Consider the following 72,089-nt stretch of genomic DNA (forward strand, 5'->3'; position numbering starts at 1 on the left):
TCAACAAAATACTGGCAAACCGAATCCAAGAACACATCCGAAAAATTATCCACTATGATCAAGTAGGCTTCATTCCTGAGATGCAGGGCTGGTTCAACATACGAAAATCTATCAATGTAATCCAGCATATAAATAAACTGAAAGAAAAAAACCATATGATCATTTCATTAGATGCTGAAAAAGCATTCGACAAAATTCAACATCCATTTATGTTAAAAGTCTTGGAGAGATTAGGGATACAAGGGTCATACCTAAATATAATAAAAGCTATATACAGCAAGCCGACAGCTAACATCAAATTAAACGGAGAGAAACTCAAAGCCATCCCGCTTAACTCAGGAACACGACAAGGCTGTCCACTTTCGCCATACCTCTTCAATATAGTGCTTGAAGTTCTAGCAATAGCAATAAGACAACATAATGGGATCAAGGGGATTCGAATTGGAAAGGAAGAAGTTAAACTTTCGTTATTCGCAGATGATATGATAGTGTACATAAGCGACCCCCAAAACTCCACCAAAGAACTTTTACAGCTGATAAACAGCTTTAGTAATGTGGCAGGATACAAGATCAACTCCAAAAAATCAGTCGCCCTCTTATACACAAAGGATATGGAAGCAGAGAGGGAAATCAGAGAAGCTTCTCCATTCACGATAGCCACAAACAGCATAAAATATCTTGGGGTAAACCTAACCAAGGAAGTGAAAGATCTATTTGACAAGAACTTTAAGGCATTGAAGAAAGAAATTGATGAGGATACCAAAAAATGGATGGACATCCCTTGCTCTTGGATTGGGAGGATCAACATAGTAAAAATGGCAATTCTACCAAAGGCAATTTATAGATTCAATGCAATCCCCATCAAGATCCCATCAAAATTCTTTACAGATCTGGAGAGGACAATAATCAACTTTATATGGAAAAACAAAAAACCCAGGATAGCCAAAACAATCCTATACAATAAAGGATCTTCTGGAGGCATTACCATCTCTGACTTCAAACTCTATTACAGAGCTACAGTAATGAAAACAGGGTGGTACTGGCATAAAAACAGAGAAGTCGACCAATGGAATCGTATAGAAGACCCGGATTTTACCCCACAAACCTATGAACACCTCATTTTCGATAAAGGAGCTAAAAGTATACAATGGAAGAAAGAAAGCATCTTCAACAAATGGTGCTGGCACAACTGGATGTCAACCTGTAGAAGAATGAAAATAGACCCATATCTATCACCGTGCACAAAACTCAAGTCCAAATGGAATAAAGACCTCATTATCAGCCCGAAAACACTGAACCTGATAGAAGAGAAAGTGGGAAATACCCTACAACAGATGGGCACAGGTGATCGCTTCTTAGGTATAACCCCAGAAGCACAGGCATTAAGGGCAACATTGAATAAATGGGACCTACTAAAACTGAGAAGCTTCTGTAAAGCAAAGGACACTGTCACTAAGACACAAAGGGAACCTACTGACTGGGAGAAGATCTTCACCAACCCCGCAACAGACAAAGGTCTGATCTCCAAAATATATAGAGAACTCAAGAAACTAGACTTTAAAAGGCTAATTAACCCAATTAAAAAATGGGGCACTGAACTGAACAGAGAATTCTCAACAGAAGAACTTCAAATGGCCAAAAGATACTTAAGGTCGTGCTCAATTTCCTTAGCAATCAGGGAAATGCAAATCAAAACAACTTTGAGATACCATCTTACACCTGTCAGAATGGCTAAAGTCAAAAACACCAAGGATAGCCTTTGCTGGAGAGGCTGTGGAGGAAGGGGTACCCTCATCCATTGCTGGTGGGAATGCAATCTTGTGCAACCACTGTGGAAGTCAGTGTTTCGGTTTCTCAGGAAATTCGGGATCAACCTACCCCTGGACCCAGCAATACCTCTCTTGGGAATTTACCCAAGAGATGCTCTATCACATGTCAAAAGCATTTGTTCAACTATGTTCATAGCAGTATTATTTGTAATAGCCAGAACCTGGAAACAACCTAGATGCCCTTCAATGGAAGAATGGATGAAGAAAGTATGGAATATATACACACTAGAGTACTACGCTGCGGTAAAAAACAATGACTTCTCGAATTTTGCATGCAAATGGATGGAAATAGAAAACACTATCCTGAGTGAGGTATCCCAGACCCAAAAAGAAGAACATGGGATGTACTCACTCATAATTGGTTTCTAGCCATAAATAGGGGTCACAGAATCTACAATTGGCGAACCTAAAGAAGCTAAGTAAGAAGGTGAACCCAAGAAAAAACATATCGTTATCCTCTTGGATAAGGGAAGTAGACAAAATTGCCGGGGAGAAAAGTGGGATGTTGGGGGTGGGGTGGGAAGGGGGTAAGGGGAGATGGGGAGAGAAAAGGTAGAAGGGAAGGAGGGGGGACTTGGGGAAATAGGAGGATCGGGATAAAGGAAGGTTGGATAGGGGAGCACGGAACCACAATCCTTAGTTAAGGGACCCACTTTAGGGTGGGCAGGAGAATTGACCCTAGAGGGGCTCCCAGGTGCCCAAGCTGAGGTCCCCAGTTAGTTCCTTGGGCAGCTGAGGATAGGGAACCTGAAATGACCCCATCCTAGCGCAATACTGACGAATATCTTGCATATCATCTTAGAACTTTCATCTGGCGAGGGATGGAGATAGAGACAGAGACCCACACTGGAGCACTGGACTGAGCTCCCAAGGTCCCAATGAGGAGCAGAAGGAGGGAGAACATGAGCAAAGAAGTCGGGACCACGAGGGGTGCACCCACCCACTGAGACAGTGGAGCTGATCTACTGGGAGCTCACCAAGGCCAGCTGGACTGTGACTGAAAAAGCATGGGATAAAACTGAACTCTCTGATCATGACGAACAATGAGGGCTGATGAGACGCCAAGGACAATGGCATGCAATTTTGATCCTATGCAATCTGCTGGCTTGGTGGGAGCCTAGCCAGTTTGGATGTTCACCTTCCTAGATATGGACGGAGGGGGGAGGACCTAGGACTTACCACAGGGCAGGGAACCCTGACTGCTCTTTAGACTGGAGAAGGAGGGGGAGAAGAGTGGGGGGAAGGGGAGAGGGGTGGGAGGAGGGGGAGAAGAGTGGGAGGAGAGGGAGAAGAGTGGGAGGAGGGGGAGGGAAAGGGGAGGCTGGGAGGAGGTGGAAATTTGTTTTTTTTCTTTATTCTTCTTTTATCAATAAAAAAGTGTTAAAAAAAAGAATAATCTCAGGATGGAAGTAAAAAATCAAACATTTAAAATAAACTGCTAGGCTGAGGAACTTTCTGGGGAGGGGATAAAATGCTTGCCTTCTATATGCAAGATTCTGTATTCAGGCTTCAGCAAAGATAGATAGGTAGATGGATGGATAGGTAGATTGATAGATAGATGATAGATAGATAGATAGATAGATAGATAGATAGATAGATAGATAGATAAATAGATAGATAGATGATAGACAGACAGATAATTAAATTTCCCTATTGACAAAGTGAGTTTGTAATTAATACAATGAAGAATACTGAGAACTCAAGAACAATCGCAGAGGGTTTTTGATCCTACTGCACGTACTGGCTTTGGGGGAGCCTAGGCAGTTTGGATGCTCACCTTAGGAGACCTGGATAGAGGTGGGCGGTCCTTGGGCTTCCCACAGGTCAGGGAACCCTGATTGCTCTTTGAGCAGATTAGGGAGGGTGACTTGATCGGGGGAGGGGGAGGGAAATGGGAGGCGGTTGCGGGGAGGAGGCAGAAATCCTTAATAAATAAATAAATAAAAAAAATAAAATAAATAAATAAAAAAAAATAAAAAATAAAAAAAAATACCTATTGAACACAACGTTGGAAAATTTTCCAGGGATCTAGTATAAAATATATTGTTGGAAAGGCTTTTTTTTTCCACTCAAGGATAAAGCATTTGTTATTTCTATCAAGTTTTATAGATTATCATAAATGCAAAACACATGAGTTGTTTAATTTATTGAACAATACAAAGGCATATAAAAATATTTTCCTGTTTTAAAGCATTTCAGATCAAACTACATATGACAGTGAAGATGCTTAGATTATTATTCGATTCAAATAATATTTTATAAAGTATTTTTGTACGTTAATATGAAGGGAAATAAGTATGAGGTTATATTCAAACTAAAATTTTAAAAGGTGAAGCAGTTAATACTAATGTTAACATTATACATATAATGGATTTGTTTATACATTGTATATATAATGGATTTGTATATATTAGTACTATATAACATTATATATAACTAATGGATTTGAAATATCCAAATTATTCTAAAGATTCATGACTTACAGTGATAAAAATTAAAGGTAATGCAACCCCAGAATTTTCAAAACAATACTAACATTACCACCACAACAGTCAGCAGCTCTATCAGCATCAATAAAAATCAAGGCAGGTACCTGTTTCTATGAGTGATTAACTGTGGAGTCAGTATTACCTCACACCCATGCCATTCCAACTTTAACAGCAAACATTCTGAGCTACACTGGAGAAGAACAATGTAATTCACAGATTCTGCTTTTCAAAGATGTAAGTAAATGTATGGTTGCTAGTTTATCTATTATTGAATATTGTTTACTGAATACCAAGTGCATCAACACTGGCTATACATTTTCTTCTTTCAACCCTAAAAAATATATTTCTTTTGCTGTTGTCCTTTAACCCTATCTGTAAAGTCAGAAGTAGAAATACTTGCTATTGTAATTGTGTTGTTTTCAGGGATTCTCACAGCAGTAGTTTATCCCTAAACAGGGAAGGGACATTTGACAAGTAATAGAGATTATGTTTGAGTTTTAACGTTATTGGTTTCGTGCATCCTCCATTGTTGTGACCTGAGTTGTAAATGTCCACTTAAAACTCCCATGTTTGTGTCTGGGTTCTCTATGTAATAGATTCTTAATTTTACGACTACCTGAAAGACAATAAAGGCAGCAGGTACTTTGAGAGCTCAAGACCAGGTATGTGGATTTAAAGGATAGTTTGTTTTCCTCCAATGTGGGAGTCATGCGATTTCTTCGGGGAACAAGACCTAAGAAGAGCACAAACTGTTCTATTTTGGAATGTTGCCAGAGACTCTGACCCATACGGCAAGGACCTGTGACAGTTGACTGCATGATTCTGGGCACGATAGCAGGAGTGTATGTACTATGTACTCTCCTTGATTTCACTATGGTACCCATACTGCCAGCCTGAAAATGTCACAGCACGTCAAGAAGGTGAACCCAAAGAAAAACATATAGTTATCCTCCTGGCTATGGGAAGTAGACAAAATTGCCTGGCAAAAAATTGGGATCTTGGGGGTGGGGTGGGATGGGGGTAAGGGGCGATGGGGAGAGAAAAGGGAGAAAGGGAGGATGGGGGGAACTTGGGGAAACAGGATGATTGGGATAAAGGAAGGTTGGATAGTGGAGCAGAGAAGCACAAATCAGTTAAGGGAGCCATCTTAGGATTAGCAAGAGTCTTGAACCTAGAGTGGCTCTCAGGAAACCAAGGGGATGTCCCCAGTTAGTTCCTTGGGCAGCTGAGGATAGGGAACCTGAAATGACCCTATCCTATAGCAATACTGACGAATATCTTGCATATCACAATAGAACCTTCATCTAGTGATGGATGGAGATAGAGACAGAGACCCACACTGGAGCACTGGACTGAGCTCCCAAGGTCCCAATGAGGAGCAGAGGGAGGGAGAACATGAGCAAGGAAATCAGGACTGCGAGGGGTGCACCCACCCACTGAAATGGTGGGGCTGATCTAATGGGAGCTCACCAAGGCCAGCTGGACTGTGACTGAAAAAGCATGGGATAAAATCGGACTCTCTGAACATGGCGAACAACGAGGGCTGATTAGAAGCCAAGGAAAATGGCACGGGGTTTTGATCCTACTTCATGTGCTGGCTTTGTGGGAGCCTAGCCAGTTTGGATGTTCACCTTCCTAGATAGGGAAGGAGGGGGGAGGACCTTGGACTTTCCACAGGGCAGGGAACCCTGACTGCTCTTTGGACTGGAGAGGGAGGGGGAAAGGAGTGGGAGGAGGGAGAGAAGGGGGGAGGAGGGGGAAGGAAATGGGAGGCTGGGAGGAGGCGGAAACTTTTTTTCTCTTTTTCTCAATAAAAAAAAAAGAATGTATCAGGGACATTACAATGGAAATAACTGAAAAAAAGAAGCTTAATATTACATATTTGCATAACTGTTCTAAAAATAATGATTTTCACCATAAGAGTTTTTTTTTCTTTTTTTTAAATTGATTTTTATTGAGCTCTACATTTTTCTTTGCTCGCCTCCCTGTCTCTTCTGTCCCCTTCAGCCCTCTGCCAAGGGCTTCATGCTCCCAATTTACTCAGGAGATCTGTTCTTTTTCTACTTTTCATGTATATTAGATCTATGTATGTCTCTTTTAGGGTCCTCATTGTTGTCTGGGTTATCCGGGATTGTGTTTTGTGGGCCAGTTTTTTTTTCTTTTTTTTTTTTTTGCTTTATGTTTAAAAACCACTTATGAGTGAGTACATGTCATAATTGTTTTTCTGGGTCTTGGTTATCTAATTCAAAATGATGTTTTCTACCTCCATCCATTTTACTGCAAAATTCAAGATGTCCTTATTTTTTTCTGCTGTGTTGTACTCCATTTTGCAAATGTTCCACATTTTTCTTATCTATTCTTCAGTCAAGGGACATTTAGGTTGTTTCCAGGTTCTGGCTATGGCAAACAATGCTGCTATGAACATAGTTGAGCACAGTTCTTGTGGCAAGATTAAGCATCCTTTGGATATATACACAAAAGTGGTATTACTGGGTCTTGAGGAAGGGTATTTCCTAATTTTCTGAGAATTTACCATAAGAGTTTTAAAGACATGCTATTAAGTATATGTTATCAGAAGATAATGGGACGATTCAAGGAACATATAATAAAGTAGAGCCAGAAATCCACAGTTTCCTTATTTTTACTAACTACACGAATACCCTAAGAAGTTACGAGAGAAGAAAATAATGACAAGGGATAAGCAGTGACAACTATTAAGAGTAAGTTTCCAGGTTATGATGCCTACAAGATAAATGAAAATTTTGCTATGTCCCCAGAGGAGATAGAATACTACTATATATATACACACATACGTATATACTGCATCATTTGTATTATATACTATCTAAATATAATGTCAACATTCTTAAATTTTGTCTATTAAACATCTAGTTATTTAAAAAACAAAATAAAAGTAGTAATGTGTACTATATATACTATGCACCTCTTGAAGAAATTAAGGTACTTTATGTGCTGATTTTAGACTGTCAGTGTTTCATTTACTATATGTATCAATTCAGCAGATAGTTGCTTATAATCAGCCATGTGTTATTCATGTGCATACCTTACAATGCAGAGTGAGCAGAGTCCTTTCTTGTGTGTATAAATTTCACCTTCTAAGTGAGAGAAAAATGATAGAAACCTCTTGTCTAGTAATTACAAAGTAATAAATGTTGTAAATAAGATAAGACAAGTAGAGAAAATGGGTGCAGAATATCAAGTTCCACTATAGAAAGTGTGACCATAATGGATTTAATTAAGAATACAACTTTATATAAATATATAAGAAAGGATAAATTAACCATGTGGTAAACAAGAATAGGGAACAGCTGAGCAAAATGAGACTTCACTTGGCTTGAACTATAAACCGGAATCTGTCTAAAAAAAATGTAACTAGCAATTTGCTAGCAACCGTAGAATCTAGATCTGCTTCAAGTTGCAAGATGCTGCTCTCAAAAATTCGATTTAACTTTGATAACTATCAAACTTAGATCCTAGACCTGGCAATGTTTGGGCACTTCCACAAGATCTAAGCCACCATTGCCCCAGCACATCTTGCTGGCATGACTTGGTCCTGCCTCAACTTAATATGCCAGACTTTGCTGACTCCACATGGGAGGCCTTACCCTTTTAGAGGAGTGGATAGAAATGGATGGAGAGGAGGGGAGAGTAGATGGAAGGAGGCCTTTGTTTGGTATGTAAAGTTAATTTGAAAAATGTAAAACTCAAAAAAGGAAAGAATGGAAAAAAATTACAAACATAATTGACATTTCCCCTGAAAGAACATCTAATAAAATTTTTAGAAATTAACTATTTAAGCTTATTGTTATTAGTATTTCTCTGTCAATATTTTATTGTCTTTGAAATGATTAAATGGTATTGTTCATGAAAAATGGAGTGAGGGTTATGAGATTGTTTAGCAGGGAAAGACCTTTGCCATCAAGTCTGAGAAACTGAATTCTTTCTCTATGCCCCACGTGGTAAAATTAGAGAACAGATTTCAACATGCCGTTCTCTGACCTCCACATGTATCCTTTGGCATGTGCACATATACATAAATAAATAAAATTAAATTGAAACAAAGAGAAGATAGTAACTAATGATTTTAAAGCATTGTATCTGAAAAAAAAACCTTAATCCTGGACTAAAGTTATATTGTAAATAGACAGAAAAAAAATATTATTTGGCTGGAAAAAGGGTTTTGAGATTGTCTCATTATGTAACCCAAGTTGACATCAAACTGATACACTGATAGTGATCCTTAATCTTTATATGTCACATTCCCAAGTGCTGAAATTACAGTTGTGATCCGTGATGACTATCTGATAAAGCAAAATGAAATTAACCTAGTTTGTGTTCAGGCAGATAGTCAATGCTACTGTAGAGGTGGTTGTCTATATTTGTAACACATCGTTTCAGTTAGTTCTTAATAAATTAGTGAAATATTACAGGGTATGTTATCTACCCCATGTGTGCCAAAGTATGCATAAATACAGATCTACTGAACCTAAAACAGACAGGGAGCTAAAACAGGGTTAGACTGCAATGCTGAAGAACCTACAGATACACATGTATATTCAAAGAGCACATTGATACACATACATGTATATACATAGAACACAATGTGTAGTCACACAGATGTGAACACATGTATACACACACACACACACACACACACACACACACACACACACACACACACACATATATATATATATATATATATATATATATATATATATATATATATATATATATACCTGAAAAGCATGTTGAAAGGTCACATGTACACACATGCACGCATATAAATACACATAGAGCATATTGGGAGGGTCAAATGCACACAAACATCTATAATCTTTATGAAGGTACTCAACCTACTATAAAAAGGTAGAGAAAGAAAATTAGATATATGAAATCAAATGTTTAACATGAAGGCATTGAGAAGTTTCCATACGGAAAGTCAAATCCTATAAAACTCAATCTTAATATGAAAACAGAAGGTTTTTCAGAGATTATTGTTTTTACCAATATTTAGGGGGAAAGCCCACAGTTCTTAACGTATTTAATCATGGAAGTCAATCTCATGTTAACAAAGTTTTATGGATAAAATGTATACAAAATAAGAAAATCTGAATTTTAGATTTTTTTCAACGATGTGCATTAAAGTAATGTATTTGTTTTGATGAATAATTTTAGGAATATATGCATTTTTTTGAATTTTTGAGACAGGGTTTCTCCGTAGTTTTTGGTTTCTGTCCTGGAACTAGCTCTTGTAGATCAGGCTGGACTCGAACTCACAGAGATCCGCCTGCCTCTGCCTCCCGAGTGCTGGGATTAAAGGCGTGCGCCACCACCGCCTGACTGGAATATATGCATTTGAGCTTGGAATTTTCTTTCATATGTAGTTTATATATAATGTCATTGGAAGTTAATTATTAAGTGTAGGGAGACATAGGTTTATATTCCTTATATATAGTATACAATTATATCAGTATATTTTCTAGCTACATCAAATAAGATATAAATATAAATATGCAAACAAATGTATAAGTAGATAATACATACACTAAACATATATGATACATATAGAGTAAGCGTTTATAAACATGTAAATAAATATATCGTGTATATAATACATTTGCATATATAAGAAAAGGTGCATTCTATATAATTTATTAATGTATGTATAAAATGTATTTATCATGATGTAATTCTTAACATATAATATAGACATAAAATTAAGAAAAAATAAGAGTTTAATTTTAGAAGCAAAGAATGTGTGAGACATGAACATTAAAAATGCAAAAATTAGTCACATTTTTAGGTACTTACTATATAGAAAAATACCATCCCTTAGTAGATCTAAAGTAGACATTTTTAAAGATATAATATCCATAAAATACTATTGTATTTTTAATTTCTTGTATAATCATTATATTCACTAGAGTCCACATTAAATTAAACAGTTCTTAGAGACATGGTTAAGAACATGACAACTCTCTCATCATCGTCGGTAACAAAATAAAACCCTATTTCACACTACATGGAAAATCTAAGGAAATGTAGCTGAAATAAGTCTAGCCACCAGATATGTCAGGTAATAAGTTACTGCTGAACAGAAGGCAAAGTACACAACCTCTAGATTAGACAATTGGAATGAGCAATAACTTTGATGGATCCTGGAAACCAAGTTACATTTTTGATATGCTGAGTAAGATTGAAATAAAACACCCATGAAGCAGGCCCAGCAGTCTGTATCACTGTGAATGGGGGGGGGGGCACCAACAAAAACAAGAAGCAAAACTTGGATCAAATTAGTTTGTATAAATTAATTAATACTTAATTCAGCTTTGTTTAGATTTCAATAAATAAAGTGATTGACTTAAGATATACATGGTATTTGCGTTCCTTATCGTTTCATGCTTGTGTATTTTTAAGACTAAAATCAAGTGGAAAAATCAAAGAATTTTAAAAGCCAAATGTGTTTGTACCACCTTCATATGACACAGTCCATGGTGATATCAGGAGGGCTTTCAGATTTGTCACAGCCTTTAATGGGAATGGACAACAGAGAATGTGTTTAAATTTCTACAATATAACTTTTTCTGACTTGGGATAGCTTCTCTAAGCTAATGTACAATTTTTAAAAATCGTTTTATTGCTGCAGACCTGGTGCTAGAATAAATGCCAGCCTTTTTCTCCAGTCAGCTGCCTTGAGAGCTGTGAGGGCATTCTAGCAAAATAGTGTAGCAAATACATTCGTTTGGTTCTTATTTTATTTTATGTGGGTAGGTATTTACTCGCGTGTATATATGCGCACAACACAGAGACCAGAAGGAAACATCAGATCGACTGGGACTGGAGTTACTAATAGTTGCAATCTGCCCCAGGAGCGGCACGACTTGACCCACATTTCTGGAAGAGCAGCAAGTGCTCTTAGCCAGAGTAATCATCTCTCCAGTCATGCAAAATATATTTTTGACAGTCACCCAAGATATCATTTACTATTTTCCTAATCATCATAATCTAAAACAATGTAGTTAAAGCTTCATACACTCTCATTTACTGTACATATTTTGACATGAATGTTTTTCTCTACTTTTCCCATATTTAAATTACTTATTAATGTGCAAAAGATTCAGCATTATTTTTTAAAAAAATCAGAGTAATTTCTGGTTGATTTTTATTTAACTGAATTTTCGTTTTTTTTTAATTCTTGTTATTGTTTATGTTTTCAAAATAGGGTACATTATTTGGCTAAGAAATTATTTTTATGCTCAAAACTAAGAAAAAATCTATAGATGGAACTAGTTTTTAGTTTACAATGATCCATTGCGCACTTGATTATTTTACTTATAAGGCATCTAACTATTAAATTTTAGCCCTTGTTTTTCTTAACATGCTCTGCTGTCTCTGGAGGAATTGTACTCACTTCACCTTCCTCATTGAATGATGCATATATGTTTTGATAGCTAAACCTTCCCTCTTTTCTTAATACCACCAAGGACAGAGGTCATCAATCACACCCCCAAAGCAGAGAGCTATGGTGTTTATCTCTGTACTTTCAAGGTGCTAAATAAAATCTGCTATATTTTATGTCCGAGGAGATTTACTCAACCGGTTATTATACAACTCTGCCCATTAACTTACCTCCTGTTAACTATCACTCAACATTTCAAAATCAATAGTTAATTCTACTGCAGTTATATATCCATTAAAGAAGCATCAGCTACAAAATTGCCAAGATGTTCAATACGCTAAAATTTCTATAATGATGTTAGCTTATTCTCGGCATCTTAATAGGATTTCATTTTCAATCTTTTAAATAATATTAAACTAAAAAATGAAGATTAATCTCTGATAAACTTTTAACAATTTAACTATTAATTGTCTCATCCTGAATTAAACAATAAGTAAATATGTGCTCATATATTCTGTGTATACACATTTGAGAACACGATTATATGAAGATGTGATAGGTATGCTTAATTTAAAGAAATTTTACTTTATTAACAAAATTATTTGCTGCTCAGATCTCCAGTCTCACTTGAGCTGCGAGGACCAACATGGTGCTTTCCATAACTGATGAAAACTCTTGCTCTATACTTTAAGCACAGATGGCGGGTGCATTCTCAGCTGCATATCCATCCTAGCCTCTTAAAAACACTTTCATTATAATCTCTAGGAACATGGATTTCTATTTAGCACAATCCTCTCTGTCCTTTCACCAAGAGAATCCTACTTCGAGGTTCCATCTGCATCTCATATACAACTGGAGTCAGATCTATAAGTCCTTTTGCAGCCTTTAAACCTTAAAGGATGGAACTTCACACAGTTCTCATATTTTTCTTAGCTGAATCTTCTTTCCAGCACTCATGTTCATTGTAATAGAACTTTTCCAAACTACACAAAATTCAGATTTTTTTGCTCAGTCCTTTGTGTCCTCAGAGCCTGTGTAGATTCCAAACATGCCACAATGTCTTTATTTCATATTCTCTTTTAAAAAAGTCAGATTCATTTCACAGGATTCAGAAAACACCAACAAATAAATAAATGTCAACATAGGTAAATTTAAATATTATTAAAGTAGATGTTTTAGCTTATGTGTTGTATATAAAGCCTTTATACACAGATATGTATGGGTCACAATTTTTTTTATTTCATTTATTTAGCAACCTTAATTTTGTAAACATCTTACATGATAGACAAAACTATTTTATTTTCCTAAAATATTCTCTTGCTTGTCTCCTTGTCTCAGCCTCTTGGGATCAGGTATTCTTTATCTCTTTGTAATCATTTGCCACTCTGTTTTCGTCTCCCACCCAATCCAAATTCCCTCCCCACCCCTCTTGTTCCATCATTTTCCCCTTTATTTACTTTTTCTTCTTCTACCCTTTGCTATCAGCTTGATATACATCAGTATCCTTACTCTGATTTCTCCCTTTGTGCTCAGTCACAATGACCAGCATCTTAGTGCACACTGTTCCATCAGTGTTCTGTCACATTGCCATTTGTAAATTTCTGCATATCCATTGGGCATCTAGCATTTGAAAGGGGAGATTTTAGCAGTCAGGAACCCATTGCCATGGGAGTAGTAAGGACCAAGCCTGGTGCTTTAGAGACCAGTATAGCATACTAAAGCAACACTCCAACTACACTACTAACCTCTTCATTCCTGAAGATTGTAAACACTTTCTAAAAGTGTTTAAAAACCCAATAGAGCCAACCCAGTGACTAACTCTCAAAATATGCACGTCTCAAGGGGAAAAATTAATGTGAAAAGCTCAGGAAAAATCACTCTTAGAAATTTGCTAATGCTACCAGAGTGGATTCAGGTTGGAGGAATTCTGTGAAATCCCAGAGTTCAAAATAATGATTATAAGTATGTTGAAGAAATCAAAGAGGATGCAAACAAACCCCTAAGTGGAGGTTAAAAATTCACAAAGAAACAGCTGGATGAAATAATAAAGTCAATACACATTATGAAAGTGAAATTCAGTAAGAAATATATATGTTTGGTAAACACTGAAATACTGCAAATGAAAAATTCAATAAGCCCAACAAAGAGCTCTATAGAAAGCCTCACCAACAGAGTGTATCAAGTGGAGGACAAAATGCAATTGTTCAAAAAGAAGGTAAAATAATGAGAACATTTGAGGGAGGCAAATGAATACCATTACAGGTCCCTAATAGCCCAGTCATAAACTAGACCTCAGTTTTGGTTTACTGGAACTGAACAAGCAGTTTTTAGAAATACCAATACTTGGGAACGCCAAATAGTAGGCACCCCACAGCCCCTTTCTCACTAAAGATATCTTTTCTCACCGTGCTCCTGAGAAGTCCCTAACCACTAAAGTCACCTACCAAACCTACAACAATCCATAAATTTTAGTTTAAATTAGCCCCCAAACTAACCTCTCCTCTCTGGAATTCCCCTAATCTTTCATAAAAGCAGCCTGTGAGCTTCTCTTGGGGTTGTCCTTTTGTTTCTTTGTCAAAAGGTTTAAGGCTTACATGCTGGAAATTTTGCTCTTGAGAATTAAATGCTTTTGTTGATTATATATGTTTTTAGTGGTCTTTTATGGGACTTCTCATGGACATTATCACATTCAGGATGAAGAAAAATTAGTAAAAACATACAAAAATAACATTAAAATTCTACAGACTTTATGAAAATAACAGGTCTCCAAAATCACAGACATAGATAGAAAATATCATATTAAATATAAATACAGAAAATGTTTTCAATGATCATCCCCCAGATGCCTTACATCTAAGGAAAGAGACCCCAGTTAAGGAAAGGAGATATTTAAAAGACTAAATAGATGAGACCTAAGAATTTCCCCACATTGTGCCATAGTCAAAACACCACATATGAAAACCTTACAACATAGCAAAAAGGAAAGAAGTATCCATGAGAAGGAAAGGAAGGCCCAGCAAAATAACAGCAGACTTCTCAGCACCAACATTCAAAAGCCAGGAATGCTTTGGAATGACATCTTTGAAACTCAAACTATCATATTTGAGGATAAAAAGAAAGTACCTTTAGTTAAAACAGGATAAGGGATTTGAAGGCCCATCAGCTAGCTCTTTAGGAAGTACTGGTAAGAGTGCTTTGACAGAAGGGAAGCATATTCTTAGTGATACAGAAAAAGACACCATACTCAGGAGCTAAACAAATGAAGAATTGGAAAACATATACTACAAAATCAGCATAGTGGAAGGAATCTAGACACTTTATCTTTTATTATTCACTATAGTGATTGAAGTCTTGAAACACGTCAAAAAGTACAGAAGTTAAAGTAGCATTACTTATTTTAAAACTTAGATGTCTTCATGTTGAAATAAAACAATGTGGCTGGGACAATATCTCATTCAGTAAAATGCTTGCCAGATATATAGAAAAACTGAGTTCTGATTGCCAGCACTCTTGTAAATTGATGAATGCAGTTATCCACTTCTGTAACCCAAGCTCTTGGGAAGCAATGACAAGAGGATACCTGGAGGTTGTTGGCCATTTTGTCAAGCAAAACCATTGAGCTACAGTTTCAGAGAGACATTCTCAAAAAACAAGGGGGAGAATAACTGGGGAAGGTATATAGCATCAATGGTTAAACACACCCACACACACCACACATCACACACACACATATATATCACATATATATCATAAATCTATACACATACACCAATATATACAAACATGACATACATACACATCAGAAGACCTAGGCAGTTTCTATTCTATATCCATGTCATTGGTATATGCTTGATTTCACATATCTCTATAACATGTAGGGACAACATATGAAAGTAAGTATGATATCTTTTCATTTTAAGATTAGTTTAATTTGCCAGTATAGTTATTTCCAACAGCATCATTTTTTTTCTAAAACTAGCATGATTACACTCTTTCTTATAGGTAGAAAATTCTATCTATACGTCTATAGGCATGCTCTCCCTATTCATTCCTCTGTTTTTAGAGACTTAGTTTGATTAAATAATGTATCTACGTGCACAGTGATGTAGAAAATATCAATCTGCCAAGTGTACCTGAGATGTGTTGTTTTGGACTTATGTGGGTAGACAGCCGGTAGTGATACAGACAGTTCATAGAATAGCTTTTGATTTTCAGAATGGCTATACTAGTTTATAGCCTTACCAGCATTTATAATGGTTCTTTTGTTCCAAATCAAGACCAACATTTATTTGTTTTCTGGATGACTGCCATTTGGACAAGGTTAGATAAAATTCTAATGACTAAATTTGCATTTTTCTAATAGCCATTGATTCTAAATATTTTTCATATGTTTGTTAAACATTTATAGTTTTTAATTTTGTTGTTATTTTTGCTATTATTTTTGTTGATTAGTTCTTTGTATTGTCTAGATATAATTCTTATACCAGATGGATAACAAACATTTTCTCCTATTCTGTCGGCCTTGTTTTCATTAAGAAGATCTTTAATATTATAAGGACGAAATCACCAGTCATATGCACTATTTTTTGAATAGCTGGTGTCCTGTTCAAAAAGTTCTTGCCTATGCTTATAATAGATCATTGTTTTTTAACTTACTCAGAAATCCCGTCTAGGAATATCAAATTTCCTTAATCAAAATATAGAAATACTGGAACTATTAGACAAAAAAATAGGGGAACAAAGTAGACTAATGAGAATGAGAGGTGAGAAAGGTATGTTTTAGGCTTATTGTGGTGGATATTCTCAATTTACAATGTGTAATTGTGTTTAAGGGTCGTGATGTAACAAAACATCATGTAAAATGAATATATACAATGAGGGAAGTTGAAGTTCCCCTACCTTGCAACTCACTAAGAATGTGAGAAAGTAAAATTCTTGGAGAAGATGCTTTTAGTAACAAAATTTGAAGCAAAAATATTCCAGTTACTTTCTTTTTTATTTTTAAAACCACTAAACATGATGTCCTTTAACAAGTATTAAATATGCTTTGCAGGTACAAAGTGTATCTAGAATTTATCCATCTAGTTATTCATCTAGTTTAAATAAAACTTTGTTCTCATGGTACAATACCCACTTCCTACTATTCTTGGGAGCAGACAATTACCATTACTTTTGCTACCATGAGTTTGATGATTTAAATGTTTCATATAAGTGCAATCATGAATTCTTTATCTTTTTTTGACTGTCATGTCTCTCTTAGTGTGAGGTAGTCCAAATTATCAAGAATGCAACATAATGGCAAGATTTCTTTCATTGCTGAGGTTTAAAATTATTCTACCAAATGCAATTATTGCCTTCTGTGCCCTAAATGACAATTAATATAAACATTACTTCTACATTTTATTATTATATTGTACCACTGTGTATTTGAATATGGGTAACTTTTGTCTTATTAATGTGATTTCATCTCCAGATAAACATAAAGGGAAACTTTCTAGGTACCATAATATTTTTATTTTTGAAAAAGTCAAAACTTTTATACAGTGGGTAGCTTCACAATATTATATGACCACAAAGAAGGCACAGTGGCTCCATTTTCTCCACATCCTAGCCAACAGTTGTGTCTTATACAACATCTGATCTAAAGACATAGAAAATGTCCATGCTTGGTGTGGTAGTACACACGTTTAACTCTAGAACTCAGTAGGTAGAAACAGGCTAATGTCTCTGAGTTAGGGGCCACCATGGTCTACATAGTGAATTCTATTATAACCAGAGCAAGGGCTACCTAGTGAGAGTCTATCAAAATAATAACAACTGCAACATGAACAACAGAAAACACAAACAGACAGGGTAACTACTGATGAGTGAATTGACCTGTGGTGGAGATTTCATGTATATTTGCATAGAAAAAACACTCCAAAATGCATCATTAAATATGTGTATGCTTGTACATCAATTATGCTTCAGTAAAGTATTGTAAAGCCTGATACCTTTGTGGCTGTCCCACAAAATAATTCTCAATTGTGTGTGTGCATTAACTCATCTCTTACAGGTATGTACTGAGATTCATTCAGGTGGAAATATTGCCATCAGATTAGCCTGTAGAAAGCTCATTGGGCACTTTCATGTTTGATGATGGATATGGACGACCCAGCTCACTGTGGGTAGTACCATCCTTGGACAAAGAGTCAAACTGTTGAAGAAAGCAATCTGAGCAAACCAAGAGGAGCAAGGTACTAAGTAACATTCATTGCCTTATGGCTTCTGTTTCAGTTCCTGCCTTTATGTTCCTGGCTTATGTTCCTGCCCTGAATCCCCTTCACAATGGAGTACAACTCTAAATTGAAGTGAACCCTTTCCTTCTCAAGGTGCTTTTGGTCATGGTTTTTATTGCTGCAATATAAATAAAACTAAGACGCTTTAAATCAAATATAATCATCAATATATTTTACTACTGAAAGACATTTCTCAAATTTTGAGCAATTTAAAGTTCCAAGTCTAAGGTATCATTTTCTGTATATTAACAAATATAAGAGTTTAAACCTTGCTCATGTTCTCCCTCCTTCTGCTCCTTATTTGGATCTTAAGAGCTTAGTCCAGTACTCCAATTTAGTCTCTGTCTCTGTCTTGATCCATCGCCAGATGAAGGTTCTAAGGTGATATGCAAGATATTCATCAGTATGGCTATAGGATAGGGTCATTTCAGGTGCTCTTCATTCTCGAGAGGGAGGGGGAATGGAGTAGGGGGAGGAGAGGGGAAGGGAAGTAGGGGGAGGGGGCAATGTGTGCGAGGAGTGGGGAATGGGAAACGGGGAGGAGACGGAAATTTTTTTTTGCAACAACTAAAAAAAATAAAATAAACAAAAAAATAAAATAAAATAAAAAAAGAGTTTAAACCATTAGCAGATATTAAATGAACTTAGTTTCAAGCAACTTTGTTAATTAATGTGAAACCATATTATATGCAGACATTTATTAATGGATAAGAATATTTTATTAATAAAAGATGAAAGAACCAAAGCATGGCACAGTATTTTAGCACAAGAACACCACAGCAAGCTGTGTTTCTATTTTGTTCCACACTTAAATGCTGCTCTTCATTAGGTAAGTTACAAACTTTGGTCTTTTCTTTTTTTTTTTTTTAATACTCTGTAAAATGTGGATGATAATACTTACGAATGTTGCTAGCATTGTTGTTATGAGAAACATATGATAAAAGCATCTCAAAGGTGAGGTTATTTTGACCAATGGCTTGAGGGAAAACACAGTGGAAGGGGTTTGAGGCAGCTGGACATGTGATGATGCCCATAGTCATGAGCAAAGAAGGATAAATACCTGTGATCATATTATTTTCTTCCTTTTATTCAGTCCAGATACCCTAACACATTTAATTACAGCATCCACAGCTAAGATGGTTTGTCCTACCTAAATTAAACTAAACTTTCTAATCCTTTACGGCATGCTCAGGGGATTTCATCCTATTCTAGATGCTGCCCACCTGCCGCTGTTTACTTCACTGATTGTGTGTTTGAGAAATGGACAAATTACTTATATACATTTAATATCTTCTGACAAAAATCAGTATGAATAAATAACCTGATAATTTATTCCATGCATTCATAGTGACTTGATGCTATAGATTTGAAAGGTAGCCTTCCATCTTATGGTAGAAGAAAAAAATAACAAATTTAGAAAATGCATAGAAGGATATGCAGTGATTGATGAGAATAATTGCGATGAGGTAAATATAAAAATGATAAAATTCAAAGTGTATAATTGTTAAAGGCCATAGTTTCATTCAAATTTTGTATAGATATGCTGTCAAAATAAAGCCATTTATAAGTCTTGGGGAACTGATTTATGAAAATACCTAAATTCTAGTTTTAATATTATTTTCAAATCCTTAGTTGTATTGATCTTATGTCAGTGTGATGGAATACCTAAGAAAATTACTTAAAATGACTTATTTGATGTACAGTTTTAGGAAGGTTAGCAATGGTCACTTAGCTCTATTGCTTCTCAGTGTGTGGTTAGTTTAATATCACTGTAGGGAAAACATTTCCAGCCGAACTTATTTATCTCATGGCAACCTCCTAACACAGCTGGAGGTGCTGAAAGCCTTGTTCAGACAAGTTTGATGATGTGGGCCAGGTGTGTGAAGTTGGCACCAAGAAGACACTGATCACCTATTATTATTTATGCAAATTTTTTGGGACCGACAGGGCCATATTTATTCATACAAATTCAATGGTCTGATGAACAATTTTACAACCAGTTTATACTTTCTAAATTTGTAATAATGTTTACAATAGACAACTCACTTATCCACTGTTGGTGGGAAAGCAAACTTATGCAACCCTTTGGAAATCAGTGTGGCGGGTTCTCAGGAAACTGGGAGTCAACCTACCTCAAGATCCAGCAATTCCACTCTTCGGAATATACCCAAGAGATGCCCAATCATACTGCAAAAGCATTTGTTCAACTATGTTCATAGCAACACTATTTGTAATAGCCAGAACCTGGAAACAACGTAGGCACCCCTCAATAGAAGAATGGATAAAGAAGGTGTGGCACATACATATATTCATTAGAGTTCTACTCAGTGGTAAAAAACAATGACATCTTGAATTTTGCATGCAAATGGATGGAAATAGAAAACACTTTACTGAGTGAGATAACCCAGACCTCAAAAGATGAATATGGTTGGTACTCACTCATAAGTGAATTCTAGCCATAAACAAAGGACTTTGAGCCTATAATTCGTGATCCTAGAGAAGCTAAATAAGAAGGTGAACCCAAAGAAAAACATACATTTATCCTCCTGGATATTGGAAGTGGACAAGATCGTCGGGCAAAAATTGGGATCGGGGGGTGGGGGTGGATTGGGGGTAAGGGGAGATGGGGAGAGAGAAGGGAGAAGGGGAGGATTGGGGAGAGCTTGGGGGAATGGTATGGTTAAGATGGAGGAAAGGTCGATATGGGAGCAGGGAAGAAGATATCTTAATTAAGGGGGCCATTTTAGGGTTTATAAGAGACTTAGCTCTAGAGGGCTTCCCAGGTGTCCAAGGGGATTTCCCCAAGTAGGTCCTTGGGCAGCAGAGGAGAGGGTGCCTGAATTGGCCTTATCCCATAGCCACACTGAAGAATATCTTGCATATCACCATAGATCCTTCATCTGGCCGAGGGATGGAGATAGAGACAGAGACCCACATTGGAGCACTGGACTGAATCCCAAAGTCCAGATGAAGAGCAGAAGGAGGGAGAACATGAGCAAGGAAGTCAGGACTATGAGGGGTGCGTCCACCCACGGAGACGGTGGGACTGACCTAATGGGAGCTCACCAAGGCCTGCTGGACTTGGACTGAACAAGCATGTGATCAAACTGGACTCTCTGAATGTAGCTGACAATAAGGGCGGACTGAGAAGCCAATGATAATGGCACTGGGTTTTGATTCTACTGCATGTACTGGCTTTTTGGGAGCCTAGTCTGTCTGGCTGCACACCTTCCTAGACCTGGATGAGGGGGGAGGGCCTTGGACTTCCTACAGGGCAGGACACCCTGACTTCTCTTAGGACTGGAGAAGGAGGGGGAGGGAATGGGAGAGTGGGAGAGACATGGGAGGAGGTGGAAATTTTTAATAAATAAATAAATAAAAATTTTAAAAATTGTTTAAAATAATTTCCGGTTGTTTCTTCTTTCTTTCCCGTTCTGTCTTTCCATTCTCATCATGGTAGCCATTACTTTTTAAAAGAATCTCTATCTCTCCTGTCAGATGCATAGGCAGTTTTGTTAGCCACAAGTGAACTTTTCTAGCTAGGAACACCAACAGATAGAACAATGTGCCAAGTTTCTCTGTATAGGCCTAGGTGTCCTGGAATTCCCTCTGTCGACCAGGCTTGCTTCAAACTCATAGAGATCTGTCTGCCTCCGACTCCTGAGTGTGGGGGTTATTAATGAAGAATTTTAATGATTAAATCTTTAAAAATATTTTGAATTATTTGTGATGGTTTATGGTAGTTTTGATGAAATTGGGCTCCATAGGCTCATAGTGAGTGATATTATTTTAAAGCATTAGGCCTTGTTGGAGAACATGTGACCTCGGTAGAGAAAATATGTCACTGGTTGTGGACTTTGAGGCTTCTAATGCTCAAGCCCAAGCCAGTGGCTTTCTTTCTTTCGGCTGCCTGTTGATCCAGATGTAGAATTCTCAGCTTCTTTTTCATCACCATGTCTGCTTAAATAATCATGGCAACAGATACTTTGGTTATATAGGTCTATAGGATCATTGAGAATTTGAAGCTTTGCAATCTTTTAGTTAACTGTAGAACAAAACAAATTTTTATAAATAAATTTTTATCTGGAGGTATACATATTTAAATTGTTTGCAAACTGCCTGTGACTACTCCCACATCAAACTGAATATTTGGACAGCTAATAGTATACCTTTATTTAATAAAGCAGACAGTCTTTATTATCTGGTACTATGTAGAAAAATACTGTGTCTTCTGTGCTATCATGTTTAAACATAAGTATTTTAAGATTGTGGAAACTTCTATTTCCTAGATTTTCTCTCTTTGAGTAATGAATAATAAGTTGTCCTGTTTACTTAGTGCTAGTATCTCCTACAACCAAATAGGCACAAATTATCATCAAACAACGTTTTTTGAAATATAATGTCTGCCTGTTACAGAGCATAGAACTCTTTAATGTCTTCTGTAACTGCATTAGTGTGAATGTTAATATAATTTAATTTAATAATTTAATTATATGGCAAAATATGGATGACAAATCTTTTTGCTTGCTAGTGTTATTAATAACTGTCTTTAAGATTTCTGAGTTATTGCTAATAGAGAAATAAGAACCTGATAGACTGGATTACATTTCTAAATTATGTGATAGCAATACCAGCTTCAGCAAAACATAAATGTGTTTCTTATTTTATAAAATGATAGGGAGACCTTAACTACTAGGACAAAGGACATATGTAAGGGACGATGTTTACTGTGCTGATAGCACTGTGATTTTTGTAGACTTCTAAACCCTTCCACTTGGCTAATATTATTGATAACTATTCGTGTAGCATCTTCCCTTCCACCATCTCTACTTGGAATCAGATTCCTAGCAGTTACATTGTTTTTTTGAACCAGATAGATCTAATGAAAACCACACAAAAATCATGAAGAGTACCCTGCTTTTCACAATAAGAAGTATATGGGAAGTAAAAAGAAGAGTCCCGGTGAAGAAGTTCTGGAGAAATGTAAAACTGTTGCAAAGCTGGAACTGTATGGTAACATGTGACTCACTTAGTTTGGCTGGAATGTTACTTACTTGGAAATAGATTGTGAGAGCAGACATACCAAATGACAGAACTACTACTTAGAGGAAAGCTCTGAGATCTGTGGGCCATGTGCTCTTTTAGCGTTGCTGTATAAAATCAGCTATAAATAAAAAGTTGATAGTGATCTGTTTCAATAAAAAAAATACAAAGAAAAAAATGAGGATAGATTTTACTTACAGGCTATTAATGGCTGATAAACGTACAGTCTTAGTTGCCAAAACAAGCTCACTCTTTCTCTCTCTCTCTCTCTCTCTCTCTCTCTCTCTCTCTCTCTCTCTCTCTCTCTTTCTTTCTTTCTGGTTTATCAAGACACGGTTTCTCTGTAGCTTTGCAGCCTGTCCTGGATCTAGCTCTTGTAGATCAGGCTGGCTTCGAACTCACAAAGATCAGCCTGCCTCTGTCTCCTGCGTGCTGAGATTAAAGACGTGTGCCACCACTGCGTGGCTGAAAACAAACAAATTTATACTTATTTTACCTTGAAAATATTTCTAGTCTGCAAACATATTATTGTTTAAGGTATGGTTTTATGATTAACATATGACTAGCTCAACTAGATCTCTACACCCACAAAACCAGAGGACTTGCTCTGCCTTGTTTATTGGACTGACTGTGTGAAAAGCTGTAAGGTACATGTAGACAAGTGTTCTAGGCAGTAGAGAATCACTGCAGTTTTTTAATCAGTAAAGTAACCTAATCAAATTTGTTTTCAGAAAGATAATTTTGTGAGCTGTATTTTCATTATACTTAATTTCTTTACCAGAAATACAGCTATCATTTTCTTTTTAATTCAGAAGTTTTCCTAATTTGGTTTCTTATCTCTTTGACTATCTTAGCTCTACAAACATAATGATTCTTCACAGTTGCCCAAATTAAAGCTATAAAAAGCATCAGTATTACCGAAAGTAATGACACCAAAAATAATAAAGTATTTCAGTAATGATGAGATCTTGCTAAGCCAAAATAATTCAGTGCAGTTTTGGTTTTTCTCCGATAAAATGTTGAAGCTTTCTGTGCAGCTAGTCTAATCCTCAAGCAGCCGTGGAAAGAATCAAATGTTAATATCCATGCACTACTACTAAGGAAAATTTAGAAAAGCAAGCATAGGTTGTGCCATGATTTAATACAAGGGAGATAATACACTTTTACAATTTATTTATTCCAGGAAGTTATCATGTAAGGGCAGAATGCACAATTCCAAACAAATATAGTAACATAAAGACAGTGAAACACTCACCAGGCTGAAATGAGAGTTGCTAGATGGGAAATAAACTTGCTATGGTTTTAAAGCATCTATACTTTGTAGAATTCAAGGAAAATGGAAAGCCTATAGACATTCACTTGAAAAGATTTGATTTCACATAGAACAATATACAATAAAATAAAAGAAAGATCAAGCACTAAACAATTTCTAAAAGCAGGTAAACTGTATAAAAAGTACACGAGAATCCCAGCCAAAGGAGAAAAGTTTTCATCTAGACAAGACGAAAACTGATATTTCACCTGACCACCAATATGATACTTCCTGGAAACTGTCATGTCTGTATGGACACGGTTTACTCTGGCTGCAATATTTCACATGCAGCTTTAGGTTTCTATACTTGTCCTGGCAGACACTGTACCAAATATTATGACATCCAAAATGTTTGACTGCTTCCTATTTTTCCTCTTGTTCATTGGCTCAATACCCTTCTAAAATATTCTACCTTTTAGAACTCATAATTGATATGTATAAATTTTAATAATAATTTTTATCAGACTATATTATTTTCTTGAATCCTAAGACTCCTAGCAAAGGAGAAGAGAGTGTCTGAACTGGCCTTTTCTGTAATCAGACTGATGACTAACGTAATTGACACCATAGAACCATGTCTAGTAACTGATGGAAACAAATCCACAGCCAAGAACTGGGCCAAGCTCCTGGAGTAAAGTGGAAAAGAGAAAGGATGGATTATGTGAGAAAGGGAGGGTCAAGAACATAATGGGTAAACCCACAGAGACAGCTGGCCCCAGCTATTGGTAGCTCATGGACTCTGGACTGACAGCTGGGGACTGACTGAACTAGGTCCACTGAATATTGGTTACAGTTGTGTGGCTTGATCTTTTTGTGAGCCCCCGGCACTGGGTCCCTGGTGTGTGAACTGGCTTTTTGGAACCCATTCCCTACGTTGGGATATCATGCTCAGCCTTGGTTCCTTTTGTTCCAGTCCCTACCTGCTCCCCAGTCTACCCACAAAATCTATTCTCTTTCCTCTTCTCAGGGATGTCCATGTATCCCTCCTAGATCTCTCCTCTTTATCTAACTTCTTTGGGTCTATGGATTATAGTGTGGTTATCCTTTACTTTACAGTTAGTGTCCATTTAGAAGTCAGTAAATATCATGTTTGTCTCTCCAGGTATGGGTTGCCTGGCTCAGAATGATGTTTTTCTAGTTCCATCTATTTGCATGCAAATTTCGATTGTCATTTTTTTCTAACAGCTAAGTAATACCCCATTGTGTAAAATAATACATTTTCATTACCCATTCTTTGGTTGAGGGACATCCGAGTTGTTTCTAGCTCCTGAATATTATGAATAAATCTACTATTAACAGAGCTAAACAAATGTTCTTGTAGGAGGATTGTGCACTTTTTATATGCTCTAGACTTGTATAGCTGGATCTTGAGGTAGATCCTGAGGTCTACACTACGAGAGGGAGCTCATGCCCAAGACTGCCTAGATGATCAGGATCTGTAAATGAGATTGCTCAGAGACCTAGGGTAGAACCAAACACAACTTACAAAAAAGAAAAAAAAAAGGCAATGAAAAGATTCCTAATGACATTTTGTTATAGGATCAGTACCTACCATGATTTTCATTACACTCGCAGCCAAACTCTAAGTGGAGCTTGGGGAATTCTACTAAAGGGGGAAGGAAGAGGGATAGACTATATAGGAGCCAGAGTGTTCAAGGGCACCAGGAGAAAAGTCCACAGAATCAACTAAGCAGGGTTTGTAGTGGCTAACAGAGATCGAATCATTAAGCAGAGAGCCTGCGTGGAACTTCAAGAGGTCCTCTGCATACAAGCTGTCAATCTATAGCTTGGGGATTTGATGGACTCCTAATAATTGGAATGGAGGTGTCTCTGAGTCTTTTTCCCACTTCGAGAACCCATTTTCTTCTACTGGGTTGCTTTGTCAATCCTTGATGTGAGGATTTATGCCTAGTTTTACTGAATCTTGTTATGCTGAGTTATGTTGATATCCTAGGAGCCCTGATCTATTCTGAAGAGAAATGGGATAGCAGTGAATGTTGGAGAGAAGGGAAAGAGGGGTTTGGAGTAGGGAGGGAGAGGAGGAAGCAGTTAGGATGTATTGAATAGAAAAGACAAACAAACAAATAGATAAATTTTTTAAATTAAAAATTTAGAATAATTAAAATAAAACTTAGTTCATTAGCAACTCTTAATCTGTCGATATGGGTATTGAAGAAAATGGAACCATGTGTGACTCGTAAAGCAACAGTGTCCTCAAGTGAACTTCTAAGAATTCTCTGTTTATCATCATATACCCACCTATAAAAATCAGATTCATTATGGGAAATGACATGCACAGTAGTAAAGAAGAAATAATAGGATTTAATACATCCATCAAAAAGAGAACCAAACTCACTTCTCTCCTTAATTTATCAAATCCCTCATTCTCTTGAACACTGTTAAAAGAAGCATCAAACAAAGTCGTAAGGAATGTTCATCTCTTACAAATATTCTTTTACCTGAGTGAAAGTTTTCAGTTACGCTTGCAATCTGTGTAAGCTTTCAGTTCTTTCAGTAAGAGGCATACACCCCTATACAAAAGGCTTTGAGGAAATAAACTTGCTTGCGTATTTTAATCAAAAGAGAATCCAAAAGACTGAATCTGAAGAAATAAACAAAATGTGTGATAAGAGATAGGCATCATAACTCCATAGCATCTTTGTGATAATGTTAAATACTTTGGCTGTGGTATCAAGAAGGTAGTTCAGAGAATCAGACAAAGAAAAAATTCAGGTAAAAACATTACAGTAATCTAGAAAACTGAGGAATAGCTACTTTTTATAAACGTGGGTTGGGTAGCAGAGTGTAGAAGACCACCTATTGGAAGATTTAGAAGTCAAACCACAGAGATCTGTTTTTGAAACCAGTGTAGGAGCAAATGTGTATCGCTTACTAGAACAGGTAAAACAGAGTTATTAGAAACTGAGTGTTGGAAACCACCTTTTGCGGGTGACTTCTGCCGTGATCCTTCTGCAGTAGGTTTGGACATTCCAGGGTTGAACAATAAGGATTAGAAATGTTGAATAAGAGAAACAGAGATAAGAAAAAAACACAGAGACATAAGATAGTATTGGGAGTACATCTCCGTGCATCCTGCATACTGAGATTTGAGTTTGCTACTCTTTATTTTTCATACCCTTTCATACCTCAGTAAAAAATGGGGAAGAAAGCAAAAGACTGCTTTAACATGACACAAAGAATAGCCAGAACAGTTATTTGTGCTAATACTTGAGACATCAAACAACTATATCCTGAGTTAAGCATTCTGTTGTTTAGGCAGTGAACATACCCTTGACCAAGTATCCCCAAAGCAACTGTTTCAAAGGTCAAATGTCTTATATCAATAGAAGATGCTTGAATTCCTTGACCTTTGGTCAGAGTGGAGGTGATGCACCTCTATGGGCCACCTTAATGTCCAAAACTTTACCCACACCCTAGTTCAGGGTGTGTAGACACACTTGTCAAAAACTTTGAGAGAGAAAATAAACTCAAACTTGTTGACCTTTAGACAAAGTGTAATAGGCTCACATTTTTGGGTCTCCACAACCTAGACAATGCCAATTAGAGACACAATAGTCTTGAGGTAAAGTCAAGTAGATATTATGTAAAATGTTGAAAGTGACAAATATACCCACAAATTAATGTCTGTTAAACAGCTGTGGATAGCTGTCTAGTGGCAAGTAAATCAAATCACTGTACTAATATGAATTTTGGTGCTACCATTCTAGATGTTGTATTCAAAAAATAAGGGAAAGATGGATGTATAAACTCATCTCCCTGCTCAATAAAGGTGAGTTGGGAGCATATAAATATCTGTGCTTGTATATAGTTGTAAATATCTGTAAATCTATATCATAACTAAATAAATATGCTATTTATTTAAGTGTGGCAGAGAAGATATGTGGATGTGGAAGTGGTTTGTATACATTTTTTATCATGTCAAATATGTTTCATATATATGGTTGGGCATGATATTGTTAAAAGTATTTAAAAATAGAAAATGAAACCTAGGTCACAGATAAACCTAAGTACACCTTATTACAACTTAAAGTGAATACACTTGTTTATAATTATAGCATTTTTTCTGGTTCATATTTAAAATTATATTATGTACAGTTAAGTAAATATTAATCATTATGTCTCACACTGTCTAAAACTAATTTAAAAGCTTCTCAATGTCTTTGGAACACCTTTAGGCACACCAGACATCTTATGTTTGTTCTGATATTTGTAAGTCCTAAAAACCTAAACGAAATTCTCTTTATAGTAATAGCTGCTTTTGTAACTTACCTAAATAGTTAAAAACAACAGAGTGATGCCTCTCAAAATTTCTTACTGATTTTTTTTTCTGGTGGCTTTGTTTGTTCTTGCTTCAGGAAGCTTTTTCTTTTTTGCCTATACTGGCAGTGTTCTTTATTCTCTCTACAGTGTTCCAGGGTCTTTAGAATATGTGAACTCAACATGATAAATGTCTCTTTCTATAGATATCCTGTACAATTATTGGGAAGGAAGCCTTAGTCATTCCCTTGAGACTGAGTAAGAGTCTATGTAACAAGCACAGTGTCCGTAGCTCATGAATTGCTTCCTAAAATAGGGAAACAAAAGGGGAAAGAAAATAACTGATTACTGTATTACCTATAATCTAATCTCCACAAATAATAATCTCAAGTGATATGATGATTTTCTTCATGGTAGAGTAAATATTCATGCTTATACTTAATTCTTCTCTTCCTCTCATTTCCTTGCATTGTTCTCTTCAGTGTTCCAGGTCTGATATAAAGTTGATTCCCCCCTTTGTGACAGTGTCAGTTAATCCATTAACATCAAGCTAATACATATTTTTTTTCTTTTTCTGTGAATTTGTTAGATATAAATAAGAACAACAATGAAGAAATTACTGCTTTTGTGTTCGGTGAGTCATTATTTACCAACCACAACAGTAGAGAACACAGCCATGTCCAGATCATGGAATCCCCCAAAAACCAACTAGTAGACTGAGTCCTGTACATAAAAGCAAAGAGTCTTTATTCTTTTTTTATGATTTTTTAAATTTTTTTAAATTTATTTATTTATTAAGGATTTCTGCCTTCTCCCCGCAACCGCCTCCCATTTCCCTCCCCCTCCCCCGATCAAGTCCCCCTCCCTCATCTGCTCGAAGAGCAATCAGGGTTCCCTGACCTGTGGGAAGCTCAAAAACCGCCCACCTCTATCCTGGTCTAGTAAGGTGAGCATCCAAACTGCCTAGGCTCCCCCAAAGGCAGTAAGTGCAATAGGATCAAAAACCCACTGCGATTGTTCTTGAGTTCTTATTCTTATACAGGTTTGCAAACTTGGACTCTCTATGTGTCCAATGTATGGAGTGATTGAAGAGCCCTGAGCTTAGTTGAGGTTGGGTTTTTATAGTAGAAGAACTATGGGTGAGAGATTACAAAGGTTCAGGAGCCCTGATTGGCTGACTTTTATCTAGGAGTGTCCTGGAGAAAGCTATGGGTGTGTGCTAACAGGTGACAAGGACTGTAATTTAGGAACTTCCTCCTTGTTGAATAGGCTTAGCTGTGTGCTGGCAGAAGATGCCTTCTACAATGATTAGAATGCTAGGGATTTCTTTTGTATGGTCTGGTCCTGGTTGAAGCCTGGTAGTCTCAGTTTGTTGTCTTTTTTAGAATCATGTAATACCTTAGGGTAAATTGCGACTCAGGCCTATCTTGAGCTTGTCATGGCTGGGTCCTACAGACACAATTAAGAGGTCTTTTTTTTTCTGTGAATCTCAGGTAGTAAATTTTGATTCAACTGTGTAGTAGAAATCAAGATGTGGGTTCAAATAAATTTATGAATTTAAATATGTTCTTGTAACATTTTTTCAAGTGAAATGAAACTGATGCCAAAAACAATATGCTCATATTTACAAACATCATCATAATAATACATGTTTGTGGTGAAGCCATCTTTTAAAGAGAAACCCCTATGTTCTTTCTATGGTGGACACTGTCCTGTGCTTAGCAGAAGTTAGTAGTCGTAATTGTGATTATTATTTAATTCAGAGAAATTTGCTGCTTCTTATTGTCATAACATTTTCAGCAAGAAAAATGCTATTTATCTCAAGCCATATTGGCAGAATAATATGTGTGTTTGTGCATGTGTGTGTGCATGAGAGAGAAGGGGGAGAATATCAGGAAAAGCAGAAAATAACACAGAAAAGATCCCTTAACTCAATCTAAGAATATTCCTCTTTATTTAACTTTTTAGGCACCAACAAACTTTAACTTCTCCTTACTGTTTAATTAGAAGTATCAAAAAATTACATGGAGGCTGCATCTTCCTACAGTTTATCATGCGATGCAAAACATGTGTATCTCTACGTTATAATTATTGCATTTTATAACATTTATCTAGCTGACTGTGTAGGACTAGACACTGACGAGATGAGAACAACACATCCTCCACCAAAAAAATGACAGATTGGCATTTGAGAAAATGGCAGAAGCAGGAAGGTCACATTCTGACCTTTTCCTGCCCTTCTTCCCTGAAGCAGGTTATGAAAGTCAGAAAAGGGGTTCTGCCCTCTTCCTGAAGCAGGTTAAGGGATCCTCCTGTGATAAGTGCCTGGTCTGTCCTGGGAGGAAAGGACATCCTTATCTCTGAAGACACAGGAACACAGATAATAATCTGCACAGGCCTTGCTAATTTTCCCCAAGTTTATTATCAGTGGATCATGCCCATTGTCCCACACCCACACCTCTTCATAACTGAGTACTTCATCAGATGGCATAAAAACATAGAACTAAACCTGATTCTTCATGTCTGAAAGTTCCCATGTTATGTAATATAAGAGTATTCTCGATAATTAGAGTTTTATAATAGGATATTTAGTCATGCAATGAAGATGGACGAGAATTCTTTTCATTTGTGGTAATTAATTAATCTGAAACTATCAATTTAGTGTTGTGTACATTTGTATATGGTGTGTGTTTGTGAGAGAGATCTCATTATGTAATTCAAAAAAACCCCAAGAGAATCAAAATTCATTTGATATATTTGCATAATGATTTGTACTTGTTTGGACCATCAACATATATCTAATTGCCCTGTGTTAATAAATTAAAGTGTCAAACACTTTCATCTTTACCAAGATTATATCATCATATCATATCAATGAATGTATCATGATGATTCATAGTAAGTGATTTAAAGATAAAAATACTTGCCAAATGTAAATGAATTTATCTTCCTTATGAGTAACTCCTAAGCTACCTAAAAGCAGTCTCTGTGTAATCATTTTTTGGCTATCCCACAGTGAGGATGTGTTCTCTGTGATTTTGATGAAGTCCCATATAATTTCTCTTGTATTTTATTTATTTTAGTAATTAAATACTAATACTGTATTTATTAATTCAAGAAATAAAACACCATATTATAGCACTTTTTCCTTAATGAGAAAATGAATTTGCCATGGCAAACTAGAAAAAAACAAAACAAAATACTCCCTAGAACACACAAAATATGTGCCAACATATTGATTATAAGGTGATTTAAGAAGCATATTTAATGATCTGAAGAAAGTCTTTATGGTTGAAAAATGAGGTCTAAGAAATATTACAAGGTTTGCAAGTGCTCATAACTTCTGAAACATCAAGCCATATAGGGATATTTCACAAGTTAAAATGTAACTCTAATCAAAGTTCAAAGTATAGACTCTATACTATTTTAGCAGTTTTGTAAGAATATGTTGATTTCTTGATCAAAGGAAAATAATGGAATAAGATATTAAAAACATTTTAAACAAGATATAGAGATGATACCACACACTAACGCAAATCACACACACACACACACACACACACACACACACACACAAATGTCTTTCAATATTTAGCACACATGCTTCTCCCAAGCTCTAAAGCAAGTAATAAGATTTAAGTCATAATGACACTATTATTTTGTTGTATAAAACAAATTAAGGGTGTTGAATTTTATGATACTGAAAATAGTTATGTCAAAATGAATTATGTCCTTATGTAATAGAGACAACAGGTTCTATATAACAGCATTATATTAATGTTAATATATGTTTGGTTTTATCAGTACTGATTAAAAGTGTTCTTAGTATTTGAATATAGGAACAATTTTGATTTAGAAGACATGTTGATCAAAATTAATGGGTTCTCTCTATTAAACCTCTTTATTGAGAAATTATATTTTCTTACACTTTGTTGGAAACTATAGATAAAATTGGGCAAATTAAGTTAGAAATAGCAAGTCTTTAAAGTATTTTAATAGATTCGTTACTGGTGCAGATTGCATAAGCATTACTATCCAAATGAATAGTGATACTGTTAAGATAGTTCACAATCTAAAAATACTTATTATACTGCTAAATTAAAAACACAAGTTCTAAAGAATAATAGTTTATAATTTAGATTTTCCTTACTTTTTTAATTTAAGTCATTTTTCTGTAGTCTTTGTTTTCTAATTTGTAAAATAATAATTTAAAACTATACCAATAGTAAAATTGATTTAACATAAAGAGTTACTATGGCTGCTGTGTTTTGTTTTGGCAATTTTTTGCTTTCCTTTTGTTTGTTTTTGTGTGTGTGTGTGCATGTGTGTGCCTGTGTGAATGCCTGTGTGTGTGTGTGTGTGTGTGTGTGTGTGTGTGTGTGTATGTGTGTATGTGTAGTATTTAGATAAGGTCTCAAGTAGAGAATGTTGACCTTGATTCCCCAAACTTCTGTTCTCTGCCCTCAGAGTTCTGGGACAGCATTGGGTACAACTACCCTTGGCTTAAGACTCATTTAAACTTTAAAAAAAATTTAATATGTTTTTTGTTATTGTCCTTGGTCAGCTTCTATTAGTGGACTCATATTGGTGAGACTTTATGGGTGCAGCTTTTGAGATTACTAGGAGATACAATCTAAAGGCAAATGCTCTGATTTTTTGACTCTTTCAATCATTCTATTTCCTGTGATATCCAAACTTTTGGTATGGGATTGTGTGTGTGTGTGTGTGTGTGTGTGTGTGTGTGTGTGTGTGTATGTATGTATGTATGTATCCACTGAAGCTGGACTCTATAGCTCTGCATCTTAATTGGCTGTGGTTTTCTGTCATGGTATTGCTGATTACTAGGTCGAGCCCAGGAGGTATCTAAACTAAAGATAGAACTACAGACAACTAAAGAATTCAGAGAGCAAGAGAAATCATCATCCTCAGGGCAGAGAACACCAACTGGTTGTCAAATGATCAGCCCAGAAAAAAATTATATAAAAGTAACATTATACAAACCTTTAACAGAAATTAACAAAAAAAAAAGACTCCAGGAATTTGAAAGAGAGCAAAAGGGAGAAGGAAAATTATGTAATTATATCATCTCCAAAATTTAAAGAAATCATTTTTAAAAAGCTAAATTTTAATGATTATCTATAGAATGCTTTATAATCTCTAACTACCTTTTAGTACATTAGTCTGTTTATCAATATTGTGATATTGAAATTTATTAATATAGGAATGTAGCTTAATGCTTTTATTAAAATGATATTAAATAATAGGTTTGCTACAAAATGTGGACCTTCTGATATGCACTTATGGGTGTGTTCCCTTGATATGAACACTATAGAGTGCGTTACAGGAATAAATTGTTCAACTTTCTGTGAACTTGGATAAAAATAAATGAGAGCAATAAAGTTCACTCCTTTGAGTTTTGCCTTGTTATCAAATAATCCTAAAATAATGAAACCAATAAAAGTGAAATGGACTGTCAAGAGAAAAAAAAACTACAGAAAACCCATGTTTCTCTCCCAGGTATTTTAAGAAAAATTTAATTCTAGATGTATGGATGGAAGATATATAAAATTTGAAAATTATGTCAGCTTAGGAAATTATGATCTCTTTCATCAGAAAGTTGAATAAACCTCAACAGAAATATTATTTTTATGTTTCATATTTTTGTAATTACATATATATTTGCCTCATATGTATGTATGTATGTATATATATATATATATATGGATTTGTATAAACCGATTTCCTTTAGAAGCTTCTTATCATCACATTGCTTCTACTTTACACTTGTTTATAAATTTATTAAATCCACTCTCTTTTCAGTCCTTATATAAGGAAAATGGAGCCCTATCAACTTCCCATTGCAGCTCAAATTTTCCGCTATTCCTTACTAAGGGCACCTCATATAATCTGTTGTTACTCCTCTCTCACACTCTGGCTCATTCTCTTCTTGTCTTCCTTGGCACTTTGCTTCTTGACTTATGCCATATTTTTTTAAATCAGTCTTTTTTTATTAAGAATTTTTTATAATACAATCTATTTTTCATTTTGCATAGCTATCCCCATTCCCACTCCTCCCCTCCTGCTTCCTCCACCTTTCCCACACCCCACCTCCCCATTCACTCTTCAGAAAGGGTAAGGCTTCCCACAGGGAGTCAACAAAGACTCACACTTCACTTCCAGGCAAGACCAAGGTCCTCCCCCTGTATCTAGACTGAGCAAAGTTTTCCTCCAAAAAGAATGTTCTCCTAGATGCCAGTTCAGACACTAGGAATAAATCCTGGTCTTACTGCCAGTGGCTCCACAAACTCTCCGTGACTCACAACTGTCCCCCACATTCAGTGGACCTAATTTGGCCCTATGCAGGTTCTCCTGCCTAGTCCAGAGTCAGTGAGCTCTCACTAGCTTAGGCCAGTTGTTTCTGTGGGTATTACAATCATGGTCTTGACCCCTTTGCTCATATTATCACTCTTCCCTCTCTTGTGCTGGTCTCGGGTTGCTCAATCCAGTACTTCACTGTAGATCTCTGTATTTGCTCCCATCAGTTGCTGGTTGAAGGTTCTATGATGACAATTAAGGTAGCCAACCTAGGCTTCTCTCCATTGTTGCTTAAGAGTCTTAGTTGGGGTCATTCCTGAAGGTTCCAGGGAAATTGCCTAGTGCTTTGTTTCTTGATAGCTCTTTAATGGCTCCCTCAGTTAAGATATCTCCTTCCGCTGGGCGGTGGTGGCGCACGCCTTTAATCCCAGCACTCGGGAGGCAGAGGCAGGCGGATCTCTGTGAGTTCGAGACGAGCCTGGTCTACAAGAGCTAGTTCCAGGACAAGCTCCAAAACCACAGAGAAACCCTGTCTCGAAAAAAACAAAAACAAAACAACAACAACAAAAAGATATCTCCTTCCTTTCTGCCCTTGAAGCTGTAGAACAATCCCACACCAGTTCAGAATTAGGATAATAAAAGGGTTATTCTTACAGATCACTTCCCTAAACAACAGTCTTCTGAGCACAAACAGGAACAGAGTTCAGCAGTCAGATCAAAAGCCAGAAGCAAGAGAGTGGGCACACAGTTCCTGTTGCTTTTTAAACTATAAGAGACCACACCCAATTGGGCTGGTAACTTAAAGGCTATTGGCTGAAGGAGCAGAATGTGCTCCCCAAGCATGCCCTCACCATCCTTCCCCCTTCTTGAGCACCCAATTCCCTCCTAAGTTCTCCTCCCCTCTCTCTACCTTCTAATTTTCTAAAGATGTCTTGTCATTTATCCATTTCCAAAGTACCTAAGTATGTCTCTCTTAGAGTTCTCCCTGTTACCTAGCTTCTCTGGGATCACAGACTATAGGCTAGTTATCCTTTGCTTTATTTCGAATATCCACTAATGAGTAAGTACATATCATTTTTTTTCTATTTTGGACTGAGTTACCTCACTCAGGATGTTTTTTTCTAGTTTCATCCATTTGCATGCATGAACATTTCAAAATGTCATTTTTTTAACTGCTGATTAGTACTCCATTTTAAAAATGTATTATTATTTTCTTTATTCATTCTTCAGTAGAGGGGCAACTAGGTTGCTTCTATGTTCTGGCTATTACAAACAATGCTGCTATGAACCCAGTTGAGCAAATGTCTTTGTGGTATGAGTGAGGGAACTCCTATAGTTGATAAACAGTTTCAGTAATATAGCAAAATAAAAGATCAACTAAAACAAAATCAATAGCCCTTCTATATACAAATGAGAACAAAGCTAAGAAAGAAATCATAGAAACATCATCATTTACAATACCCATAAATAAGATAAAATATTTTTGTTACAACACTAGCCAAAGAAGCGAAAGAACTGTATAACAAGAACTTTAAGTCTATGAAGAAAGAAATTGCAGAAGATATCATAAAATGAAAAGATCCCCCATGCTTTGAGATAGGAAGGATCAACCGAGTAAAAAATGGCAATCCTGCCAAAAGCAATCTACAGGTTCAATGCAATCCCTATCAAATTCACAGCACAATTCTTGACAGACGTTGAAAGAACAATACTCAACTTCCTATGGAAAACCATAAAACCCAGAATAGCCAAATAATCCTCTACAATAAAGGAACTTCTGAAGACATCACCATTACTGGCATCTAGCACTATTATAAAACTACAGTAATGAAAACAGATTGGTATTGGCATAAAAACAGACAGATGAACCAATGGAATCAAATCAAAGACCCTGATATTGATCCATACACACATGGACACTTGATTTTTGACAAAGAAGCTAAAATTATACAATGGAATAAAAAAAGGTTTGTCAAAAAAATGGTGCTGGCATAACTGGATGTCAACATGTAAAAGAATGCAAATAGATCTATATCAATTTCCATGCACAAAACTCAAGTATAGATGGATCAAAGACTTCTACATAAATCCAGCCACACTGAACCCCATTAAAGAGACAGTGGGAAGTTACACAGGTGACCACTAACTAAATATAACACCAATAGCTCAGAAAACTGAGAACAACAATTAATAAATGGGACCTCCTGAAATTGAGAAACTTCTGTAAGGCAAAGGACACAGTTATTAAGACCAAACAGAAGCCTACTGAATGGGAAAAGAACTCCACTAACCCCACGTCAGACAGAGGACTGATCTCCAAAATATATAAAGAACTCAAAAAAAAATAGACATCAATTTACCAAATAATACAATAAAAATGGGGTATAGATCTAAACAGAGAACTCTCAGCAGAAGAATTGCAAATGTTTGAAAGACACTTAAGGAACTGCTGAACATCCTTAGCCATCAGAAAATGCAAATAAAAATGACTCTGAGATACACCTGTTAGAATGGTTAAGATCAAAACCACCAATGACAGATTATGCTGGAGAGGATGTGGAGTAAGGAGAACATACCTCTAATTCTGGTGGGAGTGCAAATTTGTACAGCCACTTGGGGAATCAGCATAGTGATTTCTAATGCCTTACATTTTTATCTTCAGAACCCATTTCCTCTTGCCTGTTCACTTTCTGCATTTTTACTGCTTTTGAATATTTCCCATCAACTGAATCATCACTTAGCTTTTATCTAACATCTATTACCACATCACTGCCTTTTCTTTAGTTTCAAAAGCTGTAAGGACAGGTTTTCTTAAATATCTACTTTCAGTTTTAGTTAAGTTCTATTTTTTATGTTTTAAAAGTTTTTAATTGTATAATTTTTTCATACAATATATTCTGATAACTGTTTCCTCTCTCCCAATTCCCAGATCATCCTTACTATCTCCTCCACGCAGAACCCTCTTTAGAAGAAAATAAATAGGCAGCCAAATTATACCCTATACTTTAAAATGAATAAAGTACCAAGAAACACATACATACACACATACACACGTAGACAAAAACAACAAGGAAGCAAAGAAAACAAGGGGAAACAAAATCTGAAATCATATAATACAGGCAAAAGACCGGAAAAGCACACCAAAAATGTGCAAACAAAGCAATATGACAGCAATTTTACAAAAATACCATTGAATTTATTTTCTTTTGGCCATTTTTTTTCCCTTTGCTTCCTTTCTTTTGGCCATTTTGTGCCAGGAACACAAACCTAAGTGTGGTTAGTATATCTAATGTGATTCCATTGGAATAACTAATTTTTTTCCTTTGCAAGTATATATAAATTTCAGGTATTTTCTCGGCTAAGGATGGGAGCACGTGAATATTTCTTTCTCTCAATGTTGGAAATAATATAAAAATGTTTTTACGTGCCATTGCTATATGGTTAAATTCCATTGTAAATTTAAACACTTAACTCTACTTTCTTCTCTGAGACCCACTGTCCAATTTCAAATGCTTTATCCTTAGCCACAGATCTACGAATTTTTATTTTTCCTCTAATATTATAAATAATGACTTTGCACTTCTAATCCTTGCCAATACCAAGGATAATAACTGTAGTATTGTGGTTATAGCTTTTCTCCCATTCTTCCTTTCTCTTTAACCCTATATTCAATCAAGAATAGGTCATGTTTTATATCAATTACATTCAGATTTCAAAAACACTTATTTATGTATTTACTAATGCTAACCATGTATGATTTAAAGGAATACGTTCTGTCAATTTTTATCATATTTATAATATTATACTCTTGTAACACATAAGATAAAAAATAAAAGAGAATGAATTGTGTAAACTAATTTCAACCTTACCATGCCTGGTAACATGTTTATCATTAATGTCACTAGGATAGTAAGTCCCACCCTTTTCTTTATGTATCTAAATTCAAGTGATCATAACTTAAAGACATACTAGCAATTTGATTTATGAGTTTAGTTCACATGATCTACTTATTTTTGAAGGCGATTATTAAAGATTACTAAAAGAATATATAACTTTTAGCTATTTTCTTTAAAATAAATTTAGGAAGCAATTTTTGATTTCTCAAAGAAATTCTACCCTTATTACAATAGCTTGCAATATTCTCAATTTACAAGTGCCTGATAAATTGAATATAATAACACATTTTAAAATTAATTGCAGTATGCTCATAGATTGGAAAATATTTCTGAATCTAGATCTCTTATCTTCAGTTTAGTGTTCTCAAGCTTATCAAAATAGCTATTCACTAAAGCATGATTTATATGACAATATGATCCAAATTTACCAATATACAAATCTCTATAAAAATATACAGAAAACTGGGCTGGAGACATGGCTCAGAGGCTAAGAGCACTGGCTGCTCTTCCAGAGGTCCTGAGTTCAATTCCCAGCAACCATATGGTGGCTCACACCTATCTGTAATGAGATCTGGCACCCTCTTCAGGCCTGAAGGTATACATGTAGGCAGAACACTGTAGGCATACTAAATAAATATTTAAAAATATATACAGAAAACGATGCAGATGATTTTTCCCAACATTTTTATTTTATTTGCACATATGCTTTGTTTTTACGATGTATGCTTTAAATAATGTCTACTACAGAGTACATCTTCATTTAAATTCTCCTCCAAATTCTCCTTTACTGTCTAATTATTGGGCTAAAGAATGTCCCTGGAGGACATTTTATAAGCAACCATTATTGATCATAATCTGCAATTTACACACACAAAGGAGTTCTATTTTGATAAACTGAATAAAGGAATCACAACAAAGAGCTCTATGGTTTATTTAGTTCCTACATATTGTCGTAGGCATAACAACTAACCACATACTGTGCTTGGTGGTTAATACATATAAATTTACTACAGAGCTTGATTTATACATGTATTTTTTGCCTTCATATTAATAAAAAATTATGGATACCTTGTTTGATTGGGTTGTTTAAGACCAATGACCAAAATATTAGTAAAAAAGTATTTTAGTGTGCAAGCATTTTAAGAATAATTATAAAAAAAACCTCATTTGATAGGAGTAGAATGAAAGTTTTGCCAGTCCTGTGTAATTATCTGCTTTTTATTCTTGGTTTTGATAGAATCAATGGTAATACAAAATTCATTTTCATCACAAAAATTGCTTTCCTTTTTCTCTCTTTGATTTAGTAAACAGCCCCAGTGTGCATACCTCCAGGATGGCAAGTCCATTGGCTGTGTGAATTTTATGTCTTATTTTGAAAATGAAGTCTTCATGACCATAAGAATTAGAAGCAATGGGTGTTTTCCAACATTAAATGCAATGGATTTATCTCTCGCAGCTTGATGTCCGGAATCTTTGACAGGATTTATCTTTGCTCTCTATGTTGCCACTGCAGTAACTGAGCCTTTTTGTTTCAGTCTGTACGATTATTTTCTTCTCCTCAGTGCTGTGGGTGGGAAATTAGGTGATGTTAGAGACCTTGTCTAATTAGAAGGCCTACTAGAGGCTACTTCTAGTAAAAGGTAAGATTATTCAGTTATCTGGGATGAGCCCCTATAAAATATATCCTTGTGTCAAGTAGACACACTAAATAGGTTAATGTAGAAGCATCGGGACTGAATTGTGAAAATAAGAGGATGAAAAGGCATGATAATGTGTCTCAGAGAAAAATCTCTCGCCCCAGAATCAATAAACCATAGCCCTTCCCCTGAACTTTCTAAAGAAAAACTCAGTAGATATTTGAAAATTGCTTTCACCGAACACTATGACCTTTCAGCATAATATATTGTGTAGCATTTTGTTTTTTCTGAACTGAAAGCTGTTGTCTTGTTGAGATGATTTGATTTTAAGACTCAGGAAGTAAATGAAACTTACAGAGCCCAAGATGTAAAGAAAGAGGGCCTCTTGAGTCCAGAGTTTGCAAGATTCATAAGATCCTTCCTTCAGACTGTAGAATTAAAGAGCTAAAAGGGAAAAGAGGGTTTCTGACTAGCAGAGCAGCCAGTAGGAGACTCTTCTTACTGTTTTATTGAGCTACTGGCAAGTCATTCAGGCAACAACTCCAGGGTTGGAGGTATAGTCACTCAAGACAGGCGGATGTTCCAGTAATGTTGGGTTATCCATGGTTCAGTAAGCAAATCCTCACGCACTTGTCTAAAAGTCACCCTAATAATCTCGATAGTTTGGGCAGGTTAGACTTTGATGGAATCACTTCTAGAGGTTTTCCTTGGTGTTCTATCTAGGATATGTGGACATTTGATTGCTCCTATTGTTCTAGTAGAAATTCCACACAAAATACATTAACTATGAATTTTCATTTGTCAATAAGTTTTGTATTTAGGGTTTATTATTTATGATTGAGTAAAGCTACAAAGATTTTTTCTTTTGCTCTTTAATTCTGTTACCATTTCTAGAATGATGTAAATGTGTAAGGCCAATAATTTTATTGACCTAGAAATATTCAATTAGTTCTTTACATACATGTGCACTCAGATTTCTGCCCATCACAATTGTTTATGTTAAGTTTGCATATACCTGAACTAATAATTAGGTCGAAATTTCTGTACAGACTTATCAACTTTTATTTCATATTTCAAAATATCAATATAATCAGACCCTGTTGACATTAATTCCCTTTTAGTCAAAATACACACACATACACTCACACACACACATATATGCACATACACACACAATGTAGGCACACACAGGATAACTGTGTAGTATTTTCTTGGGTGGTAATTTTGCAACTTTCAATGCAAAACAGTTAGAACTCTTTGTGGGTTTCCTGCACCTTTCTCAGAAATTCATATCTGTCAGGACTTCTCTTAGTCTTTAACTTCTTGAGGCTATTTAGTGCTGGCATTTGTGCTGACTGTCTGCTTCCTTGGGGTTTGAAAGCATCTATCCCACAAAGTGTTCCAAGAAGCTCGACATGCTCCCTGGATCATTTATCTGAAGAGACTTTAACAAAGACAATGCAAGGGCTTTATTATATGCCATCTGAAAAGAAAATTAATTTTGCCTCAGGTCTCAAATGTAAACGAGAGCTCCATTGAGTAATGAAGCCTTTTCTGAATGGCCTAATTGAAAGAAGGTGTAAGACATACTTAGAAACTTCAGACTGAAGATGAACTTTTGTCTGAATGGCTGAAGTTAACATCTGAACTTTTTCAAATTTTCTAGGCAAACAGCATTTTACTTCTTGTTTTCATACCTATAATATATTTCACTAGATTTATGATTATGAAATAATCCTTTATCACCTAAGAATGTGGCAATGGAGTGTGTAGATCTAAATGAAAACGTACAGAGTGGCATGAACAGATGCCACAAAATCAGTCATGGGTGGCTAAAAACTGCACTGTTTCTTTGTTACACATTTGTTTCATAGAATTTCTGCCAAGAACCTGTGTGGTCAAATGACCTTTATTTCCTGCATAATAAATAGATTTTTACTGTATTAGACATATAAAACTATCCCTTAAAATAGACTTGTAAAAAACCTAGATAATACAAATGAGAAAATTTTTCTTACCATCATTATTTTGCACAGATACCCAACACCAAAATATGTAGCTTTGGTGGTTGGTATTAAACTTCGTATACCAAATGTAGAAAGGATATTGTCTTAGCAGGTTCACTGCATATGATCAAGGACACATGTTTGATATTATCTAAAAAACACAAACATTGAGTGAGTGTCTTGAGCTCTACATTACACTTTGAAAAGGAGTCTGACTTCATAAACGGTTCCTAAGAAGAATGTTTCACTCTGCGCATAACAGCCAACATTCCATTATTAATATAAATAAATGAGAAGAAAGGGAGAAGCCTGATGATTGCCATGGTAAAAAATTAAATAGCCCTGGGATTATGGGTTGAAGCTGACTGTAGTAACTGGCTGGGAATGCAGACATTTGGTCCAGCAATATATTACCACAGCACACACTGACCAATCGGTGCCCTTTCTTAACTTGTGTTTGTGCCTTGGGGAACTGCACCTTTGAAAACTTCTACTTAAAAAAAAAAAGAATTGGAATAAATGTTACCTGAATTTTAGAGTAAGTTTGAGACAGTTTCCTTAGTGAAAAATTCATGTTTTACCAGCTTTTGGTAATTTACAAATTGAAAGATTCAGATCTCCTTCTGCTCCTGCACTGATCATGTTTTGCCTGCATGTTGGGATTACAAGCCCCAGGGTATGTCCGTCTCACCTGCCAGGGTATTAATTTCCTTTAATGCTAATCACATGCTAGTTTGATCTCCAGAATAATATCTAAAAATGATGCGTATCTGATACTTTTCAGTTAAGTGTACTTTCGGTTTCTTTTGATGCTGAAATATTAGTCATAATTTATAAGAGAAAGAGTTCCTAAAATAGAAAAGAGAATCATCTCTACAAACTAGTTTTTGATTAAATTTATACATCTAAGTTTATTTTAAAAAGCAATGGAGATTATCTTTCTCTAAGTGCCAATTTTCGCATGAATTGAGTCAGGAGCAGATGCTCCCATAATGCTGATTACTTTGCTCATGTTTACACATACGAGCTCAGGTGCTTCCAGACAGAAAATAACAGTGCAGACAAAAATACACAAAGTAATCAGCCCTATCAGATCAGGGTCAGATACTTCCTTCCAAGTCCTAAATTTGTTTCACCTGTATAATCCCACTTGCTTGCTGGTGACTCACCTGTTACTGTGAATTGTTGTGGCATCCCCAAATGAAAAGAGAAAAAAATGAAATGCAGGTAAAATTATTATACATTTATACTTTCTATCTTTCAAACTTATTCAAAATAATTTCAAGATTATTCATGGAGTAAATAGAACAGTCTAAAAATAATGAATTGGGAAAAAGCTGTGATTAATTCAATCAATTATTTACTTGATAAATGCAAATAAAGATCATATTGAGCTATCGTTTTAAACTATAATGCCTAAAAAATTTAAAGAAATGACAGCAACATAAGCCGGATGTGTGTCAGTCAATATGATCTGCTAATTTCTTTGTATGAGTAATAAGCATTTACCCACACAGACTCTATAAAATGATAACATTATAATAACATTCAATAAAGTGACAAACAAATCTATAGGAAATAGAATATTTGAAGAAAATAATTTTTATTCAATAACAGTTTCATGAGTATTTATTCTTTGGGAAACCAAGGATCATCTTCAGGCATGGTCTACCTGTAAACTGTATCTGTCACACAAATGTATATGATTTTAAGACATTTGTCTATCTATACCTGTCACATAAATGAATGCATGTGTTGTTGGGATACTTGTTTGTGTTGTACTAAGAAGCAGAAGAAGATTTTCAGAACTGTCTCTAGTTTCCATGCACACATGAAGTCTCTCCATCAAAAAACAAAGTATGCTAATATTTCATTTTTTTTTTGCTATGGTACAGTCTCAACATTTTCAAGACAATACCCAGGCTTTTACAGTTAAACATTTCCAAGTGCTTTCTTTTTCTCATAAAGGATATTTTTAAAAGGTAACAAAGAAAGAGAGAGAAAGAGAATATGACGGTGTCAGCATTTTGCTACTCTAAACAAAAGTGTGGAGAGTTTTCAAATCATGAAAATTCATCATGCTTATGGCTGCAAGATGACTGGAATTCCTTCAGAAAAAAGTTCTTATTTTCTTGTGACATCTATGCTCTCCAGACCTCAAGAAAATATTGTTTTTATTGGACATTAGAACTTCTAAATCTTTGTTACATTAATCGTTCCATCTCACATATAATAATAAAAAATGGAAATTCATAGACAGCATGTGAACAGGGTCAGGAGTGGTTCCTGGGTTCACGCTGGGATTTTAAGCCGGAGGATGGGGGTGGGGAAGAAAGGAATCAATCACAAACCGGGGTCAATAGTGCCTTGAGTGCTGATGACCAAAGCCAGCACGTTTATTACCATCACAGCTCCTCATGTCTCTCAGATGGGGAAGCAGAAACTAAGTCAGTAAAGATCTTCAGACAATAAAGTTGCTGGGAACTCAGAGCAACCCTAGTTTCTCTTTTGTGAGGTACATGCTATTATTACTGTAAAAGGATTGCACCTCTCAGTGTCTGGCACATTTGACCATAGCTTTACAGGGAAACTCAAACTTTTGCCCTCGGTGCCACCTCCCTACACCGAGAACCCTGGTGCCGGTCCATTGCTGGTCTTGCTAAGCATGTCCCTGGCAGGGAATAAAAGTTCAGTGCTCTTTGTTCCACACACAGCGTTCTGAAAGGCTTTTGGCTCTACCTAGCCTCTAACAAGAAACTAGAGTAGTGGAGTTGAAATCTGCAGTGACCAACATTTATTCTAAATGGGATAATATCATTTGACCCAAATTCCAGGTCTTTCTAGCAGTGGTCGACTGTTGCATGTATTTAGATGACAGGAACGTATGCTATTGTGCTCACACTTTCTTCAAAATGAGGGCATTATCTTAAAAAAAACCAGAGTTAGAAAAATACCAGTTGCTGATGTTAATAAAAAAATAGCAGAGCAGAACCTAAATATTCCTTGAATAGAAAGAAAGACCTATTTCCATAACTTTCTATTATTTCTGGAACTGATCTCCAGAAAGAACATCAGGGCTGGAATGACATGTTGCACCTGCCTATTGGAATTATCATTAACAGAAAAGCATAATTTTTCTCAAGGCGTTGGAGTTTGCATCTGTCATTCTCAGGACCAGGCACCAGTGGATCAGAAACAGGGGAAGGAATCAGACATATCACATAAACTGAGCCCATCAGCTCTTTCTTAAAAACAAAAAGAAGCACACAAGGAGCTGAATTTCTTCATATTGCAAAAATGGCCTTGCTCTCCTTACATGTAAACTATACATCATTTAGTTTTTCAATTTGATATTTACCTTAAGCTAACTAGAATAGTATTTCAATATTTAAAAATGTGTATTAAAGTAATATGAATAAATTTAAATAACTATAATTTTACATATATGAAGTGTTTCAAATGATTATTTTAGTGTCCCAGATGGCTGTTTTAATTAATCAATTATGTTGCATGTTCCAGTGCAGTTCACATCTTGTGATTCTTTGTGTTAACCAACAGGTTTAGTATTCAGGGAAAAACTTTGCAGTCTCACAAATGCCAGATGCCAAAGAGGAAGATGTTCAAGGCATTTGGAATTTCTCAGTCTTCTATCACTTCTTCATTTAGATATAGTGGAAAGACCCTGAGAAGAGCAGCCTTCCCTGGAAAGGTGATGCTGCCTGCCATAGTAGACCTGTGAGCCTTCTACAACCATCCTTCAAAACCACTTTAGACCATAGAGGAAGGAACTGAATAAATCCTTCCACAATTTCATGACTGTGTCCACCAATGTACAAATTCTTTAGTTTGAACATTTATTCAATAAACTGAGATCAACTGAAATCAAATTGATAATTAGGTATTCAATCATTGATCTTTTTCTAAGGAAAAATAAAGATATTTATAGATTTTATATATATACATATATATAATATATACATATACATATATATATACACATATGTGTGTGTGTGTGTGTATATATATATATATATATATATATATATATATATATATACACCAGGTATATATATATAATATATATATATATATATATACACCAGGCCATATGTTCAAGAAAGTTTAGGACAAAAAAATTCTTCCTATTTAAAAAAATAAAGTATTATAGAGTATTTCCGAGGTAACTGTAAAAAATTATCAATTCCAAATAGTTTACAGTGCACTAAAATTAATTTATTTTTCTTTGTTTTGGAAGGTGTTTCTTTTTATTTCTTTTATTTTTGAGATTCTAGTATAATCACAGCACTTTCCTCTTTCCTTTTTTCCTTCTAACTTTCCTATATATCCCTCTTTACTCTCTTCAAATTTTATGACCTTTCTCATTAGCTGTTGTGACACACACATATGTATATGATATCTATACATATGTATGTGTATATTTATATATATATATGTAACAATAAAAGAAGACCATACCTGTATACATGTATATGAATACATGTATATTCTATATTCCAAACATTCCACATATAAGTAGCATCATATAGACTCAGAAGCTTGTATTTAAGATTATATATATATATATTCAATACAAATACACAAATGCATATATGTGTGCATATATATGTCTATACATGTATATGTATGAATATATATTCAATGCTTACTATTTATTAGTGGGAAACCTATTGTTGTCTTCTTCCCTGTGGAAGATTATTTTTCTATTCCTTTGTTGCCTGTATTTTTTATGTAGCATTGTGACTTTGTGAACTTTTCCTATGCTCCTTTACAAGCTTATTTTTCTAGCCCAGCTTATGATAAGATGGTCATACATTTGAGGCATTAGGATTTATCTTCTGACATAACTAGAAGACACAATCACATATCAAATTCTCTGATCTTCTGACTCTGATAATCTTTCTGTCCCCTCCTGCAAATGTTACCCATATCTTGGGTATGGAAGTTGTATTATAGATGTATTCATCGGAACTAGGGTTAAGCACTTTTCATTTTAATGGTCTCCATTTGTTGCAAAGAATGATTTCCTTGATGATCAATGAAGATTGCAGTTGTCTGGGGGTATAAGAACAAATTTTTCAAATGCCATTAGAGATTACACTGGTTTACTAAAACATCAGATGCACATTTTTTCCAAGACTCATGATTTCACCACCCCAGGTAGCTGTATTGGTTTCCAGTTACAAGCATGATTTCCTTCTTGTTGAGCAAGACTTAGGTTTAATTACAGAATTGTCAGTTATCTCCAAGGTACATGTGCCACTACTATCCCCATAGGGTTATGATACCAGGCTGGTCATTGATGTGGTTTAAAAGCATAAAAGCTGGATAGAACTGGTGGTTTCCTCCCTCAATTACAATGAGGTCTAGTGCTCAAGGAGTAGGCGTTCAAATCTCTTTCAGTTCAAAGCCCTCTGCATGCTGTGTCTGAAATACATGGAGTTTTTGATAATAGGAAGTTACCGTCCGCCTCTGGGGACAACCAGTGTCAATAAAAACAGGTTTTATGTTTTGAGAGTCTCTTGGGGGAACTCTTACCAATGACTCAAAAGAGGGTTTATCATGCTTGCCGTGGGGTTTCCCTGGGTCTTTGGCTATTGGGGGAAACATTTTCAGCCCAGATGAGCATTTAAACTCTCTGACTGTTTGTCTGTCTGTCTGTCTCCATCTCTCATCTCTGTAGGATCTATTTATCTACAAACTTATGAGCAATGTGTTTCTTAATTTTGTTTAGGTAGATGGATAACAGTCTGGTTCCTTATGACTTTTTCAGACAGTATGACAGTCATTTTATTCTACCCTCTCTTCTGTATTTATCTCCTTCTTTTCTCTAATTAGATCCTCTTCTTCCCTTTTCTTTAGTCAGATCACTTGTGCCCTGTTATTCCCCTTTCTATTTCTCCCCCATTCTTTTACTCCAGCAATTTTTCTTTCTAGTCCCTAGCTCCTTCAGTTACTCTAGGCTATATACTTATATCTGAATATTTGAAGGTAGGAGAGCCCAATGAGAGAGAACATACAACATTTGCCTTTCTAGCTTGGAATTTCCTCATTCAATATGAAGTTTTCTAGCTCCATCCATGTATCTACAAGGCTCATGCTTTCATTTTTCTTCACAGCTGAACAGTTTTCCTTATTGTATATGTACTACATTTTTATTATCCATTAGTTGGTTGAAAGACATTTAAGTTGTTTTCATTGTGAATGGAGATGCAATGAATATGTTTGAACAAGTGAATGTGGAGTCAGGAATCTTGTCCTTCAGATATATGCTATAGAGTTGTGTGTCTGGGTCATATGATAGGTTTCTTGAAGGCGTAAGTCACAAACAATGCCACACCAATTTGGGATTATGATTAATAGGGTGATATTTATTTAAAGGGGAAAAAACTTACAGATCACTGTCAGCCCTCTGCGTGACCAGGAAGGAAGTCAAGTCACCGGCGGAGCAGGAAGTGAAGAGAGAGAGGAGAGGGAAGTGGCCGCTTTTTTAAAGGGAGAGAGACCACGCCCCAAGGGGCTGGCATCTCAGCGGCGATAGGCTGGAGGAGTGGGAGGACCTCCCGTAACACCTCCCCCTTTTGTTTAAATAAGAGAGTTCTAAACCTACTATGAAATTATATACAATAAGTACAAATATCCTATTCTAACTAGCTTAGGTCTTGTATAATAAATAACTTGGCCAAGTCATGAGAGAAAAGTAACTACATCTATATAGTCTTCAACCCCATCAAAGATCTGAGAAGGGAAATAATGTTACCTGGTTAATTAGGAAGTTCAATAAAACAACTTCCAAAACATGCAACAAATCACAGAGACAACTAGCTACCTAGGCAATCACCCAAAGTCACATTAGCAGCATTGAAGCAACCAACTTTGGCTAAGGCCTAACATAACTGACACACCATTTTCAAAGGCAAGCAACTTTTCAAAACTATCTTACCCTGTCTTGGCAGGATAAGACAGCCCTGTTTTATCCATTGATGCACGCTCTGTATCTTTGTCAGTGGTTGAGGTATGGGCATTTCTTTGCCCCAAGGCCAGTTCTGCCAAAAAGAAATGCTCCAGGTGGAGTGTCTTTGGTGCTCAACATTCTCTCGGGAATAGAGTGGTGTTGCCAGGAGCAATTGTGTCTCACTACCACAAAGCTCTGAGTTAGATTAAAGGCCATTTTCTACAGCTCTTTGAAGAAGTTGAAGATTATCTATCTATACTGAGTATAATCTCTATATATCTAAAGAACCTGATTAGTCTAATTATAAATGACAAACTTAGATGACTATTAGTCTATATAATTCTCAATACTATCTAACTTAAAGATTAAGACAATAAACAACTGTGAAACAAATGAGGACAATGACCTCCAAATATAAACAATGTACAAATATACATTGCAGTAGGTAAATATATATCAATACACAAACATTATATAAGTATCTTAATCAGAGGTAGAAATGTACACAGCAATATGGTAAATATATACAATACAATATATGTCAATACATAAAAATGTTTTAAACAAGGTAGAAACATGCATGCATACAATAGTCAATATAATTTAACTTTGTATCAATATACAAGAATCTATACCAATATATTTGTCTAAAAACAGTAACTCACAATTACAAATCTATTATCCCATCATCCCTCTTTTTTTTTTTTTCAAAATGATCCCTGAGCTTATAAAATTCCTCCCCCAACCCTCAATCGTATACTAATTATAATCAACCCCTAAATGATGTCCCTAAACCCAAGGGCAAACTTTACTGGGAGAGGGGACGTTGTCCTCTAGAATTACTTCCAGCTGTCATGGGGGCGACGTTCTTTCTGGGGGATCCTGTGAAAGTAAAATGATGGTTAAATTTCAAGATCAATGTCTTTTAAAATTGCCAATAGTCTCTGAGTATTTTGTGCAGGTCTGGCCAAAATGTTGTATAAGATGTGCACCATTTCAGCTAACCAAGTTGGAACTGTCTTGTGCAGCTGGTACCCAAAGCAGGTCTTGTTGTAGCGCTATCAGTATCATGACGTCATATCAACCAGGTGGAGTTGTTGTTATGGGGCCCCATCTTCTTCCTGGAAACTTCAAATGTCACTTCAGGAAAAACTCATTGTTCATTATGAGAAACTTAAGCATTAATCATATAGACATATATATATATATATATTCAATGAAAGACATGATAGATATATTCAATGAAAAGTATGATAGATATGAAGAAAAGCAAAGATGTTTTCTAAACTCATATTTCTTTCTGTCCCACATCATGGCTCTTGACATGAGACAGAAACTCCAGAAACTCTGGGTTTTTCTCTTACTAACAGGCTTGGAATTGGAGAGGGACTGAGCCAGAGTCCAACTTCAAAACCAGCTTTATAAATTTAGAAATATGGTTTAATATTACTTACACAACCCATTCAGTTTTCTTGATATTTCCTATCGGGCAGGTATTTTTCCATCTGTCAGTATCCAAACATCCAGGGTCCCTTGAATTTCTCAAAGATGAGTGTTTTCCTGTGGAGATAAGAACAGAACCCTGCCCCCATTCTATATGTTTTTCTTACCACCTGTATGAATATCATCATTGTGGATGAGTTGTCATTTCTCCTTTCCAAGAGGTTTCTCTTCTTCAAATCGAAACTTTATTAATTTTGATGGTATCCACAATTTTTCTTCTCCTGTGGAAACAAGAGCAAAACCCCTTCCCCAACGTAGCACATCTCCTGGCTTCCACTGAGAGGTCAGCACATCTTTGAAATAAATCGGTTGATTTAGTTCAGCAGACTTTTCCATTATCCAATGTCTCTCTGCTGCTGTCGTTCCTTTCTCATTAGCGTTAAGAAAATTCAAGGTTAATAAAGCATTATGTAATCTATTTCTGGGGGTATTTTCGGTCCCTTTCTGTTTGTTCAGCATATCCTTTATAGTACGATTTGATCTTTCTATAACTGCCTGACCTGTAGGATTATTTGGTATACCTGTAATGTGTTTTATATTATAATAATCAAAAAAGCGTTTCATTTTCTTAGATACATATGCTGGACCATTATCTGTCTTTATTTGCGCAGGTATACCCATGATGGCCATAACTTCCAATAAATGTGTGATTACTGAATCAGCCTTTTCTGAGCTCAGGGCAGTAGCCCATTGAAAACCTGAATACGTGTCTATGGTGTGGTGTACATATTTTAATTTACCAAATTCTATAAAGTGGAACACATCCATCTGCCAGATTTCATTTCTCTTAGTGCCCTTTGGGTTACTCCCTGCAGGCAACGGTGTTTGATTATAGAAAGAACAAGTAGGACATCTCTTTATAATGTCCCTAGCTTGTTGCCTAGTAATGGAAAATTCTTTCTTTAGGCCTTTACTATTGACATGATGCTTCTTATGAAATTCTGAGGCCTGCAACACACTTCCAATCAATAATTGATCAATCTCAGCGTTGCCTTGGGCTAGAGGACCAGGCAGACCTGTATGGGACCGGATGTGTGTTATGTACATCGGACAAAGCCTGTTCCTGATTATGTCTTGTACCTGAATAAACAATGAAGTCAACTCTGTGTCATCTGGTATAAATTCAGCGGTTTCAATATGCAAGATAACTCTTTCTGCATATTGTGAATCTGTAACTATATTAAGAGGTTCTTTAAAATCCCTTAGCACCATAAGAATGGCATATAATTCTGCCTTCTGGACAGAATTATAAGGGCTTTGTTCCACCTTACTCAATTCATCTGACTTGTAACCTGCTTTCCCTGATTTATTTGCATCAGTATAGAACATACGGGCTCCAGTTATTGGAGCATCACGTACAATTCTAGGAAGAATCCAAGAAGTTCTTTTTATGAGGTTAAGTCTACCACTTTTGGGATAGTTGCTATTAATTTCTCCCAAAAAATTAGCACAAGCTCTTTGCCACGGTTCATTGTCTTCCCATAACTTTTTTATTTCTTCAGTAGTAAAAGGCACTATAATTTCTGCTGGGTCTATACCTGCTAGTTGACGAAGTCTCAGCTTACCTTTTATAATTAATTCAGAGACTTTTTCCACATAAGTTTTTAATTTTTTACTTGGTTTATTAGGTATAAATATCCACTCTAAAATAATATCTTCCCTCTGCATTAGAATCCCTGTAGGAGAAATTCTGGAAGGCAATATGACTAGGATGCAGCTAAGATTTGGGTTCACCCTATCCACATGTGCCTCCTGTAATTTTTCCTCAATCATTGTCAGTTCCTTTTCTGCTTCAGCTGTCAGTTCTCTTGGACTATTCAAATCTTTATCACCATCTAAGGTTTTGTTTAAATGAACTATTAGATCAGGTGTTATCCCAACAGCTGGTCGTAGACTGGAAATGTCTCCTAAAAATCTTTGGAAGTCATTAAGAGTCTTTAACCGGTCTCTCCTAATTTGTGCCTTTTGCGTTTTAATTTTCTCTAACCCTATTCTGTAACCTAGGTAATTAACAGAATTTCCTCTTTGAATCTTTTCAGGGGCAATTTGTAATCCCCACCTAGGCAAGACTTTCTTTACTTCTTCAAACATCCTTTCTAAAGTATCTTTATTTGAATCAGATAACAAGATGTCATCCATGTAATGATAAATAATGGACTTGGGGAAGTGTTTACGAATTATTTCCAATGGCTTACTTACAAAATATTGGCACAGTGTAGGACTATTGAGCATACCCTGTGGGAGGACAGTCCATTGATATCTCCTATTGGGCTGAGAATTATTATAAGTAGGCACTGTGAAGGCAAATTTTTCTCTATCCTTTTCTTGTAACGGTATAGTGAAAAAACAATCTTTCAAATCAATAACTATAAGAGGCCATCCTTTTGGTAACAGAGAAGGCAAAGGAATTCCAGATTGTAGTGAGCCCATAGGTTGAATTACTTTGTTGACAGCTCTTAGATCTGTCACCATTCTCCATTTACCAGATTTCTTTTTTACAACAAACACAGGAGAATTCCAAGGGCTGGTTGATTCTTCAATGTGGTGAGCATCTAGTTGCTCCTGCACCAGCTGTTCCAATGCCTGTAGTTTATCTTCAGCTAGAGGCCACTGTTTGATCCATATTGGCTTCTCAGTTAGCCATTTTAAAGGTAGGGCTGTTGGTACCTCTAAAGGTTTGGTATTTGCTGTATGTTCTTGTACAGCCTGAATGGCTAGTGACCTTTTTCCATAATACCTCATCATATACTTCCCAGAATTATGAGTTCCTGGAACTACAGGAATGTTAATCTGGGTATTCCATTGCTGTAGCAGGTCACGGCCCCATAAATTTATGGCAATATTGGCTATATATGGCCTTAGTCTTCCTATTTGCCCTTCGGGCCCTATGCATTCAACCCATCTTGTGCTTTGTTTTACACGAGATAGGGTTCCAATTCCCAGGAACTGAACATCTACCTCTTGAAGAGGCCAATTTGGATGCCAAGATTCTGGGGTAATGATACTTACATCCGCACCTGTGTCTAATAAGCCTTCAATAAAAGTGCCATTTATACAGACTCTTAGCTTTGGTCTTTGATCATTAATAGAAGTCTGCCAAAATATACGTTTACTCTGTCCAACTGGGTTTTTTGACTCATCCTCCACATGGATTTAATCATTTAGACCAGTATTACTTTTTACAGCAGAAATTGGAGCTTTTAATTTTCTTGGTGAGGCACGTTCTCCACTGTGACTGGGAATGACTGGGCCACTGTTGGCTTGGGGGCCTGCGAGAGGCCCCTCAAGGAGTTTCCCGATGGTATCGGGTTGCCTTGTTTGTCTGTTGTTTACCTGCATTCATTGGACCAATGTCGGCCTTTACCACATCTCCTACATATACCTGAAGGCCTAGGTCTCCTATTTTTGTCATTCCCAGAGGAGATAATATTCCTAGAAATTCTGTGCCTGCAATCCCTTTTCAGATGTCCTAATTTACCACAATTAAAACACCTGGCAGTTTGATGTCTCCTCATTGCTGTGGAAATCGCTTCTCCTACCCAAGATTCGTCGTTATAGCTAAACGTCTCAACATTCATCGTATGCTGAATCCATTCATCCATAGGTGCTGATCTAGACTTTAAAGGCCCAATTATCTTTTTGCATTCTATGTTTGCATTCTCAAAAGCTAGAGATTCAAGAAGTATTCGTCTAGCTTCTGGGTCTGTTACCCCTATGTCCAGAGCCTTAATTAATCTTTGCAAAAAGTCAATAAAGGGTTCTCTCTGTCCCTGCCTAATTCTGGTATATGATTCAACCCTTTTTGCTGGATCTTGTATCCTATTCCAAGCATTTAAAGCTGCTTGGTGACATAGACACAGTACTTCATCATCATAAAGAGCTTGGACCTGTGGATCAGCATATTCTCCTGCACCAAGAATTTGATCTTGGGAAACCTCAACACCTTTTGCTCTTCCTTGCTGTTCCATATGTTTGGATTCTTCTCTGAAATAAATTCCAAACATCAAGGAAGGTCCATTATCTAAAACTGCAGACACTAACTGATGGAAATCATGGGGGGTAGCTCTAGCATTAGAAGCCCAAGTCCTTATCATTTCCTTTACGTATGCAGAGTGCAAGCCAAAATTAACAATAGCTTGCTTAATTTCTTTTAGATCATTCATTGCTATTGGCGTCCATCTAGCTTCTCTGACTCCCTTTGAGCCTTTAGAAGTTGACGCTTTGTCAGAATTAAGTATAGGGTATGCTGCTAAAACCTTTGGTAAGCCAGTTCTAATAGCTGGTGTTGGCATTGTATCCTGTCCTTGTGCCTTATTACTCTGTTCACCAGCTCCAATCATTTCTTCAATCATTCAAGTCTTTTTATTATTGTCTCTTTTGAATCCTTAATCTCCTGACCTGCATGAGTTTCTAGTAAAGATTGTATGGTTCTTAGGAGTGCCATGATCTTCCTAAATGATAGAATATGCAAAAGAATACTGAAACCTAGTAACCAGTAAATTAAGTTATCCCCATAGTCATATAAACCTTGCATGATATAACCCATTGTATTGGTAACCAGAACAGTAAAATTCGCGTTGGAAACTAGAACTGCCATATTACCTATTATCCAGCAGGTGGCGCTGTTGCCAAGTCTCGACGAAAACACGGTCCTGTTTCAGAGTTCGCCTAGTATTTGTTAAAAACTGGAAAATGTAAGTTGCTCAACAAAGTAAATGTAATTAAATCAATTCCAGAGATGGAACCAGAAACCAGAATCCAGGGGTAGAGAAGAGCAACCTGGAAGCCGCTTATGCCTCCACGTGACAGAGTCACCCTGAGGGATTGCAGCTTTCAGCAACCGCGTGCTCTGGTTCGCGCCACTTAAGAGCTGTGTTTGCAAGGGAGATTTGAAAACGACTCAGAAAAGAGCAAATCACGCGGGCAGAGACTACGCGGGCCTGTGGAGTTTAAATCCACTGGCAGCGGCTGAGGAAGCAAGGGCTCCCACCAAGCTGAACAAGAGCCCGCCAAGCCGAACTTGCGGCCGCCAAGCCGAACTTCCGGCCGCCAAGCCGAACTCGCGGCTGCGAGCCGGGAGAGGTTCTAAAACCAAACGTTGGGCGCCAAATGAAGGCGTAAGTCACAAACAATGCCACACCAATTTGGGATTATGATTAATAGGGTGATATTTATTTAAAGGGGAAAAAACTTACAGATCACTGTCAGCCCTCTGCGTGACCAGGAAGGAAGTCAAGTCACCGGCGGAGCAGGAAGTGAAGAGAGAGAGGAGAGGGAAGTGGCCGCTTTTTTAAAGGGAGAGAGACCACGCCCCAAGGGGCTGGCATCTCAGCGGCGATAGGCTGGAGGAGTGGGAGGACCTCCCGTAACAGTTTCTATTCAGCTTTTGGAGAATTCTCTATACTGATTTCCATACTTGCTCCATGACTTAGTTTCTTTCAATAGAATATGAAGACAATACCATAAAAACCCTGTTATTCCACATGAAATGTACTATTTATTCTTTATAATATGTGGTTGTGTTCTTGACATTTCCTGAGTTCTTTCTGTAACAACATCTGAAGCATGGAACTTGGAGTTTAAGGTGTTATTCATTACATGTATCCACTCTGTTTCTTATAATTCACCCAAGCTAGAATGTGGGTCATTTTCGTTTTCTGTCTTTCTTTATTTTCTTCACACCAAATTGCTCAGTTTCTTGTCATATAATTCTTTGAAATAACGCCTAGTCCTGTCACTTTTCTAATTATTATAGTCTTTGAATTAATTGATGTTCCCATCATGTCTGGCCTTTACTCCTATCTTAAACTTTTTGCATTTCAATTTTGACTTTCCTCCCCCATAAAAAATAGAGTGAGCTAATTTGCTACATGCAAATTTGATCATGTCACATCCATGATTAAAGCCATTTTGTTCTTTCTCATTACTGCTAAAATCAAGTAAACGTCAGAACTGAAAGAGCAATCTCAGTCTTTATTATTTTCATTCTCCATATTGACATCCATGAGAAATTATTTGACATAACTTGAAAATCCCAGTGTTTTCAAGATCCCAAAACTATACATCTCGCTACCGATAATCTCATATCTATTTTTCTCTTTGCACTTATTAAATTCAAGAGTCTACTCAGCACAAAAAAAAGAGTGATTGTGTATTTCCTGGCTCATGTCCTTCATTCTAGCTGAACAATAAAATACCTTGTTCATTTACTAACAGATGATACTGTTACTTATCTAACAGTCTCTAAAACCTGCCTTGAGTTACCTTGGAATGGGCACTTTTCCTGTGTGGAGGTTTGAACAACAATGACCCCTTAAGACTCATCCATGTATTTTAGTGCCTGGTCCTCATTTGGTGGAGGTATTGGGGAGAATAAAATGTTATGGCCTTATAGTACAATGCATTTCACCGGGTCTTGGGCATTGAGGTTTTAAAATCTTATACAGTTCCCAGTTATCACTCTATACATCAAAACAACACTTATGCAAATATATCCTCAAAGAAGGGTCCAGGTTCTATCCAAAATGGTCAGCAGAATGTGGGACAAGAGCCCATATGGTTCCAGCCTTAATATCCCTAATGACAGGATTGAAGGGGTTGTGAAATATCTACTTGGTTAAAGAAATTTGCTGAATGGCAGGAGAGTCACTGCAGGGAAACCTGAAGAGAGCATTATGAGAAGCTGTGAAGGTAAAGCCTGCATTGTGTTGGAGACTCAAATATGTTAGAAATACTAGTGCCATAAAGCATCTCGCAAGGAAAACTGCGTAGAAGGAGTGGCTACTGCACTAGAGAGAGGAGAGGGCTACAGTTAGCAAATCTGTGCTATAAGTACAGTCTCAGTCCCTTGACATTAGAGAGCGTGCTAGATGGTTTGGTGTCAACTTGACACAAGCTAAGTCATCGGAAAGAAACTAAGAATGTGACTCATAAGATCAGGCTGTAAGGGGAGCCTGTAGATCATGTACTTAATTAGTGATTAATGGGGGAGGACTTAGCCCATCATGGATAGTCCCATCTGAGTCTAGTGGTCCTGGATTCTATAAGAAAGAGGACAGAACAAGCCATGACAAGCAAAGCAGTAAGCAGCTTCTCCATGACCTTTACAACAGACCCTGTCTCCAGTTTCCTGACCTTATAGAGTTTCTGTCCTGACTTCCTTTAAGGATGAACAGTGATGTGGAAACATAAACCAAATAAATCCTTTTCTCTCCAGGTAACTTTGGTCATGGTGTTTTATCACAGAAACAGTAGTCCTCACTAAGAAAGACATAGAATCAGGGAATTAGTTTACCCTGGCTGCTTTATCTTTTGCACTTGTATAGTATTTCCCCACTGTGCCCCTAGTTCTCCCTATTAGAATGGAAAGGCATATTCTGTGTCATTGTATCTTAGAAGTATATAATTTGGTTTATGTTTTTATAGGCTGTTACAATTAGAAGTTTGCCGGGAGTCTCAAAAGAGACTTTGGGGTTTGGACTTTTAAACTGTGTTAAGACTGAAAAGACTGTGAGGACTTTTGAAATTGGCATATGCACATTTTGCATTATGATATGTCCACAAATCTGTGAGGACCAGGGAGTGGAAAGTTGTGGTTTAAAGGATAATATATATTATCCAAAGGAACGTATATTTAAATGCTTGGCCCTACTTGGTAGAATTACTTGAGAAGGAATATGACATGTAGTATTGTTGAAGAAGTTGTACCATGGGGTAAGCTTGGAAGTTTCAGGAGCCCAGTTGGCTTTCACTCTCTCACTGGTTTTACACTTGGTTGTCACCCCAGAGTGCTAGTGTCCCCAAGACACTGGAGTCTGCTGTTGCAGCTGGAATGATCTTTTCACCAATAGCCTCTCTTCTCTTCTCTTTCTGAACACTAACCCTGCCAAGTGTCAAATTCTTTACATGCTCTACCTTCTAAGTCAACTTAGGTTACACCTTAACCATTGGACTCTCCCAGCTTTTCTTCAGGAACTCCAGCCTGCCTCACAGAGCCAAGCCTTAGGTGGTCTCCATGACCTTTTCATGCCTTCTAAACCAGGACAACCTGGGCGACACCTGCAATGACCAAATTCACCTGACAGTACAAGCTGTAGACTTGACAGCCTCTGGACCACAACCTGGGGAAATACTTTTCAAAAAAATCTCTGCCTCAAAGACGCTATTTCTTGTAAATCACAAATGATTCTCTAGTCCAAGCTAACCAGCATACATTTTTTTTTTTAGCAAAACAGGGTTCCTTGTGTCTGTTGTTAATCACAGCAACACTGAGCAAACACCACAAACTATTAATTCAAAATATCACACAAATCGCCCTTATAGAGTCTCTAATCTATTCCCAAACTTCCCCCTGGAACTTCTCTAGTCAAGTTTCCATAATTTGCCCTGTGTCCTGCATCATCTTATCAGTTCCCACAGAGCACATTCAGCTCTGAAGACACAATGGCATCCCTAGTCCAAAGTATCAAAATCCTTTCATAATCCTCCAAGAAATTACGTGGTCAGGGCTGTCACAGCAATATCTTATTGCATGGTCCCATTTCTGTATTAGGTTTCTATTGCTGTTATAAAACATCAGGACCAAAAAACACTTGGGGAAGAAAGGGCTTATTTCATCCAGCAACTTCTAGTCCACATCCTTGCTAGTTTTATATCAATCTATAGTAATAAGAGACAAGAGAACCCCAATGAAGAAAAGGCCTTCATAAGATCAGAATGCCTATAGGCCATTTGTTTCATTAGTGATTGATGTGGGTGAGCTCAACTCATCATGGGTGGCTTCATCGCATGGCTCCTGGTTCTGTCTTCTATAAGATAGCAGGCTGAGCAAGCCACTATAATTGTCTCTGTATCAGTTCCTGCCTCTACTTGAGTTCCTGTTCTCAATTCCTTTGATTATGAACTGTGTGGTATGAAATGTAAAGTAAATACATGTAACGGCGTAAAAAAATGCAATGCAGATATAAAAGAATATTTAAAACTTTAATGATAAACTTATAGAACCTAGGTTCCCACGTAGCCCAGGAGGCAGGAAAGAAAGGGTGGAGCCGCATCCCACGCGACCATTTATCTGTAAGCATTCACCCGAGGCAAACCCGCCTCCTAAAGGGGCTGGCTTAACCCTACAAATACACCCTTTCCTTCCCATGGTGTATTGATCACTGTATCTCATCACAGCAATAGTAACCGTTAATAAGACAAGTGTTGGTACCAGGAAAGTGGGGTATTGCTGTGAGATACTTAAACGTATGTTTTAGAGAGGATTATGGAAGTACTTCGGAACCTTGGATTATAAACCCACTGAATGTTGAGAGCTCGGTGAGGGTGAGCTGTTCTCCAGGAGCTTGGAAGAGAAGAATGTTGAGAACAGTATAGATAATGGGGGTCTGCCTTCTGAAGTTTCCAAGTATTCCAGCAAAGATTCCACAGGGCATTTTGTGTGATGAATCTGTGGTGTGTAATCAGCTGGAGCTGAAGAATCAGTTGTGATTAAGAGGATAACAAGATCACTGAGGTGAAATCTTCTAGGGAGTTATTTCCTTAGGATCAACACAGAGAAGATGTGTTCCAGAAGCAGGAAGGATTGTATCTCTTGCCATTAGCCAAACTTGGTAGTATAAACCTTACCCAAGTGGTAGTGGTTTTGAAAGCAAAGAGGGGTCATGGAAAGCAGCTGAGGATTGGCACTATGTGAAAGTGCTAGAGATCCTGAAGAAAGCCCAACATAGGATATTAGTGAAAATGCAGACCAGTTGCAGCAAAAGACCCCAGGATTTTGGAGATGCCAGTACAGAGAGTAAACCAGCAAGGGCATCAGTAGGTCTTGAGTGGACCTGTTCTGAGCCTGGAAGACAATTTGTGTGTGTGTGTGTGTGTGTGTGTGTGTGTGTGTGTGTGTGTGTGCGTGCGTGTGTGTGTGTAGCCATAAAAATATCCCGAGACATTTGGAAGAGACCGGATGATAATGAATTAATCCTTGTATTGGACACTAAGTTATTTATGCTGTTGGAGTTGTTAATTTTTTTTAAATTGACTGTATGCTGGTTCATCCATCTTGTAGTATAAAAGCACTTGTTTTTGTTTTTTATTTTACAGGAGCCCTCAGTTGAGTGACTTTAAACAAAAAATGATAGTTTTGGAATTTTATACAGAATATTGGTTTTAAAAGAAAGTGGAACTGTATTTATATCTCTTGCAATAAATCTAGGCAAAAAAAAACCCCTCATATCAAGGCTGTTTCAGGCAATCAAGTAGGAGGAAAAGGGTCCTGGACACAGGCAAAAGAGTAGAGAACACCCCTGCTCTCACTTTTAGGAGTCCCACAAGAGCACCAAGATATACAACCATGAAATACATGCAGAGGAACTAGGCCAGAGCAATGCAAGCTCCTGCTTCATTCTCTATGAATCCTTCTTAGCTGACTCTGGGCCATTTTCTCTTGGTGTCCATGACCCTTTTGAATCCGACAATCCTTCCTTGCTTCCTTCTGAAGTTTTCCCCGAGTTCTGACTACCATTTGGCTGTGGGTCTCTACGTCAGCTCACATTAGTGGTTGGATGAATCCTCTCTGATGACAATTTGGCTGGGCCCCAATTTATGAGCATGGCAGAATATCATTAGGAATCATTTCACTGAAGTTTGGTTTTTTTTGGTTTTGGTCATTTATTTTTGGTCCTATCTCTGATCTCTGGGTTGTCCAGCCTCTGGTTTCTGGCCAATTAGGCAGTATCAGGCTTGGGCTACACCTTCTTGTGTGGAACCTTAGTTAAACCAGTCATTGACAAGCCATTCTCACAAGTTCTATGCGACCATTAATTACGAAAGGAAATCTGGTTGTCAGGACAAATTGTGTGTCAAAGATTTTGAGGCGGGCTTGGTATTCCAATTCTACCACTAGATTACAAAAGATGGCCAGTTCAGGCTCCATATTCCCCATTACTAAGAGTCTTGAATAGGGACAGCCTTATAGATTCTAGTAAGTTACCACTGCACTACTTTCCACATCATTTCCACAAATTCCTCCCAAAATAAAGTCATCTCTACCAGTACTCCCTATCTCCACCCTGCCCGTAATTCCCTCTGTTTTCATCCTCCTCCTCCAGGCCTCCTGGAAAATCTTTCCTACCTGCCATCCCCTGAGATTTCTATGTATCCTGTACTTCAGCCCTCCTTGTTACATAGCCTCTCTAAATCTGTGGATTGTAGTAGCATGTTTATCTTTTATTTTGCAGCTAATATACCCAATTGCAGCACTGGACTAAGCTCCCAAGGCCCAATGAAGAGCAGAAGGAGGGAGAACAAGAACAAGGAAGTCAGGACTATGAGGGGTGCGTCCACCCACAGAGAAGGTGTTACTGATCTAATGGGAGCTCACCAAGGCCAGCTGGACTGGGACTAATGGAGCATCTGATCAAACCGGACTCTCTGAATGGGGCTGACAATGAGGGCAGAATGAGAAGCCAATAATAATGACACGGGGTTTTGATCCTACTGCATGTACTGGCTTTGTGGGAGCCTAGGCTGTTTGGATGCTCACCTTCCTAAACCTGGATGGAGGGGGGGAGGACCTTGGACTTCCCACAGGGCAGGGAACCCTGACTGCTCTTCAGGCTGGAGAGGGAGGGGTGGGGAGCGGGGGAGGGAGAGGGAAATAGGAGGCGGAGGCAGGGAGGAGGCAGAAACTTTTAATAAAAAATAATTATAAAAAAAAGAAAATCATTTTTGTAGGTAGCTCTAGCCTCCTAGATAGCTCTAGCTTATGACAACCTGATAAAACAATAGCAAGTACACCTTGTGTGCTAACACACTAGATAAATGTTAAGAAGCAATATTGTCAGGGTAATTGATGAAATGATGCAAAGTACACAGTACTATGAAGTACAAATGTATATTCATCTTTCTGTCCTTTTATTTTTTTAGGACAGGCGCCAAACAGATGCATGGTCTCTGGACTTTTCTAGGAAGATTTTTTTTAAAGTATACACAAATGCAATTTCAAATGTCTCAGTTTATCCTGGTTATGTAAAAGTAATGTTTTCCCTTTATTTTCATTTTAATATGATTATTATATCTATATTTCTGCCCTAAGAGCAACTACAATAAATGACTGTTAGTGAATTTATTTTTACAGCTACACTAGTTAAATAATTAAAACAGGGGTTGTTACAATGAATTGATTTCTATTCTTTTCAAGTGTAGAAATCATGTCAATGTCTCATAGAAACTATTCATTTTCAAACATATGGATTGTTAGCAGGTGTGACTTTGGCACTTTTGTATCAACTTTTATCTACCCTCTCTTCTTTTCTGGACACCTTGGTTTTCCCTAATGAGGTTCTTTTATTTTCATGTTTTCACTCCCTGGGGTTCCACATATATAACATATGATATTTGTCTTTAGAGACTGTTTTGTTTTGCTTAACATAATTATGATATTTTGTAAGTAGTAAGCTTCTTCATAGAATAATATATGTACATATATGTATGTATCTCATAATTTTATCTATTTGCATATTGACAGCCTGCCTAATTATATAGTTTGTGAATTACTTTTACTAGTGCATTTGTTTCAGAGCAATGGCAGCTTTGAGGGTGACATGGAGATTTAGTTTAGATTAATCTATCTCCAAAAGTTCATGTGTTAGAGTAGCTTCCAGTGGAATGTGGAGTTTTCTAAGTAGGTCCTTGTGGGAAATCCTGGTGTTATTAGGATAGCCCTCTTCAAGAAGTTGCAGGATGCTACTATCTTCCACATGTTGTTGGCTTCCTTGATCCTTATGTGGGCACAGTACCCTATCATATACTCTTCACTGGGAACTGAAATATCTGAAAATTGACTTCAGTAAAGTGATCTCATATATTTCAACTGCTTCAGGAATTTTATTATAGTTTTAGAAAAATGACTGAGGAATATAAACGCTGAGAATAAGAGAATGAGTGTTCAGCTCTATACAGGGCAGCTAAACCAATCAAATCCCATCCAGCAACTCTCAAGAAACATTGCAAAAAGGAAGTACAAAGGAAAGGAGAATCAGAGAATGTGAAAGAGTGCTTTAAAATGCTATTGTCTGGATATGACATGCTTATTATGGTTATAAATACGTAGCTTCTATGATTATTTTCATAGTACCTATGAAGTAAGTACCTAAGAGTAAGCCTGCGAACATTATGGAAGAGATGACATAAAAGACCTTCAGGTGTAGCTACTGGTACTTGTTAGTTACTGGAAATACTGGGAAGGAGATAATCCTTCCTATTTCTTTTTCTTTTTTTTCATTCTTCCTTCCTTTCTTTTCTTTTCTTTCTTTCTTTCTTTCTTTCTTTCTTTCTTTCTTTCTTTCTTTCTTTCTTTCTTTCTTTCTTTCTTTCTTTCTTTTTTGTTGTTGAGACAGAATTTCTCTATGTACCCTTAGATGTCCTGCAACTCTCTTTGTAGACAAGGCTAGCCTTGAACACACTGAGATCTACCTGCCTCTTCCTCTCAAGTTTTGCTATTAAAAGCATGTCCATCTTTCTGTTTTCAGTAACTGACCACTGGTAGGGTTTCAATAATCATTTGGATAGCAGCATACCCGCGCATAAATGGTCAAAACTGACTGAATTTAGTGGCTTACTGAATCATTAGAGGCATGGAATGTTGTAAAAGCTGCTAGGAAAAGTCGTTGGGGGAAATGAGGTTACATATGCTCGTATTTCATTTTGTAAATGTATGAAATTATCAAAATTAAATAAAAAATTTTAAAAATTGAAGACATGGAAAAACTAGCTTTACCAAATGATATGTTTGTTGGTCACTCAAGTATTACTAAGATTGTAGCATCATACTGCAAAGAAATGGTTCACCCCACAGGTGAATGGGTTAATATGCTTTTGATCACTACAGAAAGTATATGGGAAAATTAACTTTTAACAAGAGAGGGTATTTTGCCACAGTTCATAATTAAGTGAACCTACCACTTTAAGGACTTTTAGGGTTTATCATGGTAGTCAGTAATAAAGAAAACACTACTTTCATGGCCAGGACTGGAAGAATAGAGCTGCTTGTGTGATGTCATGTTGATCAAATACTTGCCTCCAGTGATCTCATACACCATCAGGGTTCACCTTTGCAAAACCTATTGTGTAATTTGAGGAACGGCCCTTTAAATTAACAGTTTAGTGGTGCAGTGGTGATGATGGGGTCAAGTCCTTATTTTACTTTCTGCTTAAGAAATTTAAATCAACATTGGAAACTTGTTAGAAGATTTTAGAACCGGTATAAGTCTTCAAAAAGTTAGATTGCCATGTTCAGTAAAAATACTTAGGAGAACTTTAGAATTAGATGTTTTTTGAGTGTGAAAGATAGGGATGTGAACAGAAGCACGTGTTTAAGATAAATATAAAGCACACTGATAATGTACCCACTATGACTTATGGCCCTTAAATGAACTGTGGAAGTGTATGTGTGTACATACATGCATACATATATTCATGTTTCCCTACATGTATCTAGGTGTCAAGTTTCTTTTGAATAACAGCACAGGATAATGAAACTGATAGAGCTTGAATACTGGATTATCCAAAGGCTCTCCAAATCCATTAATCAAATGAATTTTATAGGAAAACATTGAACAAAATTATTTCTATATTACTCTGAAATAATATTTCCTCTTGATAATTTGAAACTTGCAAATCAAATTTTATGTCAACTATTTGGCCGTGCTTCAAGAAAAGTGATTCTCTTCACCTGGCTTCCCTATCTGGAGACGGGTAGGCATGCTTTTCTTCTTGCGTCTGGAAGTGTAGTGACATTGTCTATATGGAATGCTTCAACTTGAGTTCTCGCTTCTTTTCTTGCTGAGTGCTAAATTGTTTTTCAGTCTATTCGGCAATCTGTTAGCTTTCTTTTTATTTTTTTCTCTTTCCCCCACAGGGTTCAGTATTTGTCCTTGAAGTTGTCAACTACAAAATGCAAAGAAAATCGTGTATCCAACAAAGTAAGGCAAAGCACTACTGTCACATAAAACCATTAACCTCTAGAGTAATATAATTTTCAAAATAGTTGACAGGTCTTCTCTTAGCTCTTTGTGAGCTACTTATTCCCAATTCCCTTCTTTTTCCTTAAAGACATTGCTTATGAGACAGTTTCATAATTTATAATGTTGATGTCAATATAATTTTTCAAACTGTAATGGAGAAAAATATCTGCTAGAAACATTTTATGAATGAATAAATGATTCAGTTTATATAAAATTTTCAATTTTAAATGAGCTCTATTTGTATTTATTCATTTTATACTCAAAATTGTATAGCAAATTCTTTCTGAGAACTCTGCTTTCTGCTAGATATGCAGTATAGCATAAGGCAGACAAGTTTTCTGCTTTGTGAACTATTGAACTACTGAACTGACTGAATCACCCTTGTTTAGAAGTCATGGGACAGGAGGGAATTGTTCAATCAGAAAGAGTCACTTTGTGAGGATAGCCCTTGCCTGGCTGAAGGATGCAAGCTGGTGAGAGATGAGGCAATTGCCTTCTGTGCCAGAGGAAGAGTCCTTGTGGCTATAAAGAGACACAAAGAAAGCAGTAATAATGGGGACTTTGAGGAGATTGAAGAGAAAGATGGCTAACATTGTTGAACTCTTGTGATCGGTTCTGATGGCTTATAGCTACACGTTAAAGGAAAGAATAATGATGATTAGTTTTAAACATAAGGAAACCCATATTTTATGATAATTCTGAAAGAGGAGTCTCCAAGTAGCTTTTCATTACAAATTGGGTTGTATATGTCTTCCCCATTGTTTCTCAGTAAGTAGACATTGTCCTGAGGATGTTTCTACACATAGGTGCAAAACAACAACAGCAAAAAAATGTTCTATGCCATACTCAGAAGAGAATTTTTTCTTTAACACCTCTATAATTTTAACAGTGGTAATGCCTTTCTAAGACAATTATTTCTGTAATTTATACAAAGCTAGTTCATGTATCATTGCTAAGAGAGTAATGAGAAACAGGGACAGACTGTCAAAACATTATACCCCTTGAAGATATGGAACATACTTTCATCAGTCTTACAGATAAAACTCTGAACGTATAAAGCAGTATTAGTTGATGTTCATTCAAGCTGATGCACAATAATTTTAGAATCAGGTTTTTATAACTTAAGAACAATGGAATTTATAACCATAAGATTTCTGAAACATTGTGTATATTATGAATCTTGTTAAAAACATGTTTATACATAGTTTTTGTCTTTTCTGGTTTTGTTTTCTGTTGTTAATATTGTTGATAATTATGATATTGTTTTGTTTTGTTCTTTTAACTTGACACAAAGCTAGAGTTATCTGAAAAGAGGGCCATCATGGGGAAAATGCTAACATAAGATGAGCCTATATGGTATGGTCCTTTTTATTATTAGTGATTAATGTCTTAGGACCCAGCCTATTGTGAGTTGTGAATAAAGAAGACTGAGAAGGCCATAAGGACCAAACCACTAAGCATCACTCCTCCATAGACTCTGCATAAGGTCTCACTTCCAGGTTCCTACTCTTGTTGAATCCCTAATATGATTTCCCTGAGTGATGAACAGTGGGGTAGCACTATAAACTGAAATATAATCTTTCCCCAAAATTTAATTTCGGTGATGGTGTTTTATAACATCAATAGTTACCTGACTGGGATGGTTCTCTAAATGTAAAGACAGTCACTGTTAAAATGAAATATATGCCACATTATCTCAATCAACATGAAAAATTGACTGTAGATGATAGTTGAACATAAAGATGATTTTGTACTGACTACATCCTACCAATGTTTTAAAACATTGATAACATAATGATAATAATAGTTACTATTCATTGTGACATTAATGTCATGTGGATTTTTCATTTTAATTTTTAAAATATTTCAGTGAGGGGGATATGTATTTTTCTCATATAAATTACGAAAGTCTTAAAGTTCAGAAGTTTACATATAGTTCACCAGTGAGAGAGGCTGGCAAGGTTACTTGTCTGTTCTTCTCTAAAACTATTACTCTTATCACAAAAATACTGTAACTGGCATATTTTTTTCATCCTCAAAATTCCCCAAAGAACTAAAAGATGACTTTAACAGTCAATGGATTTTTGGAAATCCTATTAAAAATCCACACCTATAATTCATCTGTCAATAAAGCTTTAAGAAGTTTACATGTCTGCCTTTCCTGAATGGCATCTAATTAAAGTAGATTTTTTATTATTACACTTTTTTGGCAACTTCATATTTGAAACCGTGCTATTTTCTTTAATTATTTCAAGTTTAACTCTCTAAAGATTAAATAACATGAGAAGGAATGCATTTCCTGTGGTTTTCCTGCTGCATGTTTTTAACCTGACTGTAGGAGAGAATTTTTTTCTGTAAGCAAGCTTTGGTTTTGAATAGACAACAACTGCCCTTTTGTATAAGATTCCTTTTGTTTAACTCTTTCACTTTGTTCGCCATTAAATTAATGTACAAAATAAAGTTTTCTTATTGTAACTTCATGTATACAATGCTTTGAATGGTCTCAACTCCAAGTCACTAACCCCTGCCCAGTTTGGACCCATCTATCCCCAGTGTTCCTCTTCATAATTTTCTATCATCTGTTGCTTTACATTGAACCACCCTTTAACTTCGCACAAACTGAACACATTCCAATCAATGTGTTTCATTATCATTCATTTTCCTTTAATGGAAGGTATTGCTTTTGCCATCAGCTCTTCCATAATTTTAATAAGCTGCAAATGTGTGAGATTAGCCCCTTTTCCAGTTTCATAGGAATATAAAGGTATTTAAAAATAGAAAGGAGGCGCAGAGGTGAAAGGTTTAAATATAAATTACATACATACACATATACTGCCTTTGTGTAAACTTTGACTTATAGCATTACTTTCATATTTTCTATAGGCATATTTGTATCCTCTAACTCGAATGAAGGATTATAGCGAGTATAACTAGGTAAATTTTCAAAGTGATAGTCAGCAACATTTTATTCATAAGAATAAAACATAGCATTAGTGTAAATATATTTTACACAATTCTTGCTATCTGCAAAATGATCACTTTATGTCAATACCATGTAGCATATTTTTATTTTTTTATTTTAAAATTAACATATAGAGTTGTGTTAATTTGTTTTTCTTGATCTCCCCTCCCGTATCTCTGCCCCTCCCTTATTCGTAGCCATCTACTTTTATACATTTTTGTATTATTTGTGCTGATTAATTTTTTATCAACATGATACAAGCCAGAGATATCTGGGGAAAGGGTACATAAATTGAAGACATGCTTCCATGAGACTGGGCTCTGGGAAGTCAGTGGGTCATTGTATTGATTAAAAATTGATGGGAAAGAGCCCATCATACTGTGGGCAGTGGCATCCCTGGGAGGGTGTCCCTAAATTTTATAAAAATGTAATCTGATCAACCCATAGTAACGTGCAGGAAGCACTACTCCTCTGTGGTTTCTGTTTCAGTTCAAGCTTTCAAGTTCTTGCTTGAGTTCTTGACCTGATATATCTGAATTATAGGCTGTGATACGGATGTATAAGACAAATAAATCCTGTCCTCCCCAAGTTAGTTTTTTTTTTTTTCAGAGTTTAACACAGATCCAGGAAAACAAACAAAAAATAATGACTCTTCCTATTACACCCCTAGCCAGGAGCAAAACATTCATATTCATGTCATTCAGTAGAGTTATCTAATTGAAGACATCGTGTTTGGTGGGTTTGTGGATAGAAGTAGGTTCTAGTGATATGGAAAGAAACAGAGAAAGGTAAAATACTATTTTATTGATAAGTGCTTATGATAATTAGCATTAGATATCAACGTGACGTAGTCTAGAATAGACCAGGAGATAGGTCTGGACACACCTATGAGGAGTTATCTAGATTACGATTTGCATCTGTTACTTCTGAATTTTATCAATTGCATTACCTGAGGCTGGAAAGTTTGTCCACTGAGTGTCACTATTCCATGGACCAAGATCCTTGACTGAATATGGAAAAAGTTTGCTAAGCATTAGCAGTCATAGTCTGTTTTCTCCAAATATTGACCCTATACTTATCCTAATATGATAGGCTATGGACCAAGATGAACTCTATTGCACTTAAATTGATTGGGCCTGATTATCATATCATGTAAACTAATCAAGAAATTAAGATAATGTTCACTGAACTGAAAGAAATACCCCATAGCTAAAGGACAGCATTACAACATTACAACTGAGATACTTGAACACAGAATACCTGTGAGCTGTGTCACAACATGTGATCAAAGTTTTCAAAAGACTAGTTCTATTAGGGTAGGACAAAGTTTGTCTTAGGAGGATTTGTCTTTGGGCTACCACTGCTTGGATAAAACACTATGACCAAAAACAACTTGGGGAAGAAAAGTTTGTTTGGCTTAGTCTTTCACACCACAGTTCATCATCAAAGGAAGTCAGAACAGGAACTCAAGCAGGGCAGTACCATGGAGGCAGGAGCTGATGTAGACACCATGGAGGAGGACTGCCTGCTGATTTACTCCCCACGACCTTATCAGCCTGCTTTGTTATAGAAGCCAGGCCACCAGTGGGATGGCTCCACCAATGATGAACTAAACTTTCCTACAGCAATCCTCAAGTAAGAAACTGTTCTACAAATTTGACTACAGACTGATATTATGGAGGATTTTCTCAATTGTTGCTTCCTCACAAATAGTAACTGTGTCAAATTGACAAAAACCCAGCTAGTACTTTAAAAAGTTGGTTCATTCTTATGTAAATGATCAAAGTCCTACTACATAACACTTCAGTGGTTCAGATTTGTCCCATGCTTTTTCAGACCCAGGCCAGCTGGCCTTGGTGAGTTCCCGATAGAACATCCCCATTATCTCAGTGTGTGGCTGCACCCCTCGCGGTCCTGAGTTCCTTGCTCGTGCTCCGTCTCCTTCTGCTCCTGATTTGGACCTTGAGATTTCTGTTCCGTGCTCCTCTGTCTCTGTCTCCTTTCATCGCCTGATGAAGGTTAATATTCATGAGGTTGAAGCTGGAAGCTGTCACAAAAAAGAAAAATTCACTTGACTAAACCATCAAGCACCCACCAAACTAATATACAGAAGCTTTCTGATAAATGATTGATAAAAGCAAATCATTTTACCTCATTTTCCTTCCCTAACATATTAAAGCATATCCTGATGACATCAGCAAATGTAACATATTTTTTTATATATATAGTTCAAGAACTATCTCAAAAGGCTTGTATGTTTGGCCTATGTGATCCATTTGCAATGATATCTTTTAAGATGTAGAAGCAGAGTTAAACTAAGTCTTGATATTCCCTTGCATTCCATAGCTCCTGTCAGTTACTGATACAATATCACAAAGAGTTATTTCAAAGGTCTAGAAAAATGGCCTAAATACTGGGAACACAGCTTCACGTTATGGCTGATTATAACTAGCACATTATTTTCATGGAAAATTTTCATGTTTGTTTGGACTAATCACAAACTATTTGAACTCTGAATCTTAGAAACCAAAGATTTAAACTGATGACCAGTGGTGTTTAAGTACACCTACAGGGGAAGAGATGTTCTTTATTTTTGAAACCAGATATTAATTCTTTAGTTATTTTACTGTCAGGAAGAATTTGCTTTTAGTTGAGAAAAATAAAATAACTTTAAAACATTTTAAAGCTTTATCACATTGATAACAAGAACCGAGAAGAGTGACATGCTGAAACACTCAAAGTATAGTGTGAGGAATAGCCATTTTGAATAGAGGAGATACCAGTTAGAGTGTGGTAAATGATAGATCATGATAGGGAATTCTAAATCAAGAAATGTGACCATTTTCCTCAGTCTCAGTTTCCTCATGTAACCAATGAGAGAGGTGAAATGTTACTTTATAGTTTCACAGACGTATGATTTTAAAAATTCCTAAGTTAATCAATGCAATAACTAAAAAGAGATCAGGTACTTGCATGTAAATGGCATGAGTAAGTTAGGAAGAACTATTTATATAATATTATTACAATTACTTTTAGATTGCGCCCATTTGAAAAGAAGTTCTTAGGTTGGCCATGGTGGTATGCACTTGTAACCTCAACCTGAGACTGAGACAGGAGGAGCACATTTG

The sequence above is a fragment of the Microtus pennsylvanicus genome, chromosome 5 (assembly GCF_037038515.1).
Source record: "Microtus pennsylvanicus isolate mMicPen1 chromosome 5, mMicPen1.hap1, whole genome shotgun sequence".
Taxonomy (NCBI): Eukaryota; Metazoa; Chordata; class Mammalia; order Rodentia; family Cricetidae; genus Microtus; species Microtus pennsylvanicus.